Raw genomic sequence first — 72089 nt, 5'->3', positions numbered from 1 at the left:
TCAATGTGCAAAATTGATAACCTTTTGGCCTAGGCTAATGCTTATTTTGTGAGAAATATAATCACTGAATTTCATGCATTCTCAAGAAACCTTTGCATGAACAATATGCTGGGAAAGAATACGGCCTGTGTCGTAGTGATCATCGACAAAAATGAATTGTAGGACCTTTAAATGTAACTCACAGAAAAAATGATGCACAAATTAAATAAGCAGCTTTGAACTAATTATATATAACATTGTTTCAATAAGAAAGTCATATATATTTTGAGAAAAATATAACCTTGCTCCAGAAGCTATCACTGCTTTATGTACCAAAAGGAGTAGCGGTGGATGAATGTTTTAAAAATGAATTTTATGAGAACTAAATTAAAAATAGTAAAAATTATTTTGAACTCATTTGTTATAAACTAAAAGAGTAATTTTGACATTCAATAACTTATATATTCAATAACTTATAAGTTAAAAGAGTAAAAATTATTTTGAACACGTTTTTAAAAGATATTTCTCAAAAATAAATTTTAAATAGATTTTATTTTAGAGATTTTTTTGAAATTTTATTATAAATAAAATTTGTAACAAAACTTTTAATGGTAATTGATAGTTTGAAGTTATTAAATTTTTTAGTTTGGTACAAACAAAAATTATTAAAATAATATTATCTATTGGTACAAGTTTCCTACGGATTTTTCTAAGAATTTAATAAGACGCTTAATCTTCGTGCGAATTTTCTCAAGGATTTAGAAATATACTAAGTATTCCTACAGATTTTTTAAGTTTCTTGATTGGCTAGAGTTATGACATGCCGCACAAGTGGCAGATCAAAATCGGGCACTTGACTGACCTTTGAATGAGGCAGAAGACCTGATGATCAACCGGTTCACTACTTAAGTAGCGGCAGGTGTCCACAAAATAGGAAGCAAACAACGTTTTTAAAAGTTCTTGTTTTTATAACGACCGTTATTTAAGTGGCAGAAAGGTAAAATTGAAAACGAGCAAAACACGCAAGATCAAACATAGTAGATGCCAAGAAGAAATTCTCGTAATTACTAATCTGGCCAACTTACACATGACCCATTTAATCCATTTATAAGTAAGGGAGGTTTATGTGTAAGATAAAAAAAAATAGAGGGGTGTGAGTGATATTTTAACAAACTTTAAGGTAAGTTTATGTAATTTGCCCTAATAAAAATAATATAATAATTTTAAATAGCTGGTATGAATATTATATTATTTACTATGGGATCAAGATTCGAACCCGTCATGTTTTGTGTTTTGTTTCCGAACACATCACTTTACTTATTCATCATTAAGAGTGAAATTATAATCACTAGGCTGCTTGATCAAATAATAATAATAATAATAATAATAATAATAATAATAATAATAATAATAATAATAATAATTTCAAAATAACAAAATTAAAGGGAAAATTAAGCATTCGAAACTGAACACACAATTGTTTTAGGCCAAATATATATATAGTGATTGTTTAAGTTTTGCATTTATAACCATTAAGTCTTTTAAGGTTTTCAGTTATCAGTTGACTCTTTAACAATTAGATCATTTAAGTTTCTAACTTATTGCATTACTACTAACTAACATGTACAAATTTCTTTATTTGGATACATGAGATGAGAGGGAAGATCCATAAGAAAAATATTACCGTAAGTACTGGTAATAATAATTAGAAAATTATAAAAATTTCCTAATTTTAAGAGGGAAAATTAAGTATTGGAAACGGCGGACTGAATTAATTACTAGTATTAGGTTGATGGCAATTTTAATTACTTACGAATAGGGTTGGGAACAGGACAGGCCAGGCCAGGCCTTGACAGGCCTGAGCCTGGCCTACAATTTTTTTTCAGGCCTGAGCCTGGCCTACGGCCTATCAAATGTTATTTTTTTTGGCCTGGCCTGAGCCTTTTAAAAGCCTGGCCTGGCCTTGTAGCCTGTTTAAAAGCCTGTGTTACATTAAAGCTTCTCTATATAGTTTTTTTAAATAGGCTAAACAGGCCTTAAAAAGTTCACATTTAAATTTTTATAATTTCTACAACATTAAGAAAAAGCTAATAATATGATTAACACAATAATTAAAAACTAATAAAATATTAGAAGGTTTACGAAAAGTCGCCATAATACAAATTGTTTGCTAAGTGTAGTCAGCAACAAGCCAACAACCAAAATATACACTATAAATTAGCAAAACATTGGATCTTCAAATCAAGACTCTTCAAGTGTAAGCAAAACACGTCTAAAACGCAAGGTACAAAGTCTAACATCAAATCTTCAAGTTGACTTGTATCTCCTCTTTTCCAACCTTCAATGCCAAAAGAAAAAAAAAAAAACATATTTGTTAGTTCACAACTTCCCTTTGCCTAGTACTGCAGGAAAAACTAAAAAAATGATTTATGATTACTTGCAACATTATTATGATCACTATGATTGCATTACTATGATTTCAAATACTACTTAATGAACCGTAACTGAATTACCAATAACACACAAGCATCAGTCAATTATAAATACTACTTAATAAAATATCATATCAATTGGTACCTTTGAATTTTTAGTCACATTATACTTGTGACGAAACCAATCCCCACCACAAATGAGAGCTTCAACAGATTCTTCACTTAATCTAGAGCGAAATTCATCAATAACTCTACCTCCGGCACTGAATGTGGACTCAGATGCCACAGTTGAGATTGGAATTGCTAATATATCAGCAGCCATCTTAGACAAGATTTTATATTTCATGCTGTTGTTCCTCCACCAATCCAAAGCACTAAAGGAGGTAGTGTTAGGAACGTAAATACCTTCATCAAGATACTGTTGCAATTCTGATTTCATTGGACTAATAGCTACATTTTCTTGAATAAGGCACATAATTTCATCAAATCCAGTTTTGACAGCTGCAACATTCGCTTGGGAGGATGATTGAGTGTTACTATTCAAATTACCATTAGAAGAAGAGGCATCTGCCAAAGATAGAGCTACATAATCATCATATAACTCATCCAATGAAGATCTGACCTTCTTAATATTTTCATCGGCAACTTCTTGAGATTTATATATCTTGGGAAAACATATACGCACCATATGAAACTTGCACCTAGGGTCCAAAACACTAGCAATAGCCATCAACAGATTACACTCCCCCCAATATTTGTCAAATTTTGCTTTCATTGGACTTGCCATTTCTCTCATAAAGCGATCTGCATCTTCATCTGCCTCATCAAGTATTACTTTCACCTTCCAAACTTCAGCCAAATACAAATTTGCAGTCGGATACTCACTACCTACATTTAAAATAGTAGTTATATTAAAATATTAAAAAAAAGTAAAAACTTAATAAAGTACAAATAAAGAGTTGATAAACTACCTGAGATCACATGAGTAGCATAATTAAACACTTCTAGCAATTTACAAACTTTCTCAACTTTGTTCCATTCTTCAAGTGAAGGGGCTAAATCATAATGAGGCTCTCTTTCTTGGTAGGATGCAAATGCAATCTTGAACTTCAAAGCAGTAGACAACATATTAAAAGTTGAATTCCATCTTGTTGGACAATCAATAATGAGTTTCCTTTCTTTCAAACCTTTTTGCTCTACCACGTCGCAGAATGCCTTTAGTCTTCCATCATTGTGATTAATATATTTGACACTTTCACGGATATTGAAAATAGTGTCCTTAATTTTACTAAGGCCGTCTTGCACTAACAAATTCAATATATGGGCACAGCATCTAACATGAAACAATGAGCCTCCGAGGATCAACTTACCAGTTAGAGATAAATTATCTTTGAGACATCTTAGGCATGAATCGTTGTAAGAAGCATTATCAACAGATACTGAAAAAACCTTATTTTCAATCCCCCAAGTCTTCAAACATTTATAAATCGCATCGGCAACATCAATACCACGCCTAGGTGCAGGCACTTTCACAAAACTCAAAACTCTTTTGTTTAGATTCCACCCTACATCAATGAAGTGTCCTGTTATGACCATATATTCAACTACTTGGTGGCTAGATCTCCACATATCTGTAGTTAAACTAATCTTGCTCACACTTTCCAATTGTGTCTTCAAAATTTTCTTCTCCTTCTCATATAGTGCCACACAATCATTTCTTGCAGTTTTATGTGAAACTTTGCGAAATTCAGAATTTGCATATTCGAAGGCCCACACCCAAATCTGATGTTCGGCAGCATTAAAAGGATTCTCATGAACCATCATAGCAGTTGCCATTATTTCCCTCATCTTTTCGTTACAGTATCTAGCACCAGGAACAATAAAGGGATTAACTGCATTTGAAGGCTGAAATGGAATAGTGGTTTGTCTCTTTTCGGTACTCATATGCAATTTCCTTTTCGGTACACCTTTCATAACACCTTTAATTTTAACTAAATCAAAATCCTCCCAAATTTTACTTGTTTTTTTCCTCTTTCTCCCAAGAACTGGGTCTTCATCTTCATTTGCTTCAGTTGGGTGTGCTTCTGCTTGAGTTGAATCTATAGGCTCATGTTGATTCACCTCTTGAGTTGGGTTTGCTTCTACTTGAGTAGACATTGCTATACAAAGCAAAAAAATAAATAAAAATAATTTCAATATCAAGCAGTGACAACAACATACATTTAGACTTTGATCACACAAACAAAATATTTCAAGTAAAAGTGAATCAACATGAGTGGTTAATCCAACGGTTAGAAACAATCAGTGCAGTTGTTCTTACCACGACAACTCTTTGCATAGTTATGAGCCCCCCTGGAACTTTCACCTCAGGTGAAAATTTGGTCATTATTTTATCTAAAATGTCATAGTTTGAACAATGTAATTATCCTCAAATTATTTGATTTTATCCTAAAACTATAACATCATCTATCTTGATGAAATGTCTAAATTTCAACATCCTTTATTTCAGGAATTATTGCCATGGCTTTATCTTATGGCCTTTCACTAAACAATTCCTTAATATATTCAATTAAAAATCAATGCACTCTTGCAAATCACATAATATCAGTGGAGAGGCTAAATCAATATATGCATATAGAAAGTGAGGCCGAAGAAATAGTAGAAGGAAATCGCCCTCCTCTGTATTGGCCAGTTGCAAAAAAAAATTAAAATTGTCTAGGTTTTGCGCAAAAAAAAAACTAACAACAAGAACAAAAATTGTTTCAGTTTATAAAATTGAACAAATTGATTCAGTTTATAACTAACAAATTGAACATATAAATTAACAAAAAAAAAACCAACAACAACATTCAATTTATAAAAAAAAAAAAAAAAAACTGATTGAATATTTGGGAATGTGAAATTGAAAGAAAGAGACAAAGAGAGATGGAACCTGAGAGAGAGGCCTGACGGAGAGAGTGAGAGACGACGGTGTGATAGAGACGGCTGCTCAAGAGAATGAGAGATGGAATGGAGGTAGGGTTTCTATTTCTAATGTATATGCGTGAAATCTAAAAACAAATATATTTTCTATGTTTTGTAAAAAAAAAAATTTCTCTAATATTTTGTATTTATATAAATAATATTTTTTATAAGATATAAATAATAATATTATATAAAATAATAATTATTATAAACAGGCCGGCCTATCAGGCTTCGTAGGCCTTTTTAGAAGCCTAAGCCTGGCCTATTTATGTAAACAGGCCGTTTTTAAAGCCTAAGCCTGGCATTTTTAATAAACAGGCCAGGCCAGGCCAGGCTTATACAGGCCAGGCCGAAGGCCCCTGTAGGCCGCCTGGCCTATTCCCAACCCTATTTCCAATGCTTAATTTTCCCTCTTAAAATTAGGAAATTTTTATAATTTTCTAATTATTATTACCAGTACTTACGGTAATATTTTTCTTATGGATCTTCCCTCTCATCTCATGTATCCAAATAAAGAAATTTGTACATGTTAGTCGGTAGTAGTGCAATAAGTTAGAAACTTAAATGATCTAATTGTTAAAGACTCAACTGATAACTGAAAACCTTAAAAGACCTAACGGTTACAAACGCAAAACTTAAACAATCACGAGATATATTTGGCCTAAAACAATTGTGTGTTCAGTTTCGAATGCTTAATTTTCCCTTTATTTTTGTCATTTTGAAATTATTATTATTATTATTATTATTATTATTATTATTATTATTATTATTATTATTTGATCAAGTAGCCTAGTGATTATAATTTCACTCTTAATGATGAATAAGTAAAGTGATGTGTTCAGAAACAAAACACAAAACATGACGGGTTCGAATCTTGATCCCATAGTAAATAATATAATATTCATACCAACTATTTAAAATTATTATATTATTTTTATTAGGGCAAATTACATAAAGTTACCTTAAAGTTTGTTAAAATATCACTCACACCCCTCTATTTTTTTTATCTTACACGTAAACCTCCCTTACTTATAAATGGATTAAATGGGTCATGTGTAAGTTGGCCAGATTAGTAATTACGAGAATTTCTTCTTGGCATCTCCTATGTTTGATCTTTGTGTTTTGCTCGTTTTCAATTTTACTTTTTTGCCACTTAAATAACGGTCGTTATAAAAAAGAGAACTTTTAAAAACGTCGTCCGCTTCCTATTTTGTGGACACCGTCCGCTACTTAAGTAGTGGACCGGTTGATGATCAGGTCTTCTGCCTCATTCAAAGGTCAGTCCAGTGCCCGATTTTGATCTGCCACTTGTGCGGCATGTCATAACTCTAGCCAATCAAGAAACTTAAAAAATCTGTAGGAATACTTAGTATATTTCTAAATCCTTGAGAAAATTCGCACGAAGATTAAGCGTCTTATTAAATTCTTAGAAAAATCCGTAGGAAACTTGTACCAATAGATTATATTATTTTAATAATTTTTGTTTGTACTAAACTAAAACATTTAATAACTTCAAACTATCAATTACCATTAAAAGTTTTGTTACAAATTTTATTTATAATAAAATTTCAAAAAAATCTCTAAAATAAAATCTATTTAAAATTTATTTTTGAGAAATATCTTTTAAAAACGTGTTCAAAATAATTTTTACTCTTTTAACTTATAAGTTATTGAATGTCAAAATTACTCTTTTAATTTATAACAAATGAGTTCAAAATAATTTTTACTATTTTTAATTTAGTTCTCATAAAATTGATTTTTAAAACATTCATCCACCGCTACTCCTTTTGGTACATAAAGCAGTGATAGCTTCTGGAGCAAGGTTATATTTTTCTCAAAATATATATGACTTTATTATTGAAACAATGTTATATATAATTAGTTCAAAGCTGCTTATTTGTGCATCATTTTTTCTGTGAGTTACATTTAAAGGTCCTACAATTCATTTTTGTCGATGATCACTACAACACGGGCCGTATTCTTTCCCAGCATATTATTTAGAAAATTTCTCATCCTACCTACCTATTTTCTCGCGCACCCCCCAAACTTCCTAATTTGTCCCTGCTATGTTGACTTCGGAAACTACGAACCGAACTTTTACGAGTTCGGAAAACGTTTTCCGCTCGCTACTTTTTCGGAAAACGTTTTCCGAATTCCTGCGATTTATACCAGAACGCAACTCCTCGTGTCAGTTTCAATTTTCTACGAAGAACAACACAAATGTTAGGGTTGCAAAGGGAGAAAACCAAAAACGAACGCAAGGCTTGCATCTACATCAACAAATATCATCAACCTTTGATTCAATTAGTAAGTTACTGTTATTATTCATTGTTATTAATTGTCCTTCATCCAATTTTCATTTGCATCCGAAAATTCATTGTTATCCATTGTTCATCTGAATATTCATTGTTATTAAGTGTTTAAATTGTTGATCATTCGTTTTAAGACAAGTGTTTGGGTTGTAGCATATTACCTAGCATATGTTGTAGATTTGCATTTCTAAATTTGTACTCTATGTGTTTGAAAAAAATGTCTCAATGAAGTTTGGTAATGCATATGCTTGAAATTGTGTGCAATATAATTCATGAAAACGACTGAATTGGAATGCAATGCATAATGTATATGCTTGAGTTGGAAATAACCATATATTGTTGAATTATTTTTTATCATGATATTTTTTTTTGTTTAGATATGGAACATAATGTTGGAAGAAGCAGGCTCGGTAGACCGAGTCAGGCACACTCTTCTGCTCGACGAGAGGCTACTGCTGGCAATCCTCCTACAAAAAGAGGTCATCGTAGACAAGGACAACCTCCGTCTCAAGGAACACATGATCATGAAGCAGGGGGGGTGGTCAGGCACGAATGTCACACGATCACGTTCAAGACGACAACAAGTTGATGATGTTGACGTAGATGCAGCTGAAGATGCGAATGTAAATGTTGGTCAATATCTGGCCGATGATGCAGACTGGCCGGATGAAGAACCAACTCAACAACAAACGCAACAACAACCACCACCACATCAACCACCACATGCACATGAATTGCAACCAGAGGAGGGCTATCTGGGAGGACCTAGTAATTTTTCCCTATTAACGGAATACCATAAGCATAGGGCAATTCTGATATGGAATGCACAACCTGATGACGAAGAGGTATATAAATTATTAATTGCATATGATTTATTAAATAATTAATTGTTGGCTTATCAAAAAAAAAATAAAATATTAATTGTTGTTATGACTTGTTCTAAATTTATTTATTAATTTTCATATTTTGACGAAAACTATGCGGGTCATCACCAACAGAAAGAAGATTATCAATCTTCCAAAAATGGATCGGAGTGTGGACTGGTTTTGGAGTGCCATCACCAACGGAAAGAAGGTTCTCTTTTTCAATGTAGACATGATGTTTCTAGGTGGGATTAAATTTTCTGACATTTCGGCAACCATCTCCTTCTCTTCAGGTTTCAAACGCCCCACAACTAGGTGACCTTGTAAAACTTTATCCAACACATGGTTGTGAATGCCGGACACAATTGTAAGATTCCATTCCTTTAATTTCGGCAAATAACCACGGAGTCTAAACGGACAACCAATTTTCCTCGATCCCCTCTCTTCGATTGATATCTTTTTCCTTGCCTTCTTGTTCGATAGTCTGTACACACCTCCCTGTTCATAACCCAACATAAAACATGGCTTCCCACTTACCAATCCTTGGTCAGATCTTACAATTACAACTGTAAAATGTAACTTTTCAGCTTGACCCTTAACCCACTTAATCAACTCATCTCGATCCTTATATGTTTCTTTCGGCACAAAATGCTCACTTGTATCAATTTCAATTGTTGGTGCTTCACAGTTGACAGCTTCATATTTGACAGGATTTGCACAGTTGATAGGTTCGACATCTTGTACGGGATCTTGTTTACGTATGCCAAGTACAACCTCTCTCGACTTATTTGGAAGCTCGTAATCATCATCCATATCTACACATAACACATTTATATCTTATTATTATGCATAACACAAATAGGCATTCCATTATGAATTGTTACATTAATGTGACCAAAAAAATTTATGATCATAAAATAATAGTACAGTAGCTTCAAATTCAAAAATTCAAACTCCCAGTAATTCGGAAAACGCTTTCCGAACGTTTCTGAGATAAGTTCGGAAAACATTTTCCGAGCGATCATGTCAGAAATGGGTTACGATATGACAATCTATTTATGACCTATATATCACCAAAAAAACGGTTCAAACTAAAATTTACCTGGATTTCGAGCCTCCACGAGTAATGAAACGTCTAGGCAAGGTTGCAATCTTAATTTTGAGCCACAAATTGAAGCAAACACAATATTTATTGGAGGTGAGTTTTAGATTGAGTGTTTAGGTGAATGAGAGAAAGGAGTTGTGTTCTGGTATAAATCGCAGGAATTCGGAAAACGTTTTTTGAAAAAGTAGCGAGCGGAAAACGTTTTCCGAACTCGTAAAAGTTTGGTTCGTAGTTTCCGAAGTCAACATAGCAAGGGGCAAATTAGGAAGTTTGGGGGGTGCGCGAGAAAATGGGTAGGTGGGATGAGAAATTTTCTATTGTTCATGCAAAGGTCGGGCTGAAAGGTTTCTTGAGAATGCATGAAATTCAGTGATTATATTTCTCACAAAATAAGCATTAGCCTAGGCCAAAAGGTTATCAATTTTGCACATTGACATGATGGATTTCAAATACCCCCTTAGCCATATCACACTCTTCTTCAACCACTTCAAGAACCGTAAGAGCAAAGGGGGTTATTCTCATTAACTTCCAAATGTGTACCACACTCCCTTATTATTTATAGAGTTTAATTGTTGTGCACTGTCGATGTAAAGATTTTTTACACGTACATCCAATCACTCATTGCCACATCATTTAATCAATGTGACATATCATGTGTTTTTAATTACCACACATGATGTGTCGGTATAATATTGGACGCATGTGCAAAATAACTTTACACTGACGATGCATATAAATTAAATTCTTATTTATATGCTTCGAAAACACATAACTCCCGGCGGGCTATAAGCTAAGTACACATCATAGCTTCTAAAATTTACGGTGAAAAGAGCTCCAAACATAAGGTAGCAGAACTCCAACCTTTTCATTTATTTTTTCAATTATAAATGAAATAAAATGTCGTACGCAGAGCCAAGCCAAACAAACAAGCGAAAAGCCGAAAACAAACTTGTCAAAGTTGTCTAACCGTATGATATTTTGTGTTGGACATCCATCTCATACATAGTAATAACTTTTTTCCCTTTGAAAAACATTTCTAAAATCAATATAGCATGTGAATTCATCCAAAACAGATTGCAACTTTCATCTAGAATGTTAAAATTTTCACCTAACAAATTCACCCATAAGAGTAAAGAAACCAATTACACTTTGCTTCATGAAGTATTTATTTGATAAATATTGAATACACATATGCAATTCACATTGATCCATCAGAAAATATTTTGTAACATTCCATATAAGTCATTGATAGAACAAATTGAAGGGAAAATACTCAAAATGCTAATAAAGATTCATTATTACAAAAGGAAAAGACAAATCTTAGTATATAATGGGGAAGGGTTCGGGTCCATCCTTTCCATTCAGCTTGTAGATTATCCAAGCCGCCAAATCACGCTTGCGCTGTCTTAAAGAAACAACTATGACTCTATTTTTGCTATCTTTAATCAATTCTAAAGCATAGCTAAATTGTGTTCCATTCAAAAGAAGTATGTCCTTGAGATTTATCAAGACTTCAATGCAATTCGTAATAGAGTATTGTCCATCGACATAAGATGCGGCAACTATATCTTGTGATGCCTCTCTTTCATTTTTCACCTAATTCCAAAATCTCAACGTAAGAATGTAGAGACAAACGTTTAGCTCAAAACTCGAACAACATGAACTCATGAAGTTACATGTACAATGAACAAAAAAAAGACTGAAAGCCAACAACACATGTACATGGGATGTTTAGATTGGCATTAATATTGACAGAATTATTGTGCTACTATTCTAAACTCAACACTCATTCAAATTTCAAACATATGATGTAAAATTTGGCCACCAACAAGATCAACATCTTCCAATAACACATATATTGTAAAGTTTGTGTAAATGTTTACACAATGATTATTTTAATTACGACTAATTCTAATATGGACTGGTTGAGCAAGTGGTCCATGATGCACAATGATTATTTACCTTTGGATTGATTTTTCACCCACAACAATACTATACACTCTCCATACTTGATTGCTCTTCTAATAATCATCTCTCCTCTCTATCACTCATCTCTCTCCTCTGTTTCTTTCTTGAAAATTAAAATTTTGTTAAAAAATTTAATAGATAAATAAAATTTAGTATTATTATAATTTTATAATCAAAAAAATTTATCCTCATTTTTTAGTTTTTCATATCATCTTGTATACCCAGAAACCCATATTTCCTACATATCTTCATCTTCTACATATAAATCCCAAATATCACTTTATCTTCTTCAATCCCACTTCTCACCCAATCATTATCATCAAGTGGATGCTTTAATATTGTATTTCTATCCTAAGATACCTGAAATCAAAGTTTTGTTGTTGATGTAGGACGACAAAGAAAAAAATTAAATAACAAGCCACAAAGCATTCAGCAGAGGTGTTGAAGAGCAAACATGAGGAATTGTGTGATTTTTCCGGGTGTGAGCAAAACATGAGGAATTGGATGAGCATGGAGCCTATCGAATTTCGATTTTTTTAAAGAAGAGTTTGAACATCAAGTTGTTTGTGATTTGTGAAATTGTCATGTGAGTGGGAACTCATCGTTTTTCTGGGTTTGTGAATGTGAACAGTTGGGTTTAATTTTTACTTTTTCACTTATTATTTGTAATATTTTTTCATTTAAAAATTTAATTTCACGTTTCATTTTTTGTTGTTTTAGTTAATGAAATTAATTAAATATCATTTTTTAAAATTTAAATTGTCATTTTTAACACATGTTATGGAAAGGAATTGAAGGAAAACTATGAAGATGATAGGAACACCATTAATGTATTTTATTTTTAAAATAAAAAAAAATTGTCAAGTAATCTATTGGCTAAAAATTTCACTTGAGAAGATCACGGTTCAAACTTCATTCTCTACATATATAATGTAATGTGTCAACCAACTAAACTAAGCTCGTAAGACTTTGTTGATTTAACTTTGGTCATGACGGGACTATAATTTTTAAATAATTATTAAGTGAAAAAAATATCAAGTGGAAACGTGTGAATGTTCGGTTTACATTGACTAAATTAGAGAGAAAAAAAATCTAAACATTTTTTTCCTAATAATTTTGGTGGTTAGAAATTTCATCTTAAACGTAAATAAGTGTAGCCTCTAAGGTTCGAATCTCAGCTCGTGCATAATATATGTGATGTTCCTACCAAATAACTTAAGTTCACGTGGACAAATCTGAACTTTTTATTAATAGGGATTAAAACCGAGTTAGTTTAATTTTGTAAAGACAAAAACTTTATTAACCGATTCCTTTTAAATAAATACAATTTTTTTAATAAATATGTGTAAAAAAAAATTAGGTTATTATCTCATTTTATAGAAAATTTGTAGTAAACGACATGTAAAGCTGTATTTAAATTATAAATCTTCTATAATGTTGATCATACTCATCAATTTTAAGCATTCACCTTTTATTTTAATTGTGCAAACTTTTTAGATCCAAATTAAAAGACTTTTTTTTGTTTGAATATTTTAATTTGGTTTTATTTTGTTGAATTTATTTAATTTATTAGTGAAATATATTTAACAAAACAAAAACAGGCATTCGTATTAATATGGGTATATAGGCCCACATATTAAAACTAAATAATTGAGAATATTAAAATATCGATCCTCGTACATATTAATATATGAGCATAAATACTTGTTCAAAAAAAAAAATATATGAGCATAAATATAGAATTTAGTATAAATTACAAAAAATAAACCTTGTATTAATATATGAGTATACTCATATTATTATTTTATATTCTTATTTTTAAGCATACTCATATTTTTTTTCTATATTTTTTCTATAATTTTTTCTTTATTGACTAAAACTTTTTATTGTTTTATTCCTATTTTTATGCATATAAATTACAAAAATATAGGCCAGTGTATTAATGTCATGAAGTTTGATTAAAGTTATCGATTTTGACTGAAGATTTCGAATTTTATTAATCCAACCGTTCAATATCACCTAATTGGACTAACAAACAAATTAGAAAAATAATTTTGATCATCGAAATCCGAATATATAGACAGATCGTAATAACAGTCTCACTGGAAAGCTAGTTTTAATGGAAGAGTCATGAAGTTGGACCAAAACTACCGATTCTGACTAGATATTTCGAATTTTATCAATCCGACCGTTCAATATCACCTAATTGGACTAACAAACAAATGAGAAAAAGAATTTTGATCATCGGAATCCGGATGTATAGACAGATCGTAATAACAGTCTGATTGGAAAGCTAGCTTTAATGAAATAGTCATAAAGTTTGACTAAAACTACCGGTTTTGACTAGAGATTTCGAATTTTATCAATCTGACCGTTCAATATCACCTAATTGGACTAACAAACAAATGAGAGAAAGAATTTTTATCATCGGACTCCGAATGTATAGACAGATCGTAATAACAGTCTCATTGGAAACCTAGTCTTAATGAAAGGGTCGTGAAGTTTGACTAAAACTACCAATTTTTACTCGAGATTTCGAATTTTATCAATCCGACCGTTCAATATAATTGGACTAACAAACAAATAAGAAAACGAATTTTGATCATAGGACTCCAGATGTATAGACAGATCATAATAACAGGCTCATTGGAAACTTAGTCTTAATGAAATGGTCATGAAGTTTGACTAAAACTACTGATTCTGACTCGAGATTTCGAATTTTATCAATCTGACCGTTCAATATCACCTAATTGGACTAAACAAACAAATGATTAAAAGAATTTCGATCATCGAACTACGAATACATAGACATATCGTAATAACAGTCTCGCGGTGCAGGTGGTTGTTCCAAACTGTGTTGTTAGATGGTGATATAAAAATAAAATAAATAAATTACCAGGAAAAATAAAAATAAAGGTATACTTCGAAGTTAGAAAAAGTAAAGTTTCGGTCTTTAAATTTTAAACCAACCGATAGAGATCAAACAATAAAAAACGTATGACTGCACAACTGTACGAAGTCGGTGACCATATAAGATACATATCAGATGTTCCAAGTCAAACGTGTGATTTCATTGTCATCAAGTTATATTTAGTTAGCAAACAAGACCAATATATACTACAAACAAGTTTAGATTTGATATGCAAATTCTTGCAACTAAAAAATACACAAAGCCCTAAAGCCCTAGTCTCATCTCATCTCACTATCCCTAAACATATTCGGTTGATGTTAATTAATAACCTAAATTTCAAACATATAAAACCCTAACATCAAGTAAAAGAAATAGAGATAGATAATAATAATATCACGAATACAAATTCATCATCCATCTGAAATCTGAAATATATAAAAACTTAAAAAGAGGTATGACATTACATCAGATATTGCTTGCTTGTATAGCAGCAAACGGTCACGATAACCACTTCACCTTTTTCTTACTATATCTCGGGCTAGGCCCCGTTTGGATTAACTTATTTTTAAGCTTATGCAAACAACTTAGGGGTGCTCACATCCAAATAAAAATGGTAAATACATCCAAAAAAAATCGAAAGCAACAAAAAACGAAATATTTTTGAATTGTAAATCGAAAGCAGCCAAATTAGATGAGCTAAATTAGCTTCTTCAAAAAAAAAAAATCTATCTTTTACTTTTTGTTATGGTTCAAATATAATTAATGATTGCCATTCGAAAGTATTAACTTTGAATATATTATACATATTTTTTTTACATCAAACGTAATATTTATTTCATCAAAATGGTCAAAATTATTATTTTATAGCATTTTTCATAATATTTTTTTTGGGTCTAGTAGCCTAAAGTGGCTAGAAATTTCAACTTAGAGGTGAATAAGTGGAGTGTCCGAATTTCGAACCTCGGCTTCTGCGTAATATATGCGATGATGTCCCTACCAACTGAGCTAAACTCACGGGGACATGTTTTTCATAATATTAATATTCAACACAATGGAAGGAGAAGCAATGACACTGGAGAAAGCAATTTGTGACTCCGAAAATCATTGTTGATGCTATCTCGTCTAGACAAGTATGAACATCCGAATTTAGAATTTTAATTTCCCATATTAAGTCTTTACTATTGCAGTACCAAACTTTGAGGTCAAGTTTGTTAAGCGACAAACGAATATGGTTGCTCATTCTTTAGCAAAGGCGGCCTATTCTTTGTCTGGTCGTTGTATTTTTGAGTCGAGTCTTCATTGTATTGATAACTACTTGATTACGATAAGAGAGGTTTAGCATTCAAACAAAAAGTCATATCTTAGAATAATAAACTCAATTTGCCTTTATTGGCATATTTGTACTTTATCCAAGCCCGCAAACCACCCAAACAATCATTTGAAGAAGCAATTATGACTCTATTTTTGCTATCTTTAAGCAATTCAAAAGCATAGCCATATTCTTGTTGTGTCAACAAACAAGAATAAACCTTCCTTAGATTTTTCAAGACTTGAATGCAATTCGAAACAGAGTATTGTTCATCAACAATGTCATCTTTTTCAACAATTTCTTGTGGCATTATTCGCTCCTTTTTCACCTAATGTCAAAAACACCACAAAAAGAATGTAACATTAGACAATAATGTCAGTACAATAATAATGTTAAGATATGTGTTTGAAAAATCTAAAGACATGGTTAAGATATGTGTTTGATCTTGGATTGTGTTTAAAGTAAAAAACCAATGTAGATTTGATACGCAAATTCTTAAATAAAAAAAAAAATGAAGCTTAGCTTTAAACAAGAACAAAAAAGACTCAACTGATAACTGAAAACCCTTAAAAGACTTAACGGTTACAAACGCAAAACTTAAACAATCACGAGATATATTTGGCCTAAAACAATTGTGTGTTCAGTTTCGAATGCTTAATTTTCCCTTTATTTTTGTCATTTTGAAATTATTATTATTTTTATTATTATTATTATTATTATTATTATTATTATTATTATTATTATTATTATTATTATTATTATTATTATTATTATTATTTGATCAAGTAGCCTAGTGATTATAATTTCACTCTTAATGATGAATAAGTAAAGTGATGTGTTCAGAAACAAAACACAAAACATGACGGGTTCGAATCTTGATCCCATAGTAAATAATATAATATTCATACCAACTATTTAAAATTATTATATTATTTTTATTAGGGCAAATTACATAAAGTTACCTTAAAGTTTGTTAAAATATCACTCACACCCCTCTATTTTTTTTATCTTACACATAAACCTCCCTTACTTATAAATGGATTAAATGGGTCATGTGTAAGTTGGCCAGATTAGTAATTACGAGAATTTCTTCTTGGCATCTCCTATGTTTTTTTTTTTGACTAAAAAGATAACGATATTCATTCATTCCAATAATTGATATAGTACATCAGATCCAAATACACATTCAACATCGCTAAAAATAAAAAGGATGAATCTGCGAACAAACTCACAGCATCCGTGTTAATATCATACAACGGCAAAATGCCTACAAATAATAATATGATAAAACTAAAGTCACCGAAATATCCATGCTTCCGGATCTGCAACGTTGATGTCCAAATCATTGATTGAATCTGCAATTGATTGAAAATGATCTTTCAATATGAACTAAACGAACACCGTAACAAGACGGAGAATAACAACGTCGTACCAAGACGACGATCAACACAAACGTCGCACTCAGACGACGATATCACACAAATAAAAAAGAAAAACAACTAAAAAACTTAATCTATGTAAAAAATCACTTATTTAGATTGAAAACAACAAGAAAAAAGGTGAAGAAGGGTGATTTTAGGCCAAATATGACCTAAAATCACCCCTAACTAGTAGAGGAAGAAGAAACTCAGAGAAAAAGAAAATAGGGCCGGCTAGAGAAAGAGAAGAAGAAAAAAAAGCAGCTTTTTTGGCATCTCCTATGTTTGATCTTGCGTGTTTTGCTCGTTTTCAGTTTTACCTTTCTGCCACTTAAATAACGGTCGTTTGCAATTTTGCTTGTTTTGTTTCAGTTTTTTTTTTAAAAAAAAGGTTAAAACGATGTCGTCTTGCCCTGTTTTTTTTTTTTTTTAAAAAAATCTGCAATACCGCTTGAACCGCCCGGCCGGTTCGACCCCGGTTCACACGTTTTTTTGCCGGTCGGTTTCCTATCTGTTTTTTGCTCAAAACCGAACCATTTTCATGACCGGTTCACGGTCCGACCGGTCCGACCGTACGGTCCTGTCCGGTTTTGATAACCTTGCCAAAAACCGATCCAAATTAAACCGTATAAAATTGGATTGGATTAAATTGGATTTTATTTATTTGTCATTCAAAACCGAACCAAACTACGAATAAATATATTTTTGGATCGGATGAATTTTTGCCTAAAACCGATCCAAACGAAACCGCGAGCACCAAATATTAGGAAGGAGTCGGGTGGTCGTCCAAAACAACCACATATCTGGATTGTACAAAAACCACTCAAAAACAGCACAAGCCACAAACCGGTAGAAAACCGCTCAACGGGTCAATTTTTTAGGGGGATAATGTTACTATTAAGTTTTTTTTGGAAATTTGTAGTTAATAATTAGTCAAATACTAAATACTCCCTAGAAGTACCGGTTAAGAATTCAAATTTTAAAATAGTCAATAAAACAAAACTCTAAATTTTTTTATGTTTTCAATATGCAACTTTTATTTTATTTATCTTTTTAGGTCCTTAACTAATGCTCTAGGAGAACTAGTTAACAATACCTTAATGTAATTTAATTAAAAAATTGTTGTTAACCTAAAACTAGTATTTTTTTTTTTTTTTTTACAATGAAGTTGATGATCGAACCCAGATCCTCTAACATATTATTATCCAAATCATTCACCACTGGACCAAACATAGTCGCTTAAACTAGTAATTAATTCAGTCTACATTTTCCAATGCTTAATTTTCTCTCTTAAAGTTAAGTTATTTTTCATTTTTAAATTATTAATTAATTGTAGTATTTTCTGTTGACGCAATTTTTTTTATTTTTCTTACCAACCAATTTTTTTTTAATATGAACCGATTATTTTCTTATCTACGTTTATAATCTATAATAAGTTTTTTTTTAATATATGACTCGATTATATATACGTTATGCTAATGTTATAACTTTAGTTAAGGATACAAAAAAGGTAAATTTTATATTGAAAATATCACTTTTTATATTTTACATTGACTTTACAAGTTCCGATATAGTTTTACTTTATTGAGTTTCCTTAACTAGTGCTCGGTAAGTCCGAGACCTCAAAAAATCATGACCTGAAAACCAATTAGTTAGATTGTTTTAAAATATTTGCTAGGCATGTTCAAAGTATTAGTTAATTATATAAAATAATGCAATTTAGTTTATGACTATGTTTTCTCTCCCAACCCCTCTCAATTCTTTTCTACCAATTCTTTTCTACCCGTGAATTTTCGTTTTTGCCCTTGGGGGTACTGCGGTTTATACGAACCGAAATAATATGACATGCTGATAAATTTCGATAACCACTTACCGAAATCTGGGACATTTCGGTTCGCAGGTACCGAAACAATTATTTCGGTAAACTGCTACCGAAAATGGCCTAATTCCAGCGACCAACGTACCGAAATCTATCACATTTCGGTTCTCAAGTACCGAACAAGCTGACGTTCGTTTTCTGTGTACCGAAAACGCTAATGTTCGGTTTGCAGTTACCGAAATGGTCTAATATTTGGCTTCGGTGAATATAAACCGAAGTTTTTTTGGCAAAAACGTTTCAAACCGCAAGGGGTAAAATTGGATTTTTGGGGGGTATAAAAGAAATGAGGGGGGTCGGGAGAGAAAACATCTTGGTTGTTTTGTCATTTGTGTGAAATAATTTGTGTTTGTAGATTTGAGTTTCATTAGAATCTTGTAAACTTTTGCACTGTCAAAATACAGATCAAAACCCAAATGTTGTTAACAAAATTTCACAATCTAAGTAGAAGTACCAAAATAAACCTGAGAAGACCAGAAAAGAACCAGAATACAAAACATGACGATCACACTAGACTGATGAGAGAAAGATAGATCAGAAGGAATCACATGTTCACAACGGCAACCACCAGACTCTAGAGGAAAGAAAATATGTTTTTAAAAGCGATAAAGAATTATTGAAAACTAAAAGATTTTAAAAGAGATGAGAAAATCAAAACTTGATGAAAGAACAATGTTATTATTTTGACAAAGCACCCTGCAGAAAAACAGGTTCACAAATGACTGAAAAATAGAGTGAGAAAATTACTTGCTTCATATTTAGAATCACAAATCATGGTGGCACTGTTATTTATCAAATTCACATTGAATTCAAACTTACAATAGGAGTAAATGCTTCGTAGAATGAGATTTCCAAAGCACTTGATCGTTATCCGGTCATCTTTCATCGGCGACATGGTGCTTGGTGGTGGCGAAAGTGGCAGTCAGACTGAAAACTAAACCTAGCTTCCGTCTCTATGATGTTATTCGTGTCTTTCGTTCGGGTGCAATTTTTGTAAATTCAATAAGTTAAAGGTAATCTTATTTAGTCAAAATAAAATTTTACTCGTTTTTTTACTGAGCAAACAAAAGTTTAATCTTATTTGTTCCCGGTGAAATTTAAGACTAGATCTGGTATATGATGGCAGACAACAGTCAATGGTGGAGAGCCAAAATATTGCCATACTGGCCGTTTTGTGGCACTGCAATATCCACCATATAAACTTATATTTACCATATTGGAGAGGCCAAAATCTGCCACTCTTATCTATCATGAACGAATCTATTATGACTGATATTCAATAAATCTGCCACCTGTATCTTCAACGCAATACACGACCGTTAACAAAAGAAACAATAACCTAACAACCCAGATACCACCACCACAAGTCGAAAAACTGCGGAAGCCCAACTTATAGACTAGGGAGGGACTCCACACAGCAGGAGTGGGTTGTGCTCAAGATAGCACTTCATATTTATACCAAAGTTAACCACTATTAATTTTACCAGTAGCACTTCATATTTATGAGAGTTTGTCAAATAAATTTATCGACATTCAATTATTCCGGATACATACAACAAGGAAATGAAAGCCTATAAATGAAGTGATTAAACATTTTAACTGAAGTTGAAAGGCGAGAAAGAAAATGAAGAGGTATATATGTACCTGGCGGGAATGAGGGAGAGGTAGTTGATAGCGAAAGGGAAGAAGTTAAGGACAAGGTGCACTGTAAAAAAGACACATGCATGTAAAAAAGACCAATTATATCACAAGGATGATTGAAAAGTCAAGAGAAACAATAAATATATCTGGAAACCAAGCCGCTAATCAGAAGATCATAGTTACAAAGAGAACCCCTAGAAAGCTGCCCCAATTTCTCCAGAATTGTGTAATTCACACTGTCAGATTACATGTGGAGAACTAAAAAGAAAGCAGTAATATGATGGGGTAGTGTGACATAGAGATGTAGAAAAACCAAGCAGAAAAAAGATTAGAATAATTCTCCAAACCAAGCCTCTGATCAGCAAATCACAGTGACAAAGAGTCAGATTACATGTCACAAAGTCAAAGTTGTCCCAATTTTCCAGAATTGTGTAAACTTTTTGCACAATCAAATTACATATCAAAAACCTTAATGTAATAAAAAAAGTTGTGTGATGTGGTAATAAAACCTAAGACTGAACTTTTCAGACTTACCCACCCTCCTCCAATATCAAATAAACTAACCTCTCACATTTAACACCCAAGTAGATTGAGAAGATACAACAATAAAATAAATAAATGAAATGAAAATGATTCACATTCTGTATGCTTGATCAGTTCACCATGAAATGAAGAGTGTACCAAAATAAACCCGTATGTTTGATACTACACAGAATTTTATCGTTCCGAGACACACTGCAGAAAACAGGTAGATGTTTCAATTCACAATTCAACCAGGGGTGATAATATGTATCAACTTTCATGTGTTGAACACAACCTGCAGAACATGATGCTTCATTGGAACAAATTTTCATCCTTGTAGTCAATATGAAATGTCACAATTTTTTATTAAAAAAAAAAATGTCACAATTTAAGCTTCCACCTAAAAAATGTCACAATTTAAGCTTCCACCTAAAAAAAATGTCACAATTTAAGCTTCCACCTCAAAATATATACAAAATTCTAAAAAAAAAAACTGTTTATATAATTTAATAACATTCTATTCTATTCGGCCCAATGTGCTACTCGACCCCCAATCAAATTCCACCGGTTCAACAAGGCAAAAAATCCGTAATTTTTCTGTCGAGTTCAAACCAACCCAATACAATTATGAGTAGGATGGTTCAGATGGGCCATCAAGTCATAAGACTCAAAATATTTATAGAATTCCAAAAAAACTATTTATATAATTTAATAACATTCTATTCAATAAAGTTAAAAAATTTAGACTAAATTCTATAATTTAAAATTCAGCATTTGAAATAAATTAAACACTTCAAGATAACACATGAAAGTTTCAACCTAAATTAACAAAAAAAATCATAATTTTCTTTCGAAGTCCATCCTAGGCTATAAGAAAAATCTTCTAGTTCAGTTGAGTCATTGGGATGACCGGGTGGACTCGTAACAATGTATTTCTTATACTCTAATAGCTTACTAACTGAGATAAGAATTCTTATATGTCTATTCTCACATTAATGAGAGGTTATGGAATTAAAACCTATGTGATCCATATACTAGCGATCTTTAACTAGTGTATTATAAAATGAGACAAGTAACTAATTCCTAATTTCTAACCTATGAAAAAACCTTAATTATTTAAGGAAAGAAATTAGATAAGCGAAAGGGAAATTGTAAAAGAAATGAGATGCAAAATCATTTCAAATATATATATTCATCAAAATTCAGAAGTTATTGTTGGGAAATCAATTCAAACCAACTAAAATAGATCGTGAAATCTGAAAGGCATCACTTAATACGCAGCCCACATATAAATATGAAAGGAATAAACTAACATGCCTTGAATGATAGATTTTACCAGTTGACCTCTTCCCATGATCGAAAGCATGGTGCCCTTCCATGTGGCAAGCTTAGCCTTAATATTATCCACAATGGCTTGGAAATATACAACTTTTGGTTTACCAACAAAGATGGGGAAACCAAGATAAGTGAAAGGAATAGTCCCTGCATAAAAACCCAACAAACCAGATATGTTGAGAAGTCTGGCATGAGAGATAGAATATGTGTTGGGACCTCAATACTGGAAAATCTTGCCCTTAGCTGGGCTAAGCACCTGACTGGATACCAGAGGATAAGCAATAAAAATATCAAGCAGACAACGAACATTACTAAGGGAGCCCTTACAAAAAATAAGATATCGTCAGCATAAAGAACATGTGTTGGGACCTCAATACAGCAACAATATAGCATGGCGGAAAGGGAACCATCAACCTTGGCTCATGTAACAGACCTGCTAAAAACCTCCTCTGCTAAACAAAAAAAGAAGAAGTGAAAGTGGATCACGCTGGCGTACACCTCTGACACAAGAAAAGTATCCAACAGATTTACCATTCACCAACGCAGATAGCTTTGCTGAATGAAAGATAATATCAATCAATGAACAGAAAATATCAGAAAAATTAAATTGACGCAAAACTTTGAGACGAAAGCCCCATTCAAGAGTATCAAAAGCCTTCCGAATGTCAATCTTGAGGGTCATATTGCCATTAAATTGCATCCCTGTGAAGAACATTAATAGCCTCATACGGTATAATAATACAATCAGCAATATGCATGTCTTTAACAAAACCTCATTATTGCTCAAAAATAATTTTTTACGCTACCACTTTATCAGCAAATGAAATCATAGCAATCATGAGAACATGTCATAACCATAATTCTGAATGTCTTCAATAATATGAGGACGAGTAATAATCGGGGGAATGACCATAGCTCCATTAATAATAGAATCAACAAGAGAGTAACCTAACCAATTGTCGTTCCAAAAAGACACCAAAATACCTGAACCAATTAGCCATCTACAATTGATCGTAATATCTGAAAGGCAACCCTTAATACCAGACCAGATAGAAGTTCATATAGTGAGTGAGGCAAGCCAACACGCATAAAGCGTGAACGACATAGCACAACCCAATTTTGATTGCTCTGAGAAAAATTCCAAGCAAGATGGAAAATTAAAGCACTATTAAGATGTTTCGAAGACTTGGTACACATACCTACAGCTTCAAAAGGGGCGCAAACTGAATTCCAAGCAACTCTACAAACCTTCCGAGTATGAATATCACCACTCCAAATAAAATTACGAGTTCACACATCCAATTGATGTAAGAGAGACGCAAGCCACAAATAAACTAACATGCCTTGAATGATAGATTTTACCAGTTGAACTCTTCCAATGATCGAAAAAAGGGTGCCCTTCCAAGTTGCAAGCTTAGCCTTAATTTTATCGACAATGGCTTGGAAATATAAAACTTTTGGTTTACCACCAACAAAGATAACCAAGATAAGTGAAAGGCATAGTCCCCCATGAAAACCCAACAAAGCGGAGATGTTCAGAAGTCTAGCATGAGAGATACAACCTGGGAAAATATAGCTCTTAGCTGGGCTAAGCACCTGACTGGATACTAGAGCGTAAGATTAAAAAATATCAAGCAGACAACAAACATTAATAAGGGAGCCCTTACAAAAAATAAGATATCATCATCATAAAGAACATGTGTTGGAAACTCAATGTCGCGACAATTTAGCATGGCGGAAAGGAAACCATCAACCTTGGATGTGTAATGGACCTGCTTAGAACCTCCACTGCTAAACAAAAAAGAAGCGGTGAAAGTGGATCACCCTGGCATACACCTCTTACACAAGAAAAGTATCCAACATATTTACCATTCACCAACACAAATAGCTTTGCTGAATGAAGGATAATATCAGAAAAACCAAATTGACGCAGAACCTTGAGAAGAAAGCTCCATTCAAGAGTATAAAAAACCTTCTGAATGTCAATCTTGAGGGCCATATTGCCTTTAAATTGTTTCCCTGTGCAGAACAATAATAACCTTGGCTCGCGTAATAGACCTTCTAAGAACCTCCTCTGCTAAACGAAAAAGAAGCAGTGAAAGTGGATCAAGCTGGCGTACACCTCTAACACAACAAAAGTATCCAACAGATTTACCATTCACAAACGCAGATAGCTTTGCTGAATGAAAGATAATATCATTCACATAACAGAAAATATCTGAAAAATCAAACTGACGCAAAACTTTGAGAAGAAAGCACCACTCAAGAGTATCAAAAGCCTTCCGAATGTCAATCTTGACGGCCATATTGCCTTTAAATTGCTTCCATGTGAAGAACATTACTAGCCTCAGACGCTATAATAATACAATCAGCAAGATGCATGTCTTTAACAAAAACTTGTCATAAAGGATCATCAAATGAAAGCATAGCAACAATAAGAACATGTCATAACCATAATTTCTGAATGTCTTCAATAATATGAGGAAGGGTAATAATCGGGGGAATGACCATAGCTCCATAATAATAGAATCTGCCACTAATGCTGTAAGAAGGCGATGCTCATGAGGATATGCAAAGTCTCAACAAGAGAGTAACCTAACCAATTGTCCTTCCAAAAAGAAACCAAAGCACCTTAATACCAATTGTCTTGCCAATGAGCGATCTAAAATAGATCGTAATATCTGAAAGGAAACCCTTAATACTAGGCCAGATAGAAGACTGAATATAGTGATCAAGGTTAAAACCACCACGCATAAAGCGAGCACGACAAAGCACAACCCAATTTTCAATGCTCGAAGTAAAATTCCAAGCTAGATGGAAAATTAAAGCACTATTAAGCTGTTTCGAAGACTTGGTAGACAACCCTACAACATCAAAAGGGGCACAAACTGAATTCCAAGCAACAGTACAAACCTTCCGACTATGAATATCAAATAAACTTACAAGTCCACACATCCAATTGACATAAGAGAGATGCAGGCCACATATATATGAAAGGAATAAACTAACATGCCTTGAATGATAGATTTTACCAGTTGAACTCTTCCCAGCAAGATGGAAAATTAAAGTACTATTAAGCGTTTTCGCAGACTTGGTAGACAAACCTACAACATCGAAAGGGGCGCAAACTGAATTCCAAGCAACTCTACAAACCTCCCGAGTATGAATATCAAATAAACTTACGAGCCCACACATCCAATTGACGTAAGAGAGGAGCAGGCCACATAAATATGAAAGGAATAAACTAACATGCCTTGAATGATATATTTTACCAGTTGAACTCTTCCCATGATCGAAAGAAGGGTGCCCTTCCAAGTTGCAAGCTTAACCTTTATATTATCCACAACGACCTGGAAATATTAAACAAAGATGGGGAAACCAAGATAAGTGAAAGGAAAAGTCCCCCATGAAAACCCAACAAAGCAGAGATGTTGAGAAGTCTGGAATGAGAGATAGAACCTGGGAAAAACTTGCTTAGCTAGGCTAAGCACCTGCTTGGAAACCAGAGCATAAGCATAAAAATATCAAGCAGATAACGAACATTACTAAGGGAGCCCTTACAAAAAAATCAAGGTATCGTCAATATAAAGAACATGTGTTGGGACCTCAATGCCGCGACAATATAGCATGGCGGAAAGGGAACCATCAACCTTGGCTCGCCTAATAGACCTGCTAAGAACCTCTTTTGCTAAACAAAAAAGAAGCGGTGAAGGTGGGTCCCCCTGGCGTACACCTCTGGCACAAGAAAAGTATCCAACATATTAACCATTCACCAACACGGATAGCTTTGTTGAATGAAGGATAAAATAAATCAAATAACATAAAATATCAGAAAAACCAAACTGAAGCAGAACCTGGAGAAGAAAGCTCCATTCAAGTGTATCAAAAACCTTCTGAATGTCGATCTTAAGGGCCATATTGCCTTTAAATTGCTTCCATGTGCAGAACATTAATCGCCAAGACTAGCAAGACAAAAACACATATAAGTACAAATAACGGATCCCAGGGTTGAATTGAATGGAAAGTATGTTAACCTCATCCTGTCAAAGGCTCCACAACACACTGCACATTCAACACCCACACAAGGTTGTTCAAATTTTTTGCACTGTAAGATTATAGGTGAAAAACTTAAGGCTAAACTTGTCAGTTATATAACCACCAACCCTCACCGCACATCAATAGGCTTACCGAGAAGACAGGACACTAAAACAACATAGAGAACAAACGAAAGAGTGTACAAACTTGATTGCTAGATACTACACAAAACATTATTAATGTTTTAAAACACACTACACTATAATAAACAGCTACACATATATGAAGTACTAGAAGGATATTAAGTTGGTAATATGCATTTGAAATTATCTAATTAATGTTACGGATGCATTCAATAATATATTCAGATAGAGTAACCAACTTGATTAACATTTTGCAATTATTATATGGATCATTCTAGAATATTGATAATATAATGAAAAATTAAAAACGCTACAAATTTTCAGCACCTTCAACTCATAAGAGCCCAAACTGGATATGTCACATTCCTTTCACTTTCAAACCAAGTGACTGCAATCTGTTCACTTTCAATTAACCTGTTGCCCTAAAGAAAGAGAGAACTGAGTATTTATTATGGGAGAAGACAGAGGACCTAGGAATGGCATGTTTTGTGGAAGAATTGGTAATGGGGTTTCAAAGTTGAGTACCTTAATCACTTTCTTTATAGATGGTCTTTGATGTGTTATCTGGATTAGCACACCAAAGTCCAACTACTAGCAAACATTCCCATTCTTTCACATGAAATTGCCCATATAGCATTGGATCTACTGCTGCAATGATATTTCTCAATCCGTATAGCTCCCAAACCCATTCGACCAGTGATACTTCACCCTTCAATTCTTGGTGGTGTATAGCTTTTTTTCCACAGGCTATCTCCAACAAAACAACCCCAAAACAGAATATGTCAGATTCTTTTCTAGCCTTGCCTGTGTCCATGTATTCCATAGCTAGGTAACCGTTGGTTCCGGCCACATTTGTGGTTTCTAACTGGTCTCTTGATACTTTGTGTCATTCCATCACGTACGGGAAGTTTTGCTCATCTTACGCCGCAATAAGTTTTATGCTGCTGTTACTAAGTGTGTTTTTATGACAAATTCAGTCCAATTTTTGGGATATGTGGTTTCTAAGGATGGCCTTGCTGTTGACAAAAACAAAATTGACAGCACGAAATTGAGAGAATTCTCAAATTTTATTACGTAAAAGATATATCCTTCTTATGACGGCAAAACAAATATAAATAGTGTTAATGAAATCCTAATGAAGAAACAAAACAAACGAAATTACAAAAATACCCTAAAATTGAGAGCTAGGTGACTCTGTCTGGGCAATTTTGACAAGAGACCGTTTTCCTGCTCATGAGTATAACAAGCTTGCTGCTAGCAAAATTGGCCCGCTGGAAATTATTGAAAAGATCAAACAAAATGCTATCGTTTGCAGCTTCCAAGTCATATTCACACTTCATATGTCTTCAATGTCAAGCACCTTATACCGTACTCTGCTGATGCTTCCTCTTCCGAAGATGAGATGCTTTCTGATTCGAGGGCGAATCTTTTCCACCCCGGAGAGGATGATGTAGTGCAAGATCCAATTACAACAAAAGCCCACACTTCAAAATAGCAGTTTTTATTTTACCCTAAATTTTGGGGTATTTTTGTAATTTCGTTTGTTTTGTTTCTTCCTTAGGATTTCATTAACACTATTTATATTTGTTTTGCCGTCATAAGAAGGATATATCTTTCACCTAATAAAATTTGAGAATTCTCTCAATTTCGTGCTGTCAATTTCTCGAGTATTATTAGAATCAACGAGGTTTTGATACTCTGTGTCATTCCATCACGTACGCTGCATCACTGACTCTTATCCATCAGCCTAGCAAATGATGTTCATTATTATTATTTTTCCTAAAGCCCTATGATTCTGACAGTTCGTAAACTGAATTATGTTGTCAAGATTAAGTTTTCTATAACTTCCCCAAAGTAATTTGGCGAGGTTTTGGAAGAACTATGATAACAGACATGTGAATTTACAAAAAATTGAAACCTGACCCAAGTTCTTCTGATGCTGAAGAGATACCAGTCCAAAAATAAATTGGTGAGGAAAAGGAAGAACTATGATAACAGACATGTGAATTTACAAAATATTCAAACCTTACCTATGTTCTTCTAATGCTGAAGAGATACCAGTCCTAAAAGCTTGAGTGTTGGGATTCTCTAATCTCTACTAATTAATTAATAATATAATGACTAAAATGATCAGTAAAAAGTAAAAAACTAGTTTCATCAAAACTAGATCTTGAATTTTGGCAATATTATATATGTGTTCAGCTCTGTTAAGGGAGTTGTGCATACTACCCTTGAAGACATTGCTGCTTATTGTTTAATGGTATTTTCTCTAATCTAACTTGCAAATCTAAAGGAAGTTTCTATTTCAAATGTAATGCCAATCCGTAAAGGGAAATACATTTGAAGAATGTAATTCCCTTATATGTTAAAGCTTGTCAAGTGAAATGGATGCAACCAATTAAACTAAAATACAAACAATGTTAATGTATTTATTTTTGTAACCATCAGGGCATGATGTAATTATACTATGTATAAATAACATATAAGGGAATTTGAAGAGCTTTGTGAAAATATATGGGACTCATTGGTAAACACGACCCTATTTTCTGAAAAAAGTGTATCAATACGAAATACCTACCAAGCTAAAAAGAAAACAAGTACAGAAAACCCTGATATCAAGCGAAAAAGAATTATTGAAGACTTAGATTTTAACAGAGATAAGGAAATCAAAACTTAAAGCTTGGGGAGGGAAAAGTGTCTAGAATATTAAATGATTCATACTCGCGTTCATGCTACAGATACACAAAAACTACAAAACTCTCCCAGAACAAATACACATGTAAGCCAAAAATTACCTGTTTTATCCCAATGCTGAATGAAAAAGTATGTAAACCTCTGCCTGCCACCGGTTCCGCACATTTATTGGCTGAATGGAAAGCATGTGAATCCTCTTCCCTGTAACACCCACACAAATAACTTAAAAGAACTGCAGAAGTAGATACTGAGTAATCTAGCTGAAATGTAAAGATTCGTAGAAGATATCACCAGATTAAATGTAAGAAAACCTAATGTGTAAAGGAGTAATAATCAAGAAGAATGTGCCAAAACGAACTTAATTGTTTGATGCTACACAACAAGTTATTGCTTCAAAACAGACGACATGGCAGAAAACAGTGCAGTTTCAATTCACAATTCAACATTGAGTTATAACCATGTATCAAGTATCGCAAACCATTACCATTATCTGATACTAAATTGGAAACACCATAATACAGAAAAATCACATGAGAACTCCAGCATTCTGCCAACAAATTAAACCTAAAAATGATCAAGATATCATGAAACCAAAACCACATCCTCAACTGCAACACCAAAGAGTAAATAAGAAAACCAAGAAATATATGCTATAAGAATCAACAAAAAATGGAATCAACAAATCTCGAGGCTCCATGCTATGAAGAAAGTTAATATTTTGACAACAAATCAACAAATCACAGTTCAATTTGTATGGTTCCAACTTGAAATGTGTATTGTTTTAAAATGCTTATCTTAAAAGGGGGTTATTGGGAAATTATGTGAACAGACATGAGAGATTAACCCACAAAATAGTGTGGTTGTTCCAACTTGGCTGTCAGATTACATTGTCAAAAACTTAAATGTAAGAAAACCTAGGGTGTAAACAGATAATTTGATAACACAGTGACAATAAAACTCCAGAGAATAAATGAAATGAAAGTATTCCCAATCCAGAAAAGTGTGCAAAAACGAACCCGATTGCTTGATACTACACAACAAGTTATTTCTTCAAAACAGACGACATGGCAGAAAACAGATGCAGTTTCAATTGACAATTCAGCACTAAGTTATAACCATGTATCAAGTTCGCAAAACATTACCATTATCCGATACTAAATTGGAAACAACCTAAAACAGAAAAATCACATGAGAACTCCAGCATTCTGCCAACAAATTCAACATAAAACTGATCAATATATCAAGAAATCAAAACCACATCCTCTAAAGTGTAAATAAAAAATTGAATCAACAAAGTGTAAATAAAAAAAAAATTATTTTTTTACTAGAGATCGCAAATTAAATCTCGAGGCTCCATGCTCTGAAGAAAGTTAATATTTTGACACCCCACGCTGCAGAAAAACACGCTCACAGTTCAATTCGTTTATCTTGCATCAAAGCCAAGAAATAAGGAATGATAAAGAACAACTCATTGATGAAATTTGATTTATCTATCTGAAGAAATTCGTTATTATCAGTTCAATCAAGAATCGATATCCGGACTTCGGCTCGCTGCAAAACATATAAATGCATCTCAATTATCCAATGAAGAGTTTTATTCGATAAGCTAAAAATTTACAAGTAATTCTTGATAACCGATCCATAAAAGAAGATTCATAAGAATTGTGAAATCCTTGATATATCTACAAATCGAACAAAGCATATGAAAACGCAATCCATAGTGATCTCCATGACAGCAGCCTATTGCAAAACATTAGAACAGCAAACCCTGAAATCAAGTCATCAAAAAGAAAACATATGTGAGCAACTGATCTAAAGAACAACAAGAAAAAAAATGACCTGTTTTATACGGAAAGTAAGAAGTATGACCAGTTTTATCTCAAGGCGATAGTGTATCACCAGTTTTATCCAAGGAAGAGCGGGAAAGTAAGTGTGTACTTCTATTCCTGCCACACATTTATAGGCTATCTCCCCTGTAACACACACACACAAAAAACTCAAAGGAGCTGACAAAAGTAGATGTTGATTATCCAAAAAAGATTGAAATACAAGAGTCTCAACAGTAATGACCAAACTATAGCCTAGCAACAGTAGCGACTATAGGAGAGCCTGCAGAGGATGATGACTCATTTGAACAATATGCTAGAACATCGTGTACAAATATTAAGAGACAATTTCAGCTTCCTCCTAATACAGAGAAGTCCCTGGGCCCTTAAATGAAGAGCATGTCTTTTAAAAAGTATCATATTCATCATCGTAAATTTAAAAGACGATTATAGAAAACCTCCCCCATCAAAGTTAAGTCGTTCCCAATGCACAAATCGTCAGAACAAACAGCACATACGATTTAACCAAATTGTCCAAACTTGCTCATCTTGGGAAGGGCAAAGAGTTACTCAAGGTCCAAATACATAAACACACAAACACTGGAAAAAAAAACAGCAACACCAGCTTGCACACGATTAAAGGACAACTGTATGGGAACAAAAACAACACACACACACACACATATTTAAAAAAAGACCAATTGTATCCCAAGGATGAATGAAAAAAGTAAGTGTTAAACCCAACCCAAGCTTTTGAGAAGAATAAAGAAACATGGAAGCAAGAATTTTCACACCTAAGTTCAGATCGCCAAATTAAGCCAAGCAACATCAAATAGTTGATACATGTAAACCGGTTGACAGAATACGCAGTACAAAGGGAATAGGCACTCATCTTCTACTTCTTCAGACAGAAAAATGAACAAGATGCAAGTGTGATTGGAAAAGGAGACCTATGTTGACATCAAACCCAAGTAACACATACCCTGTGAACATCACAACAAATGAAACATGTGCTAAAAAATTATGCCGCGACAAATAGTTGTAGAAAAGTCAAGAGAAACATTAAAGATTTCTTGAAACCAGGCCACTAATCAGAAGATTATAGTTACAAATACAGAACCCCACAAAGCTGTCCCGATTTCTCCAGAATTGTGTAATTCAAACTGCCTGATTACAGATGGAAAACTAAAATGTGAGAAAGCAGTAATATGACAGATAGTTGTAGAAAAACCAAGAAGAAAAAAATATTAGAATAATTCTTGAAACCAAGCCTCTGATAAGAAAATCTCGGTTACGAAGAGTCATATTACATTTTAAAATCCTTAATGTAAGAAAAAAGTTGTGTGATGGGGTAATAAAACCTAAGGCTGAACTTTTCAGACTTAACTTCCCACTCTCCTCGCATATCAAATAAACTAGCCTTTCACATTTAACACCCAAGTAGATCGAGAAGAATCAAGAATAAAATAAATCGATTATGGTGAATGCAAGAACAAGATTAAACATGAAGATTAGATGGGGCATTCTTGAGTTAAAATGCAATTTCATTCTGCCATTTCTTAATTGTATTCTGATGACATTTATTCCTAAAAAAAAAAAACAATTGAGTTCAAATCCGTCAGTAGAAACTTGAAGTCAACTAATTAAAGGCGAATATTTAAGAGAATATTGGAAAGATAATTAAAAAATCTTAAAGGATAACTATTTAAATTGTAGAAAAGATGAAGGCCTTAGATGAAGGCATATTGTTTTTTACCAACCTTTTCCTTCTAAACTATTTTTAAACTCAACTGTCTTTTTCCTTTCTGCATCTTTTTTGTCTAGCGCTTGTAATTTTGTTTTAGCTACAGCAAGAAAATCTTCCGATACAGACATCCCTGGTCCTGTTATCTTCTCAACAATCTGCCACCAGTAAAAATGAAAAGGAAACTATTAGAAGATCTCACTTTAATGTTTCAACCTTTTAATCTAAAGATATCGGGGCATATTGTTCTCAACACATACATCACATTCACAAACGAAAAGAAAATTGTAAAATAATATATATAAAAGGAAGTGAAAATTAAAGAAAAAAATGGCCCCCTCAAACCAAGCTTTCCCGAATTCTTCATCCCCGGCGCAATGCAAAAAGATATACTTCAAACCTTTTATGCTTCAACATTCATGCTCCTAAACAACAAAAACAAAAGAACTAGCAGGTGCCAGGACACAGCATCGAAAGTCAAATATAGCCCACTCACAATACAAAAATAGATATGTAAAAATATATACTGGTGTTTTTATCCTAAGGCTGAATGAATAGTATATTAACCTCTGCTTGCCACTGGCTAGAGCACACCACATATATTCATAGCTGTCGCCCTGTAACATAGAAAAGCAGAAAATTCAAATGAACCGAGAAGAGTATTTACTGAGTATCATAAAGACTAAAAAGTGAAATCTTTTTTACATAGATGATAAAATTAAAGTATTGTACACAGCCTGCAGAACATGATGCTTCATTGGAACAAATTTTCGTCCTTGTAGTCAATATGAAATGTTACAATTTAAGCTTCCACCTAATACCATAGGACTTACAGCAGCATCAATGTGCTACCCAACCTAATCAAATTCCACTGGTTCAAATAAGCAAGAAATCCATAATTTTTCTGTCGAACTCAAACCAACCCAAACAATTATGATTAAGATAGTTTAGATGGGTCATCAAGTCATAAGACTTAAATTATATATAAAATGCTAAAAAAACTATTTATATAATTTAATAACATTCTATTAGATATAATTCCAACATTTAGACTAAATTCTATAATTTAAAATTCAGCATTTGAATTAAATTAAACACTTCATTCAAGAGTATCAAAAAGCCTTCTGAATGTCAATCTGACCCAAAACCATAAGAAGAAAGCTTCATTCAAGAGTATCAAAAGCCTTCCGAATGTCAATCTTGAGGGCCAGATTGCCTTTAAATTGCTTCTCCGTGCAGAACATTAATCGCCAAGACTAGCAAGACAAAACACATATATGTAACTGTTGGAATATATTTAGTTTCCAAGTTTGTTATCTCTAGGAGATTCTAAACATATCATTATTTCCTTTTATTTCTCCTTTTAACTATTTCCTCCATAAATCAAGGAGATAGCTAGTTGTACTTTGATTATAAAAACCAGCCTTGAGCTGATGAATAAAATATAACAGCATTCACCCTATTTTTCTACAGTAATAGTAACGAATCCCGAAAGGCTGAATTGATTCCCAATCAAGAAGAGTATGCCAAAACTAACCTGATTGCTTCATACTACCCAATAAGTTACTGCTTCAAAACAGAAGACATGGCAGAACATAGAACAAAGATGCAGTTTTCATTCACAATTCAACACTGGGGTTATAACCATGTATCAACTTTAGCAAAACATTACCATTATCTGATACTAAATTGGAAACACCCAAGTCCCTAAAACAGAAAAATCACATGAGAACTCCAGCATTCAGCCAACAAATTAAACGTAAAAGGGATCAAGATATCAAGAGAACCACATCCTCTACAGTAACACTAAAGAGTAAATAATAAACCAAGAAATATATGCTACAAGAATCAACAGAAAAATTGAATTAAAAAAAAAGATTGATAAGAATTATTTTTTTTTACTAGAGAGTGCAAATAAAATCTCGAGGCTCCAAACTGTGAAGAAAGTTAAAATCTTGACAACCCAAGCTGCAGAAAAACACATTCACAGTTCAATTCGTTTATAAGGAATAATAAAGAACTCACAGATGAAATTTTATTTGTCTATCTAAAGAAATTCGCTATAATATGTTGAATCAATGATCAATATCCGTACTCCGACTCGCTGCAAAACATATAAACGCATATCTCGATTATCCAATGACGAATTATATAAAATAATCTAAAAATTTACAAATAATTCTTGATAACCGATCCATAAAAGATGTAGCACCAATTTCAACCAAGGGAGAACGGGAAGGTGTGTACCTCTGCCTGCCACACATTTATAGGCTACTTCCCCTGCAACGCCTACACAAAAAACTCAAAAGAGCTGACAAAAGTAGACGCTGATTATGCAAAATTAATAGACACGCATACACAGTATAGATAGCCAAATTAAGCCTAGCAATAGTTGCATATATATATATATATATATATATATATTGGTTGACAGAATACGCAGTACAAAGGGAATATGCACTCATCTTCTACTTCTCCACTTCACACAGAAAATTTATCAAGATACAGTGTGATTGAGAAAGGAGACCTATGCTGCACATTAAAGCAATGTAACACATACCCTGTGAACATCACAACAGATGAAACATGTGCTGAAAATTTAACAAGATACAGTGTGATTGAGAAAGGAGACCTATGTTGCACATCAAAGCAATATAACACATACCCTGTGAATAGATGAAACATGTGCTGAAAATAACTCCACAAATAGTTGTAGAAAACTCAAGAGAAACATTGAAGATTTCTTGAAATCCGCTAATCAGAATATCATAGTTACAAATACAGAACCCCACAAAGTTGTCACAATTCTCCAAATTTGTGTAATTTATACTGCCAGATTACATATGGAAAACTAAAATGTGAGAAATCAGTAATATGATGGGGTAGTTTTTTTTTTTAAGAAAAAAATGTATTTGAGCTTACTAGATATGATGGGGTAGTGTGATATATAGTTGTAGAAAAACCAAGAAAAAGATTATAGAATTTAGCATAACATGTTCACACTTCAATTCAATTTTAACAAGAATCACGAAATGTTACTACAAAGAAAAAGGAATATCTAAATATCGTCATCTCTTCGACTGGTAATAAGACTATTATTTATCTTCTGATTATTATTAATAAGACCTAAATGCAGTTTGGTTACTTGCTATCATGCTATCATTTCTAAAGGAATCAATACATGCATATAAAAATGGTATATCACATTAATTTTTACCTTTCTCTGATAAGATGATAAAAGTTACTTCCATGCTCTGCTGCAAACTTCATAACATCAATCACAGCCATATCTCCTCCATAAACCTCCCTCTGCATATTTAACATACACAAAAAAATGATTAACCATAGGTCAGATACAAATAGCTATAAATTTCGACAAAAAGTCCCTATTGTTTTTGCCAAACAATAATGATACCATTCAAAAATATAGTGGCAAACAAATACAGCCCACTAGATCACACTATTATTGAGAAAAAGTGTGACACTAATCCATAATGAATATAAAAACAAGATGGAACATTGGGCTTAAAAAATATAGATCCATAAGTACCTGATACACTGACTTCAATATCAGATCCTTTAAAATGGTAGGAATCTCTGTAGACAATTTACCAAGAAATTGTAGGCATCCTCAGCTAATCCTCTAAAATGGTGAGATATCTAAATATCATCATCTCTACGGCTGATAATAAGACTACTATTTATCTTCTAATTACCTCTAATAGTTATACTAATGATATATATCTAATCTAGGCATTGAATATTTCAACTTTTCTAGAGTAACCAAACTAATCAAAATGCAGCAACATAAGGGGATGAACAAGGACAGGAGAAATTAAATTTAGTGCCAATGTTTCCAACTTATATTGCGCATAGTGCAAATTAAACTAGATTTTAATAAAGTTCAAGATAGTTTTTATAATCACAGTTTTGATTTTACTGGCATGGTATTTTTAACAAGAGTTAGCTATAATGGGTCACTAAAACCATAAAGTTAAAGTAGCGCATAACCATGTTTCCATTAGCAATTTAGAGGGACAAAATTGGCATAATAATTGCCACTGCAAACATTAATCATGTAGAATGTGTTTGAGTATGGTTCCAACTTGAAATGTTTAGTTTGAAAATGCTTATCTTAAAAGGGGTTATTGGGGAATTATGTGAACAGACATGAGAGATTAACCCACAAAATAGTGTTGTTGTTCCAACTTGAAATGTGTATTGTTTCAATACATAAGTTTCTAACATAGGAGATCACCAAATGAAAGCACAACAACAGCAGCTAATTCCATACCAAATTCTTGCTCCAGTTGCAGGTTCTACGAGGGATACCCATTTAGGAGAGAAGAACCATATCTTATTCTTAAATATATCACAAATGACAAGAAAAAACATAACAGAGGAAGTGACAAATCAACAACACAACAAATTGCCAAACTTCTAGAATTCCTCATCCTTGAGGTATAGAGCAAAGAAATGTATCTAGAATAGGGAATGCTTCATACTCACGTTCCTATACAGATAAACAAATATCACAAGTAGTAAGAGATGTACTTTAGAATCTTAAAGGAAACTACGTGAACCTCTTCTTGCCACGGGTACCGCAACAAACCACAAATTTATAGGCTATCCTCCTGTAATACTCACACAGAAAAATCAAAGGTTCGTTTGACAGAAATAGATATTGAGTATCAAACAACAAAGACTGAAATGTCGAGAAAAGATGACGAGATTAATGCAGAAGAATGATCATGTACACGTAAGTAATGCAAAGTCAGAGGCTCTAACGATCGATAATAGTAGCACAAACTCCAAGATAGAAATAATTCAACAAACAACAACCGAATAAAACCTCATGAGCAAGAACCAAAAATAATCAACCAGAAAATATTAAGAATATCGAACATGAAGATGAAACAAGAGTTAAATAATAAGATGAAAAAATAAATAATTTAATAGATATCACCAAATCAAAACGCTAGCTGCAGAAAAGCGAGGAAGTTTATTATTTCGATAAACCAAGCTGCAGAAAAACACGTTCAAAATTCAATTCTCACGTCGAAAAACCAAAGCCCAAAAATAAATAAAAATAGTATAAAACAACTAATATTGAAGAAATTTGATTTATCTATATGAGATGTTCTTGTCCAGTGTATTAAGTCGTTCTTGTCCACTTTATAACAAAACAAGAGTCAAGAAACGTGTGATTATGAAATTCCGAGTGAAGTGTGTGAATACATAAATCCCTAAAAAAAATTTTATATCTCAAATTTAATTCAGATCGCCAGATTAAGCCTAGATGTAACACTTACCCAGTGAACACCATATGATATGTAGAGAAAAATTAATAAAACAAAAAGTTGTCAAAAAAAAAAAAAAAAGAAGAAGAAGAAGAAGAAAGAAAAGAAGATTAGCTTAACTCACTAAACCAAGTCACCGATCAGCATGACTTTTATGAAGTTGTCCCGGTTTCTCGAGAATCGTGGAAAATTGGCTGTCATATTACATTGTCAAAAAATTAAATGTAAGAAAACCTAAGTTGTAAATGAGTAAATTGATAACAAAGGGACAATAAAACTCTAGAGAATAATTATGATATGAAAATGATTCCCAAACAAGAAAAGTGTGCCAAAACAAACCTGATTGCTTGATACTACAACGTAAGTAATTGCTTTAAAACAGACGACACAGCGGCAAACAGATGCAGTTTCAATTCACAATTCAACACTGAGGTTATAACCATGTATCAAGTTTCCCAAAACATTACCACTATCTACACACTAAACTGTAATCAACAGCTACACGTTAATTCACAATTACATATTACTCAATTAGAATGACTACATCATGCTGCCAAAAAAATTAAATGCAAAACAGTGTTTTGAAAACACCTACGTGTGATTGTGTGAAATTCTTGAGATTCTGAGAAAAGCTTATCAATACGGAAATCCCTACCAAGCGAAAAAGAAACAAGTACAGAAAACCCTGATATAAAACGAAAAAAAATTATTGAAGACTTAGATTTTAACAGATACAGATACACGCGTTCATACTCGCGTTCATGCTACAGATACACAAAACCTACAACACTCTCCCAAAACAAATACACATGTAAGCCAAAAAGTACCTGTTTTATCCCAAGGCTGTATGAAAAGTATGTAAACCTCTGCCTGCCACCGGTTCCGCACATTTATTGGCTGAACGGAAAGCATGTGAACCTGTACCCACACAAATAACTTAAAAGAACTGCAGAAGTAGATACTGAGTAAACTAGCTGAAATGTGAAGATTCGTAGAAGATATTACCAGATTAAATGTAAGAACCTAATGTGTAAAGGAGTAATAATCAAGAAGAATGTGCCAAAACGAACTTGTTTGTTTGATGCTACACAACAAGTTATTGCTTCAATTCACAATTCAACATTGAGTTATAACCATGTATCAAGTATCGCAAACAGTTACCATTATCCGATACTAAATTGGAAACACCATAAAATAGAAAAATCACATGAGAACTCCAGCATTCTGCTAACAAATTAAAGATAAAAATGATCAAGATATCATAAAATCAAAACCACATCCTCTACTGCAAGACCAAAGAGTAAATAAGAAAACCATGAAATATATGCTATAAGAATCAACAAAAAAAATGGAATAAACAAATCCTTGATATATCTACAATTGTAAAAACGCATATGAAAATGCAATTCATAGCGAGCATCATGACGTCAGCCTATTGAAGAAAACAAGAACAACAAATCCTGAAATCGAGTCATCAGAACGCAAACATATGTGAGCAACTGATCTCAAGAATAAGAAGGGAAAAAATGATATGTTTTATTTATCAAAGGCTGAATGGAAAGTAAGAGGTATGACCAGTTTTATTCCAAGGCGAAAGTTTTATCCAAGGCAGACTGAGAAAGTGTGTACTTCTCTTCCTGCCACACATTTGTAGGTTATCTCCCCTGTAACACCCACACAAAAAACTCAAAGGAGCTAACAAAAGTAGCCGCCGATTATCCAAAAAAGATTGAAATGCAAGAGTCGCAACAGTAATGACCAAACTATAGCCTAGCAACAGTAGGGACTATAGGACAGCCTCCAGAAGATGATGACTCATTGGAACAATTTGCAAGAACATCGTGTACCAATATGAAGAGACAAATGCAGCTTCCTCTTAATACAGAGAAGTCCCTGGGCCCTTAAATGAATAGGATGTCTTTTAAGAAGTATCATCTTCATCGTTGTGAATTTAAAAGACAATTATAGAACCCCCCCCCCCCCCCCCCCCCCCAAGTTGTTCCCAACCAAGCATTGTCGGGTTAAGTGGACTGGGAATTTTGTAGTTCATTAGCTAGCTAAGTGGGCTGTGTTTGATCCCAATGGTTTTTGGTCTAACTATATTCCTCAATCTATCTTGTACCATGTCCAAAAAGTTATTGATTTTACAAATAAATAAAAAATAGCACCTATGATGTAACCAAAATGTCCAAAAGTCCTCATCTTGGGTAGGCAAAGAGCAGCATAAATCACTAATAACAATATGAACAAAAACAGTATAAGATAATAGAAAACTCTCCCAACAAGAAGATAGTAGAAAACCTCTCCCAGCAAAGTTATGTTTGTCCACAACGAACAGATCATCCGAACACAAACCCCCTATATATAACCAAGTTGTCTAAATTTCTTATCATACGAAGTGCAAATGTTTATTCTAGAATCTCATATTTAATGAAGAGGATAATAAGCCACAATGACAACCTGCTATCACAACATACACCAGTTTTCATGCAGAATTTTTCAGTTTAGCAAAGTAACAGAATAAAACCTGTCCCAAGTAACTTACTGAGTTTAACTTCATTCAGTCAATATGCATTCTATGGTTGTTCCTACATTTGAACAAGTTAGATCTCATCTAGCACATATGAACTCGAAGCATTAATTATAGAAATAATCAGCAAGAAAACACCAGAACCCTAACACTACATAAGAATAATTTGTTTCAAGGTAGTAGCTGGCAGCAGAATAATTCAAAGTCAATGCATGAACAGTTCAAACAAAAGAAAGATAAGAAAAGTTACATACAATAAATGAGAAGCACAAGAAGTTTCTAAGTGTAGGGAGGGACTAACAATTACACTATTCACCTATGAAGCAATACCTTTGATACACCCTCGACGACTTTAATTCCTCTAATGTGAAATCAACTGCCTATGGGACTTAACTATTTCAACAGAGAGGCATCGAAATACAGATCTGATATATACATGTAGTCAAAGTTGAGCAACACTAAGAAACGATTTTGGCTGCACATTTAGTTGTTTGACAAGGTTATCTATGCTAGCTTCACTTGCGGCAACAGAAATGAGTATTTGGTCTCTAGCTTCATGTGATTAGATTCAATTTATCTTCGTTGTCTTTTTACCATGGCCTTATAAAATCTTCCTCCTCAAACATATATCTAGAGACCAATATCTCAACCCCCAGCCTCTACAACCAGAAGTGGAATAAGAATCTATTGTGAAAAAGTATTGTGAAAACCTACAAAACGAGTTGTAGACTCTGCATTCAACACATGAAAGTTTCAAACTACATTAACAAAAAAAGAAATCACAATTTTTTTTCAAAGTTCACCGGTTAGCATTTTGAAATCATAAATTTCTAACTTAAAACAAACTATTCCGGGTTTGACCAGGTTCATTCTAGGCTATTAGAAAACGCTTCTAGTTTATTCATTGGGATGATCGGGTCGAGTTGTAACAATGTACTTATTACTAACTGATATAAGTATTCTATCTCAGTTAGTAAGATAAAAGAAATGGATACAATTCATAGTCACGGTACAGATCACCAAATGAAACAAATGAAAGCACAACAACACAAATGATTGTAAGAGATGGCAATTAATGAAACGACAGCAGATTCTAATTCTCCATTATGCTTCTAATTTATGAGAAAAATTCTTATTATTTTTATATCTCAAATGGCTGGAAAATAGAGAGAGAAAATAATAACAAAAGTGGCAAATCAACAGAATAAAAAAGTGTCAAACCATTGTTGTCCAGAACTCCTCGTCCTTGGGGAGTGCCAAACCAAGCTGACAGATAGACAACAACTTCAACGCTATCCTAAATCCCAAAACAAATAGGCTGACTTCCCTGTAACACCCACACATAAATGACTGGTTTAACAGAAAGTCTGACAAACCTCTTCCTGCCACAAATTCCATTGCAAACCACACATTTGCAGGTTAACTTTTCACTGGAACATCCACACAGAAAACTCAAAGGAACTGACCAGATGAAATTTGATTTTTCTATCTGAATAAATTTGTTATTATCTGATGAATCAATTTTTCTATCCGAACTTCAACTCGCTGCAAAACATATAAACACATATCTCGATTATCCAATGACGAATTATATTCAATAATCTAACAATTTACAAATAATTCTTGATAACCGATCCATAAAAGAAGATTCATGAAAATTGTGAGATCCATGATATATCTACAATTCGAAAAAAGTATATGAAAACGCAATCCATAACGATCTCCATGACAGCAGCCTATTGAAGAAAACAAGAACAGAAAATCCTGAAATTGAGTCATCAGAAAGCAAACATATGTGAGCAACAGATCTCAAGAACAAGAACAGGAAGAAAAGAAAAGGCATGTTTTAAGGATGAACGGAAAGTAAGAGGTATGACCAGTTTTATCCCAAGGCAAAATTAAGATGTATCACCAGTTTATCCAAGGCAGAATGGGAAAGTGTGTGCCTCTGCCTGCCACACATTTATAGGCTATTTCCCCTGCAACACCTGCACAAAAAACTCAAAGGAGCTGACAAAAGTAGACACTGATTATCCAAAAAAAGATTGAAATGCAAGAGTCTCAACAGTAATGACCAAATTATAGCCCAGCAACAGTAGTGACTATAGGACAACCTGCAGAAGATGATGACAAACCAACCCAATATGTGCAGGATGGTTCAGATGGTGGTCATCAAGTCATAAGACTTAATATATTTTTAAAATTCTAAAAATATATTTATATAATTAAACAACATTATATTCAATAAAATTTCAACATTTAGACTAAATTATATAATTTAAAATTCAGCATTTGAATTAAATTAAACATTGATTCAACACATGAAAGTTTCAAACTACATCAACAAAAAAAAAAAAAAAATCACAATTTCCTTTCAAAGTTCACAGGCTAGTATTTTGAAATCATAAATTTCTTACTTAAAACAAACTATTCCGGGTTTGGCCAAGTCCATTCTAGGCTATAAGAAAACACTTCCAGTTTGGTTGATTCATTGGGATGATCAGGTCGAGTTGTAACAATGTACTTATACTCTAATTTACTAACTGAGATAGGTATTCTATCTCAGTTAGTATGCTATTAGAGTATAGGTAAAACATAGCCAGGAAATAATTGAACTCTATCTCAGTTTGTTTGCTATTAGAACATGAAATAATTGAAGTCTATCTCAGTTAGTATGCTATTAGAGTATAGGTAAAACACGGCCAGAAAATAATTGAAGAAGATAGAAGAAATGGATAGAATTCAGTCACGGTAGAGATCACCAAATGAAAGCACAACAACACAAATGATTGTGACAGATACCAATTTAGGAAAGGACAACATATTCAAATTCTCCATTATGCTTCTAATTTAGGAGAAAAATTCTTATTGTTTTTATATCTCAAATGACTTGAAAATAGAGAGAGAAAATAATAACAAAAGAAGTGGCAAATCACATAATAAAAAAGTGCCAAACCAAGTTGTCCTTGGGAGTGCCAAACCAAGCTGACAGATAGACAAATACACACATTAATAGACTAACTTCCCTGTAACAACCACACAGAAATGACCGGTTTAACAGAAAGTATGATGAACCTCTTTCCGGTCCTATAGAGAGAAGCTCTTCCCTCTCTCTAGAAATTAGGGTTTCTTGGTTCTCTCTTCCTCAATGGTTGTGAGCCGCCACTTCCTCTCTTGTAGGGATCTCTCCTCTGCCATCAGAGCTCATCCTCTCCGAAATGGAGTTTGTCCCCTCCCTTGTGGAGGTTCTTCTCCCATGAATGTGGGTTTTTCTTCTTTCTTCTTTATCCCTGTTAACTCTACATCTCCATTGTTTCCTTTTCATGTCCCACCACCAATTTCCATTGTGGTTTCTCTTCTCTCTGTCAACAAGCACGCTGTTGTGCTCTCAAATCTGAATCTAACTTTCCTAACCAACCATTTTGAGCTCTATGGCCATGGAAGAAGACCCCCACCGGAGCCACCACCACCAGAAGATGCAGAAGGTCTGAGATTATGGGTTTGTGGGTCATTTATTTTTGTAGTGTTGTACTGTTTTTATGTGTTTTGTATTGTGTGTTTAAGTTTAGTTTATTTTAAGTATGCTCTCAAGGTGTTTGATGTAAGGCCCCAAAGAAGTATGGATGTTAAGGCAATTGTTTTGAGTAAGGATCTAATAGTGGTTGTTGCAAACAAGTCTCTCTTCTTCTTCACTCAACAGATGGATCATTCACGTGTGGTGAGTTTACCCGATTTCGAGAACCCGGATAGTCGATCTGCGCGTCCACAAGCCAAAGAAATGATCCGTAATTGGATAGATTTAAAGACTGTGGTTCCTCAACCCACTTATCACTTGTGGAAGAAATTTGCTTGGGTGATTGGATTAAGTTATTTGTTTGGTCATGCATTGTTGGGTTCTATTTTCTCAAAGCTTTTTGATGCTCAAGTCTTGGTTGGCTTAATTGTTTGTGTTGTTTTTCAATTGTGGTTGGGGAATGTCCTAACACAATGTGTCTCTCTTTATTTGTATTTGATTTATCTTATCTAATGAAAATGTTTTTTCCTGTCAAAAAAAAAAAAAAAAAAAATGATGAACCTCTTCCGGCTACAAATTCCATAGCAAACCACACATTGGTAGGTTAACTTTTCCCTGTAACATCCACACAGAAAACTAGATGCTGAGTATTAAAACAAAGACTAAAATGTAAAGAGTCTTAGAAGAGACTACCAAATTAAAGCCTGCAGAAGATTATGATTCATTGAAAAAACTTTCCATCCTTGTAATACAGACGAATCCTTAGGCCACTGTAATGAAGAGGATATTTTTATAGCAGTATCAGCGCCACCATCATAACTCACAAATAATATTAATAATAATAATAATAATAATAATAATAATAATAATAATAATAATAATAATAATAATAATAATAATAATAATAATAATAATAAAAAACTAAACAGTAAAAGAAGGGAAAGAGTTATTAAAGAATATCGCTCTCCAGAAAATTAAGGTATACACTATGAGGTAACCAAGTTGCCGAAAATTCTACATCTTGGGAAGAGAAATGATTTATTTCTTACAAACTTCAGCACCCAAAAACTTCAGCACCAGCTTATACACTATCAAAGAACAAGTATTCAGCTCAAATACATATACATATAAGTAAAACCTGACCAATTATATCTCATTCTTGCCCAAGCTTACAGAGAAGAATCAACAAACATGGATGCAGAACATGATGGTACATGTACTCGTTAATTTGTTCACAGCATGATACACTATATCAAATAGTTGATAAAAAAACACAAGAAAAAAGAAAGAAGAGTAAAATAGTTACCCAAAGAGTGCCCCACAAAGTTTTTCAAATTTCTTGCACTGTCAGGTTATAGGTCAGAAACTTAAGGCTGAAATTTTCAGTTATATAATCACCAACACTCACTGCACATCAATAGGCTTACCGAGAAGACATGACTCTAAAACAACACGGAGAACAAATGAAGTGTACAAACACGATTGCTAGATACTACATAAAACATTATTATTGTTTTTAAACACACTACATTTTATTGTTTTAAAAAACACACTACACTGTAATCAACAGTTACACGTTTCAATTCACAATTACCTGTTACTCAATTAGAATGACTACAGCATGTTGCCAAAAAAATTAAATGCAAAAAACAGTGTTTTGAATAAACCTATATGTGATTGTGTGAAATTCTTGAGATTCTGAGAAAAGCATATCAATACGGAAATCCCTACCAAGCGAAAAAGAAACAAGTACAGAAAACCCTGATATCAAGCGAAAAAGAATTAGTGAAGACTTAGATTTTAACAGAGATTAGGAAATCAAAACTTAAAGCTTGGGGAGGGAAAAGTGATGTAGTATAGAATCTTAAATGCTTCATACTCGCGTTCGTGTTACAGATACACAAAAACTACAACACTCTCCCAAAACAAATACACATGTAAGCCAAAAATTACCTGTTTTATCCCAAGGCTGTATGAAAAAGTATGTAAACCTCTGCCTGCCACCGGTTCCGCACATTTATTGGCTGAAAGGAAAGCAGGTGAACCTCTCCCCTGTAGAAGTAGATACGAAGTAAACTAACTGAAATGTAAAGATTCGTAGAAGATATGACCAGATTAAAGCATTCAGAAGATGATCATTCACTGGAACAAATTTGCATCCACCTCTCACATCATGTACCCATATGACCCAATTTTCGATTCCTCCTAAATACAGTAAAATGAAGCGGATATCTTTTTAGCAGCATAAATCACATATAACAATAAATATAACAAAATAGTAAGAGATTAACTGAAGCCTCGCCCAACAAAAAGATGATCATAAGAAACAACATCTAAGGTTACGGTGGAGACGAATGCTATGGCCAAGTCACTGATCAACAGGGATTTTACGAAGTTGTCCTGGTTTCTCAAGAATCGTGGAAATTTGACTGTAAGATTACAAACATTCGCTCTGACTTCTAGTGGTTTGGGATAATACCAAACATAATAAACGAAAAAATGAAACATCAGATTTGGAAACCCAAATACAATAATATTCAATCTCAACCATAATACATCACCGAAATTTTAAAATCAAAGAATGCCACTGTCACTGTCATATACCATATAATTCATACCTTCTCGTGGAGAGCATTATGAGCATCAGTGATCAGGGGATAACCAACACAAATGTAGGCACAAACTCCCCACTGTATCAAACAAAATTCAAACACCACACCGAAGCACCCTGCTACTGCCTTGTAGGAATAGATAATAGACAAAAATGCTATTATAAATTAGAAATAAACCAGGATAAAGGCAAATCAGTAGAAAAAAATTACACCAGAGAACCACATTGAGAACCACTATTTTGGGATGAAAGAGCACACTACACATTGCATATACATCAAGAACAAAAAGCAATTCTGAAATGTTTGTCAAAGAAAAACACTAATCATGAATGAAGAATAGATAAATCCTGAAATTCTGAAATTTGCCTAATTCACCTAAAACATTTATTATGATAATAAAAATACCTAATCTGAACATCTAACTTTTAAGCATATAGAAAATAAAATGAAAATGAATAACGGAAATAGAATACGTATGGAATTGTGAGAAGAATTACACTTGACCTAGCCAGCCATGTGAGCACATCTCGATCTTGTCGGTTCATCATGAACTCCTTATGAGAGGGAATCATGAAGTCGGTTCGCATAATAACGGCGATGCGGTGCAGTGGCAAGAGCAAGGTCAAAACCCCTGTTTTGGGGGAATTTCCTGCATGACAAAAGTGATGATTTCAGTGACATTTTTAAAACCAAGAAAATGTGAAGCACGAAAGTCATCAATGATTGGTAAAATGTATTCCCACAATCAAGAATCCTAATAGATTTTCTTGCCTACACAATCAAGAATCCTAATAGCATAGTTATATATTTAATCTATTATCAACTATTGATTTTTCAAGAAAAGATGAAACAATTACCTTCTCGTGGAGAGCATTATGAGCATCAGTGATTAGGGGATAACCAACACAAATGTAGGCACAAAGAGACTCCCCACTGTGTCAAACAGAAGCTCAATACAAGCTGACTTGTGATGAGCATAACACAACTGTACCAAAATTCAAACTCCAGAACCGAAGCACCCTGCTACTGCCTTGTAGGAACAGATCATATTATAGACAAAAATGCTATTAGAAATAAACCAGGATAAATGCAAATCAGTAGCAGAAAATTAAACCAGAGAACCACATTGAGGAAACCGGCGGAGGTAACGGAGCCGTAACTACCACTATTTTGGGATGAAAGAGCAAACTACACATTGCATATACATCAAGAACAGAAAGCAATTCTGAAATGTTTGTCAAAGAAAAACACTAATCATGAAGAAATAGATAGATTCATGATAACCGATCCATAAAAGAAGATTCATGAAAATTGTGAGATCCATGATATATCTACAATTCGAAAAATGTATATGAAAACGCAATCCATAGCGATCTCCATGACAGGGCCTATTGAAGAAAACAAGAACAGAAAATCCTGAAATCGAGTCATCAGAAAGTAAACATATGTTTTATTTATCCAAGGCTGAACGGAAAGTAAGAGGTATGACCAGTTTTATCCCAAGGCAAAAGTAAGATGTATCACCAGTTTATCCAAGGCAGAACGGGAAAGTGTGTACCTCTGCCTGCCACACATTTATAGGCTATTTCCCTTGCAACACCTGCACAAAAAACTCAAAGGAGCTGACAAAAGTAGACACTGATTATCCAAAAAAAGATTGAAAAGCAAGAGTCTCAACAGTAATGACCAAATTATAGCCCAGCAACAGTAGTGACTATAGGACAACCTGCAGAAGATGATGACAAACCAACCCAATATGTGCAGGATGGTTCAGATGGGGGTCATCAAGTCATAAGACTTAATATATTTTTAAAATTCTAAAAAAATATTTATATAATTAAACAACATTATGTTCAATAAAATTTCAACATTTAGACTAAATTCTATAATTTTAAAATTCAGCATTTGAATTAAATTAAACACTGATTCAACACATGAAAGTTTCAAACTACATTAACAAAAAAAAAAAAAAGAAATCACAATTTCCTTTCAAAGTTCACAGGCTAGTATTTTGAAATCATAAATTTCTTAATTAAACAAACTATTCCGGGTTTGGCCAAGTCCATTCTAGGCTATAAGAAAACACTTCCAGTTTGGTTGATTCATTGGGATGATCAGGTCGAGTTGTAACAATGTACTTATACTCTAATTTACTAACTGAGATAGGTATTCTGAGATAGGTATTCTATCTCAGTTAGTATGCTATTAGAGTATAGGTAAAACACAGCCAGAAAATAATTGAAGTCTATCTCAGTTAGTATGCTATTAGAACAGGAAATAATTGAAGTGTATCTCAGTTAGTATGCTATTAGAGTATAGGTAAAACACAGCTAGGAAATAATTGAACTCTATCTCAGTTAGTATGCTATTAGAACATGAAATAATTGAAGTCTATCTCAGTTAGTATGCTATTAGAGTATAGGTAAAACACGGCCAGAAAATAATTGAAGAAGATAAAAGAAATGGATAGAATTCAGTCACGGTAGAGATCACCAAATGAAAGCACAACAACACAAATGATTGTGACAGATACCAATTTAGGAAAGGACAGCAGATTCAAATTCTCCATTCTGCTTCTAATTTAGGAGAAAAATTCTTATTGTTTTTATATCTCAAATGACTGGAAAATAGAGAGAGAAAATAATAACAAAAGAAGTGGCAAATCACATAATAAAAAAGTGTCAAACCAAGTTGTCCAGAACTCATTGTCCTTGGGAATGCTAAACCAAGCTGACAGATAGACAAATACACACATTAATAGACTAACTTCCCTGTAACACCCACACAAAAATGACCGGTTTAACAGAAATTATGATGAACCTCTTCCGGCTACAAATTCCATAGCAAACCACACATTTGCAGGTTAACTTTTCCCTGTAACATCCACACAGAAAACTAGATGCTGAGTATTAAAACAAAGACTAAAATGTAAAGAGTCTTAGAAGAGACTACCAAATTAAAGCCTGCAGAAGATTATGATTCATTGAAAAAACTTTCCATCCTTGTAATACAGACGAGTCCTTAGGCCACTGTAATGAAGAGGATATTTTTATAGCAGTATCAGCGCCACCATCATAACTCACAAATAATAATAATAATAATAATAATAATAATAATAATAATAATAAAAAACTAAACAGTAAAAGAAGGGCAAAGAGTTATTAAAGAATATCGCTTTCCAGAAAATTAAGGTGTACACTATGAGGTAACCAAGTTACTGAAGATTCTACATCTTGGGAAGAGAAATGATTTATTTCTTACAAACTTCAGCACCCAAAAATTTCAGCACCAGCTTATACACTATCAAAGAACAAGTATTCAGCTCAAATACATATACATATAAGTAAAACCTGACCAATTATATCTCATTCTTGCCCAAGCTTACAGAGAAGAATCAACAAACATGGATGCAGAACATGATGGTACGTGTACTCGTTAATTTGTTCACAGCATGATACACTATATCAAATAGTTGATAAAAAAAACACAAGAAAAAAGAAAGAAGAGTAAAATAGTTACCCAAAGAGTGCCCCACAAAAAAGAGTAAAGCTTGGGGAGGGAAAAGTGATGTAGTCTAGAATCTTAAATGCTTCATACTCGCGTTCGTGCTACAGATACACAAAACAAATACACATGTAAGCCAAAAATTACCTGTTTTATCCCAAGGCTGTATGAAAAAGTATGTAAACCTCTGCCTGCCACCGGTTCCGCACATTTATTGGCTGAAAGGAAAGCAGGTGAACCTCTCCCCTGTAAAACCCACACAAATAACTTAAAAGAACTGCAGAAGTAGATACTAAGTAAACTAGCTGAAATTTAAAGATTCGAAGATGATATGATCAGATTAAAGCATTCAGAAGATGATCATTCACTGGAACAAATTTTCATCCACTTCTCACATCATGTACCCATATGAACCAATTTTCGATTCCTCCTAAATACAGTAAAATGAAGCGGATATCTTTTTAGCAGCATAAATCACATATATCAATAAATATAACAAAATAGTAAGAGATTAGCTGTAGCCTCGCCCAACAAAGTTAAGTTATACCCAACAAATAGATGATCATAAGAAACAACATCTAAGGTTACGGTGGAGACGAATGCTATGGCCAAGTCACTGATCAACAGGGATTTTACCAAGTTGTCCTGGTTTCTCAAGAATCGTGGAAATTTGACTGTAAGATTACATTGTCAAAAACTTATGTAAGAAAACCTAATATGTAAAGGAGTACTAGTTTGATAACACAGGGACAACAAAACTCCAGAGAATAAATTTACCAATCAAGAAGAGTGTGATAAAACGAACTTGATTGTTTGAAGCTACAAAGCAAGTCATTGCTTCAAACAGACGACACGACAGAAAATAGATGCAGTTTCAATTCACAATCCAACATTTAGTTATAACCATGTATCAAGTATTGCAAAGCATTTACCATTATCCGATACTAAATTGGAAGCACCCTAAAACAGAAAAATCACATGAGAACTCCAGCATTCTGCCAACAAATTAATAGTAAAACTGATCAAGATATCATGAAATCAAAACCACATCCTCAACTGCAACACCAAAGACTAAATAAAAAAACCAAGAAATATATGCTATAAGAATCAACAAAAAAAAAAAGATTGATACGAATTATTCTTTTTTTTTTACTAAAGATCGCAAATCAAATCTCGAGGCTGCATGCTATGAAGAAAGTCATTATTTTGACAACCCACGCTGCAGAAAAACGCTGCAGAAAAACACGTTCACAGTTAAATTCGTTTATCTTGCATCAAAGTCAAAAAATAAGGAATAATAAAGAACGACTCATTGATGAAATTTGATTTATCTATCTGAAAAAACCGTTATTATCCGTTGAATCAAGAATCGATATCCGGACTTCGGCTCACTGCAAAACATATAAACGCATATCTTGATTATCCAATGAAGAGTTATATTCAATAATCTAAAAATTTACAAATAATTCTTGATAACCGATCCATTTTTAAAAAAGCGCTATTAAAAGTCTTTTTTAAAATTTTAAAAAATAATTATAACCTGTTGAGGCGCAAAACCAATTGGGGGCACGAAAGGAGATAATTTTTTTATTAATCATAAAACATATATTTATCATAGAAGTCATAACAACCAGCCAAGTGATGTACCACATAAGTAGTTATTGCAATATAATCTAACAGCCAGCCTTGGAGCTAAGAAAAAAACGAACCCCAATCCAAATAATACACAAAACTACCACAGGTTAAAGAATAAAACATGAGCAGAAACAAATCACCAGAGACAAAAGAAATAATTGATTCCCTGTGGAAAGTGCAGCTTAAAATGCGATAACTCAGCTGAAAAATTGCAAAATGGATAGAACACTGGTCCTCAAATGCATATAGATGGCAAACTCCACTCTTCATCAAACAAAACAAGGAAAGAATATAGCAGACATGTAATGCAAATAGTTATGAAGCCAGCTCCCAATATTGAACTCCAAATGAGATAAATGAGACAACACTGCACATGTTCAAGCAAGAGCTTAGCTGGTTTATTCTTATTGGTCACATTATAAGCACAAATGAATCTAACAACTTCAAGAAAGAGTTGAAACTATTTCACTAAAAAACAAAGTAAGAATAGAAAAATAAGAAAATGATTTTTAAAGTTTTCAAAACACACTACCTTGGCTCCAACCTTCAGACTTCATGCTTCAAGTATCATATATATCTACAATAAAACTAGGATAGTAGCCATGTGCTAGCCAAAAAAAACCCCAATGCAGTGTTTGACAATCCTAACAAGAATATTAGAAACAACAGGATAAGCTTCCGACTTAACTAGTGATATTCTACTACGGAATTTTGTGATTTTGTGATATAATTCATACCTTAGAAACTGAATCAATTGAATAGTTATCTCCAAAGCCTAGGATCCACCATTTTTTTAAGACCTATAGGATTTGACCCATCAAAAAGTACATCATCAAAAAAATTAAACATTAGAAATGAACAATATAGCTCTTAAATTTTTTAATGTAAAATAACATACACAACTCCAAAAAAGCATATACATCTATTTTGGAAGATACTCTACCATATGCATATCTACAACGTGTTTGCAAGTGCCCATTAAGTTTATCCTGTATTAAAACTTCAATAGGATTATTCATGGTAAGCTATGCAGCAAATAGTATATCAAAGAGATCACAAATGATTCGCTTTGACTTCTAGTGGTTTGGGATAATACCAAACATAATAGACGAAAAAATGAAACATCAAATTTGAAAACCCAAATACAATAATATTCAATCTCAACCATAATACATCACCGAAATTTTAAAATCAAAGAATGCCAGTGTCACTGTCATATACCATATAATTCATACCTTCTCGTGGAGAGCATTATGAGCATCGGTTATCAGGGGATAACCAACACAAATGTAGGCACAAAATCCCCACTGTATCAAACAGAAGCTCAATACAAGCTGACTTGTGATGAGCATAGCAACTGTACCAAAATTCAAACACCACACCGAAGCACCCTGCTACTGCCTTGTAGGAACAGATCATAGACAAAAATGCTATTAGAAATTAGAAATAAACCAGGATAAAGGCAAATCAGTAGAAGAAAATTAAACCAGAGAACCACATTGAGAACCACTATTTTGGGATGAAAGAGCAAACTACACATTGCATATACATCGAGAACAAAAAGCAATTCTGAAATGTTTGTCAAAGAAAAACACTAATCATGAATGAAGAATAGATAAATCCTGAAATTCTGAAATTTGCCTAATTCACCTAAAACATTTATTATGATAATAAAAATACCTAATCTGAACATCTAACTTTTAAGCATATAGAAAATAAAATGAAAATGAATAACGGAAATAGAATATGTATGGAATTGTGAGAAGAATTACACTTGACCTAGCCAGCCATGTGAGCACATCTCGATCTTGTCGGTTCATCATGAACTCCTTATGAGAGGGAATCATGAAGTCGGTTCGCATAATAACGGCGATGCGGTGCAGTGGCAAGAGCAAGGTCAAAACCCCTGTTTTGGGGGAATTTCCTGCATGACAAAAGTGATGATTTCAGTGACATTTTTAAAACCAAGAAAATGTGAAGCACGAAAGTCATCAATGATTGGTAAAATGTATTCCCACAATCAAGAATCCTAATAGATTTTCTTGCCTACACAATCAAGAATCCTAATAGCATAGTTATATATTTAATCTATTATCAACTATTGATTTTTCAAGAAAAGATGAAACAATTACCTTCTCGTGGAGAGCATTATGAGCATCAGTGATTAGGGGATAACCAACACAAATGTAGGCACAAAGAGACTCCCCACTGTGTCAAACAGAAGCTCAATACAAGCTGACTTGTGATGAGCATAACACAACTGTACCAAAATTCAAACTCCAGAACCGAAGCACCCTGCTACTGCCTTGTAGGAACAGATCATATTATAGACAAAAATGCTATTAGAAATAAACCAGGATAAATGCAAATCAGTAGCAGAAAATTAAACCAGAGAACCACATTGAGGAAACCGGCGGAGGTAACGGAGCCGTAACTACCACTATTTTGGGATGAAAGAGCAAACTACACATTGCATATACATCAAGAACAGAAAGCAATTCTGAAATGTTTGTCAAAGAAAAACACTAATCATGAAGAAATAGATAGATCCTGAAATTCAAGCAATTAAAGTTACGGCGTCAAAGACAAAAGAAAAATCGTTAACTATGAAGTGAAGACTCAGTCCAGCAATTGAACTAAATGAAATATGCTTGTATACATTACCCAACCACATAATTCAGATACAGGAAAAGTTATTCAGTTTGAACTGAAAAGTTTTAAATAAGTTTAATAAAATTATAGGACAAGGTAAATAAGTATGATTTGGCAGTTTAATTCATGGCATAACTACATAAAGGTGCAAGTAGATTAGCTGAGTTAACGTGCAAATAGATTTAAGCGCTACATCCCTACATAAAGACCAGTCAATTTTTTAAAATTCAACTAACAAGAAGATGTAACCAACAAAGGACTAGCCGTTGCCTCTTTCAACCAAAACTCATTTCCCCTAAGTTGTAACATATTTTTTCAAAGTAGTTTTCTACACACTTCCCCTTCCCTCCACCTTATACTGCATCTCAGCTCCTAACCCTCCTTTTTTATTACCTAGCTATTGACAACGAGACAACAACACAACCATGCAAATAGAAATTAGATAACCATACAACTTGCAGGAAATTCAACCGCACCATAAATCCACCCACATAATGACTTTGTTATATAAAAATAAAAAATAAATAACTTGCTGATCTAAACCTTGTTGTATAGTCATGTTGGCATATATATATATCAATAATAATACATGGCATATATATATAGCATATGCACACACTGTTATTAAGCATAAAAAATGAATGGACTAAAATTTGCCTAATTCACCTAAATAAGTTATTATGATAATAAAATTACCTAATCTGAACACCTAACTTTTAAGCATATAGAAAATAAAATGAAAATGAATAACGGAAATAGAATACGTATGGAATTGTGAGGAAGAATTACACTTGACCTAGCCAGCCATGTGAGCACATGTCGATCTTGTGGGTTCACCATGAACTCCTTATGAGAGGGAATCATGAAGTCGGTTCACATAATAACGGCGATAAGGTGCGGTGGCATTTTGGGGGAATTTCCTGCATGAGAAAAGTGATGATTTCAGTGACATTTTTAAAACCAAGAAAATTTATTCCCACAATCAAGAATCGTAATAGATTTTCTTGCCTACACAATCAAGAATCCTAATAGCATAGTTATATATTCAATCTATTATCAAGTATTGATTTTTCAAGAATCGTAATGGATTTTCTTGCCTACACAATCAAGAATCCTAATAGCATAGTTATATATTCAATCTATTATCAAGTATTGATTTTTCTTTCAAGAAAAGAAGAAACAATTACCGTCAATTGGATTAGTGAAAGCGAAACCCTGAGAATTCAAAATTACCGAGAAGAAGGTGAATACTTTCGAACGAAATCAAAGTTAGCGTCAAGTGCTTTCTCGGTTCCCAAATACGAAACTGTAATAAGCGGCGGTGATTGAAGATGGATGTGGAAAAACGAAATTGAATCGAGTAGAATCCATCAACGAAACTGACGGCGGCGGTTCCCAAATACGAAACTGAATCGAGTAGAATCCATTAACGGCGGTGATTGAAGATGGATGTGGAAAAACGAAATTGAATCGAGTAGAATCCATCAACGAAACTGACGCCGGCGGTTCCCGAATACGAAACTAAATCGAGTAGAATCCATTAACGGCGGTGATTGAAGATGGATGTGGAAAAACGAAACGTTAGGGTTTTGTTTTGTGTGGGGGGAGAGAAGAGAAGAGAAGAGAACAAGAGAGCCGTTGGAACAATTGGGGGAAACAATTGTATTGAACACACATATATATTCCTCTAGACTCTTGAAGGGTGTTTTAGCGTGATTTTTCATTACATTTTTAAAAATCATTTTTATAATAATTTGATTAAAAATAGTAAAATGCTATTTTAAATTCATTTTTTTATAAATAAAAAGAGTGATTTTGACATTCAATAAATTAAATATTTATTTTAAATATTTTAATTTTTAAAAAATATCAAAAAAGATTTTTATTAAAATCTATTTAAAAAGTTTTTTTTTTTGGAGAATTTTTTGAAATTTTATGATGTAAAATAATTTGTAACAAAATGATGAATTACTTAAAACGACGTTTTAAGATAAATTGTTTAAACTACCTCTTTGTGAGAGAAAAAGTAAGAAATGCATGTATGGAAATGCATGTAAGTTTTGTCCTTTCATTTAAAGCTTTTATAAAAAAAAATCTTTGTTAAAAAAAATTAACAAAAAAACAACACACTACAAAAAAAAACAATTTTAAAAAAAACCAATACAAACAGGTCTGATTCTTAGTTAGTGTGTGTCTTAGAATGCAGAATAGTTTGAGCTAAGGTAATTTTTTAGTGAATTTAAATTCTTTTATTTTTTTTGTTTTGATTATTAATTTAATAAATTGTCAAGAATTATAAAGAGAGAAAATCGATGGCACCAAATAAATTATGTCGTTCAAAAGTTTGTTGGGTACTACAAAATAAGTTGTGGCTACCCAGAAAAGCGGAAGCTCGTAGAGATTATTTAAAGATGAACATGAAAACTTCAGATTTGAAGATGCATGAAGATTATTTAAAGATGAACCCAAATGCTTGCAGGTTTAAAGAAACTTTTTGCAAAAACAAAAAAACAAAGAATTAAGCTTCATAAATAAGCATATTAATCTTCTTCTAACCCATTGACACCAACGAGCAGCAAATATAATTCACCGTAATCTAAAACAAGTTTTATTATTAGGCCTTATAAAACAAAAAATTACAAATAACTTATAAAAAACCATAGTGTATATATATTTTACTTCATGTCCGGATTAATTTCTAATTATTTTTGGTATACTCAATTAAAGTAAAATTAAATTTTATCATAATTTATTTCAATAAAAAAATTCCAATTTTTCAAATTCAATATTCTTCTCATTTTCACATTTATATATTATGTATATTTTATTTTATATTTTTCAAAAATATTTATTTTAACTTGGTATAAATATATCAATGTACATTTTGTTTTTATTTCTACCTTTTTTATAATGTAGTTTAATTTATTTTTAACATAATTTATTTCAATAAATTTAATACTCCCCCGTTCCTTTTTATTCGTCATTTCGATAATTTAAGGTTACATTTTTTGAATTATACTCATTATCAATTGCTCTTATCTTTTTCAATAAAACTAATTAATGTTATATATTTGAAAAACTAAAGTTTTTTTTCAAAATTTTTTTGGTACATAACATATTAAAAAAAATTTGTACATAATATATTAAATTTATTGAAAAGAGAAAGTGCATGTGTGCAAAAAAATAGGATATAATAAAAAGATAAGGTTAATTGAAAACCGATTTTTTTTTCTCCATGGTAATTAGCTAAAATAATAATTCTTTCAAGCTTTTAAAAAATAAATGTGCATTTAAATAAACATAACTTATAATCATGGATTGTCACAATGATCTAGCTAATATCGTTCGTGAAAAGAAAAAATTGCTACATATCGTTCCAATTTATTCTCATTATGGGAATCAATCAAGTTTGTTTAAAGATGAAACTAAGGTAACTCATGTGCCCTCTCGGGGTATGTTGGCAACTACATGAATAAAGTCTCATATTCTCATGTCATACTCTATCGACAAAAATTATTAAAATCAACTATCTTATATATCTCAAAAATTATAGTAACTTTTTTATTCGACTGATCTTAACTGTTGATCAGAACAGGTAGAAGGCCAGCTGGAAGTCCGTTGAGCAGGTGGTAGGCAGCAAGTCCGAGCAGATGATCCACGGAGGGGGGGGTTGTACCTGCAGGTGCTCCGATGCCAAAGTCAGACAAGGAATAAAGAGCAAAAGAGATACTAGAGAGAGGTTAGAGAGAGAGAGTAATTGTGATAATGAATAGTGTTCTGCCTTGCTCTCCCAAGAGGGAGAGTATTTATAGCCCCCAGCTCTGGGCCAAAGGTCCTCTTAGTGGGCTGGATTAGCCAAGGCCCATTAAGAGGGACTGCCAAGATATCACCCTTAGATAGTGGGTAGAGTAGTAATTTTACCCTATCTTGGTGGAGAGGTTGTGCCATGCTGACATGGAGGTGATTGGGCCAGCCATGTGGACTTTGTGAGGGTCTAGGTGGACTAGCATTAGTCTAGTCCAGAACAGGAGCCCCCCAAGTCGTTGCTCCTAGGCATAGGAGTGATGACTTTAGATGTGTGCCCAAGTGCAGAAGGAAATCTCCTTGCAACCTCTCTTGAACGAAAGTGGACGAGGAAGTTGCTCGTCTAGGCCTTGCTCGCAGCAAGTATCTGCAATGTTTTGCTCGAAGTGGTTTCAGTATTCTGCTCGTATTTACTGCGAGGAGATAACTACGAGAGGGATTTGTTGCTCGTATTTATGACGAGGAGATAAAGGAATTGTTGCTCGTTGCTATGACGAAGAAGTTAGCAACGAGGAGGTTTTCTGTGAAGCGCAGCCTTTTGCTTGAGGACTTGCTCGAGTGAAATTCGAGCATCCTCTTTCATTGGGGACGTGAAAGGGTGCATTTACTGCTTTGATTTTTACGAGGGAGTGTAAGGACCATTGGATCAAAGCGTCTCTTCACTCCCCTGGCTTGGTCTATATAATAGAGGAGAGTGAATTTCATTTTTACTTTTCACTCTCTCTCTTCAATCGTGAATCTCTCTGAAGTTCCAATTCACTAGTCAAATCGTTCTTCAGATCTCCTTCATATTCAAGGTAATTCTTTCAAATTTTTCTCTTTAGATCCATTTTTTGTTGTTCCTGCCCAGTTTTGGGCGTTCTTACATGAAGATTTCATGAATTTATGAACATTAAGATGAATGTGCCGGGCACCATATGAATTTAGTGCCGGGGAGCCTATCTCCCCGTTTCAAACTTTAGGTTAGATGACTAGCGACGGGGAGCCTCTCTCCCCGTTTCAAATTTTAGATAGTTTATCTGAGAGCCGGGGAGCCTATCTCCCCGTTTGAAACTTTTAGATAGTTTGTTTAGGTGACGGGGAGCCTATCTCCCCGTTTGAAACTTTAGATAGTTTGTATTGCTGGGGAGCATGTTCTCCCCTTTTTTTAACTTAGGAATTTTTTCATGAAATTCGTTGTTTGAAATTCAAACCGGGAAGCTTATCTTCCCGTCTTTCACCTGGGCTACCCTCCTCGGTTTAATTTTAATTGCCATTTGAAAAGGGCTTTGGTCGGGGACAGCGTCCTCGTCCTATCCTGCGCCCTTTCACTTGAATTGCGGTGAAAGGGTGGATTTGATCATCGAATTCACTTTGTTTTTGCTGCATTTCAGGTTGTAAAATGTCAGAATCCGAGGAGGTTGTGGAAAGCCAGGGTGCGGAGAAGTATACATTGGTCGACTGCATAACCGATCCTGCGCTGGATTGGGTTGCTCCAGAACCCCGGGGAATAGCCTCGGCGCTTACTTCCCAGGATCCAAGATTATATATGACCGTCGAGCAGCAGAGAGCAGACGGGCTTCGAAATTGGTCGACCCGTATACCCGGGGAGGGTGAACGGGTGTGCTCGTCTTTTGACGGGCATGATTTCGCTATGTACGAATTTGTATTTAAGGAGATGGGGCTCAGGCTGCCGTTCAGCCCCTTTGCGGCCAGCGTGCTTAAAGCCTTGCAGGTGGCTCCGTCGCAGCTGCATCCAAACTCGTGGTCTTTTATTATGGGGTTCGAGCACCTCTGTACGTATAAAGGCGTTCTTCCCACTCTTCCCCTTTTCTTTAGAATCTTCAAGATTCAGCGTAAGCCGACGAGGGAGGTTGGGCGAGCACCTCGTCAGAATTGGGTTTCATTAAAGCATCACGAGGATGTTAAATTATTCAAAATGTTTGTGGATTCCGTTAAGGATTTCAAAGAGAGGTATTATGTTGTCCGGCCAGAGTCTTCATCTGCCCGGGAGAGTTTAATGGAGCTGGAGGAAGATAGGGACGAGCAAGGTGTTGCCCGTAAGGATGCCAGCGGGCAAGTTATAGTTCGGGCAGTCCCTAAGTTCCCGTTAAGCTGGTCGTACACCCATTTCCTGAAGGAACCTAAGGAATATACAACCGGGGACGCAGACTTGTCTCCCGAGGACATGGCTGCCTTCGAAAGTCTGAAGACCTTTGTGGCCGGTTTTACTCCCGGGGTCTGGACGACTCGTAAGGGAGTTACCATAAGAGATGAGCACGGGGTGCCTAAGGCCTCTCCTCGTCTTATTAATACTAGGACCCTCCTCAAGTGCAGAAATGCCGGGGAGGTTAAATTGTGTTTGGGTATTGTTTCCTTTCTTTTTAACTTAGAAAAATTTATGTTATTGTTGTGTGCATTCCTCGTTTTTTACTAACGTGCTCGTATTTTATTTGCAGACGAAATGGAAACCATTGCCGAGCGCATGTTGAAGGCCAAGCAGGATGAGAAGGCGAGCAGGTCTGGCCGAGGAAAGAAGAAGATTGTTGCCAGGGCTTCCCAGGAAGTGAGGCCGGGGACCCCTTCCGTGCAGGTTATTGGGACCTCGGGTGTTGGTTCGGGCACCCCTACCTCAGCTCCCCGGCCTCCTCCAGCGAAGAGGACAAGAGAAGAAGATCCCCCGGTTGAAGATGCGGGCATGGGAGGATGCAGCAAGTTTCCAGTTCCTCGGTGTTTTACCGTGGACAGATTTTTTGAGAAGTATCCTCCGGAGGTCTTTGAAACTGAAAGGGCTGCTATTCTTGACCAGGAACCAGAGGCCCGTAGGCAGCAGCATGCTCGTGACATGGCTGCTATGGTGCGGATGGTCTCGAGCTCCCTTGTCCTTGGTGACGAGCGGGAGTCCTTAGTCGAGCAGCTGAACACTGCCCAAGCCAGGCACGAGCGGTCCAAAGGTCGGATCAACCAGCTCAAAATTGCTGTGGAAGACCTAAAGGAGAAGCAAAAACATTGGGGTGACCAGCTGGACGAGCACCGTAAAAGGGGAGAGGATTTGGATGCTGCTCGGGCTGAAATTGAAAGGCTTAATGCTGTCATGGCTCCGGGCGAGAACGAGCATAAGGCTGCCGAGGGGTTGACCACCCGAGCAGACTTGGTCAAGGTGATTGCTCAGCTGTCCCATGACTTTGTAGAGGGCACTGAGTACGCCTTTGAAAATGCCGTGCAGCAAATCAAGTGCCTCAATCCTGACGTGGAGCTGGTGACCCGAGGAATGCATGTGAACGGGCAGGTCAAGGATGGCCAGATTGTTATCCCCGCTGGCCTGGCCGACTCTGACGAAGAGGAGGAAGATGCTGAGGGGGTGTTCGAGGAGGGTCAAGAAGACGAGCAAGGCGATGGGCACGAGCAGGAGGATAGGTGCGAGGAGTAGATATCCCCGGCCTTCTATTGTAATTTATTTTGTCTTTTTGAATTTTGGGGCCTTTGAGCCATGGTTTGTAATATTGGAACAAGTGGGCTTTTGTCCCCATATGATTTTTATGACAATTCCGGGCAGGTGCCCGTTTTATTTATCTATGCTTGTTTATAACTGCTCGTCTATATCTGCTCGCATGTATGTTTACATTTTCTGCTCGCGTGTATGTTTCCTCCTTTTTTAGCTTAGAAAATTTTACAAAATTTCGTTGTTTAAAATTTCAACCGGGGAGCCTCCCCATCTTTTTAACTTAGAAAATTTTGGTGAAATTTCGTTGTTTAAAATTTCAACCGGGGGGGTCTGGTCCCTGCCTTTAACTTAACCAAATTTTATGTTAATTTATTGCTCAAAATCTGAGCCGGGGAGCTTGTCCCCATTTTTAACTTAACGAAATGTGTTGTTTAAATTTCGTGCCGGGGGGCTTACCTCCCCGTTATTGAGGTGCTCGTCTGGCATGCTGGTATGCTCATTCGAGCAAGTTGGTGTGCTAAGTTTTGCCTGTTTATTTTTATGCCTATTTTGTATACTTATCATATTTTTGCATGTATGAATGCTGCGCTCGTTGTTATTTTGCCGGGGAGGTTTCCCCTGCTTGATACTGAGCATGTTTTATTGAGGGTAGTCTCCTCTGTTTTGACTTAAACAGTTTGGGGAACTGTATAAGCACTTAGAGTTGTTTCTAAGTTACGCGAATACAAGCACGCTAGTGTACCCTTCTTCGCAACCTGAACCTCCCATCGCGAGCTGGGTGCTAGGTCGTGGCACGGGGACGATGGGCTCGTTTCGAGAGTTATCCTCGTCTAGCAGGAGTTCCATTTCCCTTATGGTGAATTAGTTCCCCTGCTATGGTTTTAGATGAGCACGTGTGCCATGGTGCCCTCCGTTGTTTAAGGTGCTCGATTCGTTGTGTTCTGAAGTGCGAGCAGCCTTTTAGTGTGGCAATAACTTAGCTGTAATATTGTTTCAATTTCTGGGCATTCCAAGGTCGAGGAAGTTTCTTCCCTCGAAGGTCCTCGAGATAGTATGCACCATTTTCTGTTTTGTCAATGACGCGGTATGGTCCTTCCCAATTGGGTGCAAGTTTGCCATCCTGGGAGTCTGCATTGCGTCTTAGGACGAGGCTGCCCACCTCGAACTCTCTTTTGATGACTTTGGTGTCATGTCGGGCAGCTATTTTCTGCTTCAGGGTGGCCTCCTTTAAAGAAGCTCCTGTTCGAATTTCTTCGACGAGGTCAAGCTCCTCTCGAAGTGCTTCGTCATTTTGCTCCTCGTCTAGAGGTTGCTCAGTCCGACGAGATGGTTCCCCAATCTCTACGGGGATAACTGCCTCCGTTCCATATACCATTCGGAAGGGGGTCTCTCCGGTTGTGGAGTGTGGGGTTGTTCGATAGGCCCAGAGTACATTGTCAAGCTCTTCGACCCATTTCTTTTTGTTTTGGTCGAGTCTTCTTCATAACCCTCTCAGGATTACTCTGTTGGCTGCTTCAGCTTGCCCGTTGGTTTGGGGGTGCTCGACCGATGTGAAGTGCTGCTTGGTGCCCAGGGCAACAAGGAATGCTTGAAAATCTTTGTCTGTAAATTGTGTTCCGTTGTCTGTAACTACCACCTGTGGTATCCCGAATCTAGCTAGCATGTTTCTTTTGAAGAAGCGCAGGACTCTGAGTGATGTGATGTCGGAGAGGGGTTCGGCTTCCACCCACTTTGTGAAGTAGTCCACTGCTACAATTAGATAGCGATTTTGATAAAGTCCTTTGGTAAAAGGACCAAGTAAGTCCATGCCCCACCAGGCGAAGGGCCAGGGGGAAGACAAAGATTTTAGTTCTCGAGGGGGGGCTAAGTGCATATCCCCATGTCTTTGGCATTTGTCACATTTTTTTACGTGGTCTTTGGCGTCCTGTTGCATAGTAGGCCAATAGTACCCTGCTCGTAGAGCTTTCCTGGCAAGTGACCTTCCTCCCAAGTGTTGGGCGTTAATGCCCTCATGGACTTCGCGCAGGATGTAATCTGCTGTGTCCTCGTCCACACATTTTAGGAGAGGAATAGAAAATCCTCTCCTGTATAATTTTCCATCAAGGATGACATAGGAGCAGGCTCTTCTTCTGACTACAGCTGCTTGTTTCTGGTCGTCAGGGAGAGTTCCGTGCTCGAGGAAGTTGTATACTGGAGTCATCCAACAGTCTTTGTCGCCAATGACGTTTATGTCCACAATCTTGCTTGGTTTCTCTATGCTTGGATGAGGGAGTATCTCTTGGATGACAGATTTGTTTCCGCCCTTCCTTTTTGTGCTTGCCAGCTTGGACATGATATCTGCCCTTTTGTTATGCTCGCGGGGAACATGTAATATTTCAACAGAGTTGAACTTGGTGATCTTTTCCTTTACTAGCGCTAGGTATTCAGAGAGGTTATCATTCTTGGTCTGATACTCTCCTAGCACCTGTGAGGCGACCAGTTGCGAATCTGTGTAGATTTTTATCTCCTTGGCTTGCAAGTCCTCGGCCAAACGTAGTCCAGCGAGGAATGCTTCATACTCTGCTTGGTTGTTCGAAGTTGGGAAGGATAATGCTAGGGAGACCTCGATTAGTAAGCCATTCTCATTTTCAAGAATGATGCCTGCACCTGCTCCTGTAGCGCTTGATGCTCCGTCTACAAAGATTGTCCATTTATCTGCTCCGTCCACTGTAGGGGAGGAGCTCGTCATCTCTGCGACGAAGTCAGCTAGGACTTGGGCTTTTAGAGCTTTTCTGCTCTCGTAACGAATGTCGAATTTTGAGAGTTCGAGGGACCATTTGAGCATCCTGCCCGCCATATCTGGTCGGCCAAGCAAGGACTTGATTGGTTGGTCTGTTCGGACCACAGTTGTATGGGCCAAGAAATAGTGTCTTAGTCTCCTCGCAGCATAAACTAGTGCAAGGGCTATTTTTTCAATTTGTTGGTACCTTAGTTCAGGACCCTGCAAGGCTTTGCTTGTAAAGTATACTGGTTTCTGCCCTTCGTTTGTCTCACGAATAAGGGCTGCACTTTCAGCCTCCGAGGCGACGGAAAGGTACAGGTATAATACCTCCTCGTCACTTGGTCGTGAAAGGACAGGTGGCTCTGATAAGGCCTTTTTCAGATGTTGGAGAGCTTGCTCGCATTCATCTGTCCATTCGAAGACTGCTTCTTTCTTTAGTAATTTGAAAAAGGGGAGTGCATGTTGTGCTGATTTGGATACAAATCTGGAAAGCGATGTTAGCATTCCATTAAGAGTTTGTATGGACTTCTTATCGCTCGGAGTGGGGAGCTCGGCAAAAGCTCTGCACTTGTCAGGGTTGGCTTCAATTCCTCGCTCGGTTAGGTAAAATCCCAGGAATTTACCTGCTCGGACCCCGAAGGTGCACTTCTCTGGGTTGAATCTCATGTTGTATTTCCTGGCCTGCTCGAACACCTTTCGAAGGTGCACGACATGGTCGAGTTCCTCGGGGGATTTTACGATCATGTCGTCCATGTATACCTCGAGCATGTCTCCTATTTGTCCTCGGAAGACTTTGTTCATCATTCGCTGGTATGTAGCTCCTGCATTTTTGAGACCGAAGGGCATTACGTTGTAGTAATAGTTGCCCGACTCGGTCATGAAAGCTGTTTTTTCTCTATCTGCTACTGCCATTGGAATTTGGTTATAACCTGAATAAGCATCCATAAAAGACAATAATTTAAAGCCAGAAGAATTATCAACAAGTCTATCAATGCAAGGTAAGGTATTAGAGTCTTTAGGGCAAGCCCTGTTAAGATCGGTATAGTCGCAACACATCCTCCACTTTCCATTAGATTTTTTGACGAGTACAACGTTGGACAGCCAGGTTGTATACCTGGCCTCCGAAATAAAATTTGCCTCTAGGAGGTCTTTTACACATTTTTCTGCAGCCTCCGATTTCTCAGGGGACTGCCTACGCCTACGTTGTACAATGGGAAGTGCAGTGGGATCAATAGTCAGCTGGTGACATGCTATGTTGGGGTCCAAGTCGGGCATCTCGGAAGCGTGCCAGGCGAACAGATCAGCATTTTCCTTCAAGCAGGCTTCAAGTTGCTTCCTAGCAAGTTCGGGGAGCCCAGTCCCAATCTTCACTGCTCTGCTCGGGTCTTCTCCGAAGGGCATCAGCTCGAACTCGCCGTCTAGAACTGGACGACGGTGCTCTTGGCTTGCCTCGTCGTCTTCCTTCTTCTCCTTGCGGAGCTTCTTCTCATCTTTGTTTTCCTGTTTGGAAAAGCGGCTGTCGAGGTCGATGGAGCTGATTTCTGGCAAGGGCAGGGAAGTTGTTGCCTTGGACTTCTTGGACTCGGGGAGCTGCCCGATATATTCATTTCCTTTGGAGGACGCATTGAAGACTCTCCTTGCAGCTTCAATGTCTCCATGCAGTGTCGCAACTTGGCCTTTATGAGTATAATACTTCATCTTGAGGTGGGCGGTTGAAGGGACAGCCATTAAGTCAGCAATAGCCGTTCGGCCCAGGATGCACTGGTAGAGAGAAGGGCAGTCTACTACCAGGAATTTCACTTTGATAGTTTTTGCAGTTTCTTCAGAGCCAACGGTGACTAGCAGGTCCACATAGCCCCATGGCTTGGTTGTTGCTCCGTTAAATCCGGAGAGATCAGATCCAAAATAAGGAGTGAGGTAAGTTTCATCTAGTTGCAGAGTCTTGAAAAGTTGGGAATACATGATATCACATGAGCTTCCTTGGTCGACCAGTACCCTGCGGACGTCCATATTTGCCATGTCCACTCTGATGAGCAGGGGTATCTGGGAGTTTGCGGTTCCACCGGGCAGCTCTTCCATATAGAAGGCTAAGGGCTTTGATTGCTCTTTCGGTTTATCTAGAGTTGCGCTCAGGTTGGAGGAGCCATCTATCAATTCTTCAAATTTTCTCTTGATGGAACCCACAGTCTGTTTGTCAAAACCTCCACAGAGATAACCATAGCTTGGGCAAGTGCGTCCCATTTGTTCAGTGTGGGAGCAGCATAGGTGTCGTCCAAGTAGTCAGGGACAAAGAAGTCTTCAGGTCTGGAGATGGCAAGGGCAACTGGCTTGTGCCCGGATCGTTCTGGTGCAGCTTCTTCAGCGTTGCTGGTCTCAGCAGCTTCTGCCCGGGGAGCATTGCCCCTCTTCACGTATTGCTTGATTTGCCCATTTCTAATCAGAATTTCAATGGCGTCTTTCAATTGTATGCAGTCGTCAGTCAGATGGCCGTAACCTTTGTGGTACTTGCAGTACCTGCTCTTGTCTTGGCCAGGCTTTGTGGGTTGTTGTCTTGGAAATTTAATTCCTGCTTTAGTGAACTCAGCTGAGTTGCACTCTTTCCAAATTTCTTCCTGGGTTTTGCTAAGGGGAGTATAGTTGCTGAACGTGCTGGGAGGTCCACGGGGTTCCCTAGGCCTTTCGCCTCTTCGTCTTCCTCCTCCTCGGCTGGACTGTTCAGCATTTGAACGAGGAGCAGGTTGATTGTTCCCTGCTCGCCCATAACGGGCAGCATCTGCAGCTTGTTGCTCTTCATATTGGATGTAGGGTTGAGATTTGAGGAGGAGGTCGCTAAAGGTGCGCGGTTTTTCGATTCCAACGGCTTTTGCAAAGTCACTGTTTGGCCTAAGGCCCCTCTGGAGCAGGTATTTCTTCATATCATCAGTTGTTTCTACCTGGACGGCTTCTTTGTTGAACCTCTCTATGAAACTGCGGAGAGATTCATTATCAGCTTGGAAGATGGCGTCCAGGACTGCTTCGGTCTTTGGTTGCTTGCGGGAAGCAGTGAAGTGCCTGCGGAATTGGTCGGACAGATCCATCCATGAGGTTATGGAGCGAGGAGCTAGGCTGTGATACCAAGCCATAGCTCCCTTTCTCAGAGTAGTTGGAAATATTCTGCATCTAATTGCTCCGCTGACCCTCAAGAAGTTCAGGGTAGCATTGACTGATGCGATGTGTTCATCTGGGTCAGAAAGTCCATCATAAGCTGGGAGAGGAGGTGGTCGCTCACATCCCTTTGGAACGGGTGCTTGAAGTATGTCGTGAGATAAAGGGCAGCGGGGATCATCCTCGTCACTCTCCTGCGAGTTTAGGGGAGGTGAGCCCTCACGATCAGGAGTTGGGCTCCTGGAGAATTGGTCAGTGTGATGGCTGCGGCTTACTGGCTGCCCTTGTTTGGTCATCAAGCTGAGTCCCTAGGGAGAATGACGACGAGGAGGTGTTCGGTCCACAATTTTTCCTTTTTTCACATTTGGAGAAGATATACCCTCGCGGGGAGGGGAGACATGGTCTCTTTTCCTGCCAGGTTGTTCGATCCTCTCAAGGGCAGGTCGTCGTTGTCTGACAGTTTCCTGACGAGGAGGGGATGGAGAAGTAGGAGTTCTCCTCGGGGGAGAGTTGTTTCTTGAGAGTCGCTGATTCCTTTCCAAGCGATCTAGTCTCAGATTCTGCTCGTCCATTCGGCGATTCTGGCCTTGGAGAGCTTCGGTGGTTTGCTTCAGGGCAGCTATGAGTGCTGCTAGTTCAGCATTGGTAACTGAAGCAGTGGACAAGTCGGTTTCTGCTGATTTGCCCTGCTCGGACTGAGGGCGCTTCCCTGCCTGCTTCTCAGTCAAGACGACCAAGTCGCCGTCCTCAGAAGTCCAGGAAGTTTCCTGCCCGTCTCTAGGGTCAGACTCGGGGAGGGCCTGGAGGTCAGTGATGAGAGCAGGAGACAGACGGGGAGAAGATGGAGGAGCAGCGTCCTCAACGTCATTGTTGAAATGAGATGAACTGGCCATGATGAAAAAGTGATTGATTGGTTTTGTTCTTTGGTTTACTTGCTCGAAACAAAGAAGGGGAGAACTCAGGTACCCACAGTCGGCGCCACTGATCTTAACTGTTGATCAGAACAGGTAGAAGGCCAGCTGGAAGTCCGTTGAGCAGGTGGTAGGCAGCAAGTCCGAGCAGATGATCCACGGAGGGGGGGGTTGTACCTGCAGGTGCTCCGATGCCAAAGTCAGACAAGGAATAAAGAGCAAAAGAGATACTAGAGAGAGGTTAGAGAGAGAGAGTAATTGTGATAATGAATAGTGTTCTGCCTTGCTCTCCCAAGAGGGAGAGTATTTATAGCCCCCAGCTCTGGGCCAAAGGTCCTCTTAGTGGGCTGGATTAGCCAAGGCCCATTAAGAGGGACTGCCAAGATATCACCCTTAGATAGTGGGTAGAGTAGTAATTTTACCCTATCTTGGTGGAGGGGTTGTGCCATGCTGACATGGAGGTGATTGGGCCAGCCATGTGGACTTTGTGAGGGTCTAGGTGGACTAGCATTAGTCTAGTCCAGAACATCGACTTTCACTCATATTTGAAAAACATTATTAGTATCATGTAAAACATATTACTTCTAAAACCACTAGGTTTAGTCTAGTGGTAAGGGGTTTGAATAGTATACTGGAGGTCCTATGCTCGATCTTTAACCCATTGTAAAAAAAAAATATTATTTCTAAATTCTTATCTACTCTAACAATTCAACTACCAAAACAAGAACTTATTTTAATATTAGTAAAGTACACCAGAGTAAAGAAGGAAGAATGGAAAATCGAAAAATAAGGGTTGTTTTATTCACTTCTCGCAAGCAGTTATATAGTTTTCAAAAAATTAAATTACTCAAAAAATGTTTGATAGAGTTTTGGAGATCGAAATACCAAAACTAGTTAAAGTTGTTTTACTTATCAATTTTTGTTTTTTGTATTAAATTGGGAATGTTCATATATCATACTACCAAAATACTACGGTCCACTACTTAAATAGCGGAATATATCCGCTACGTAGCTGACGTTTAAAATCTTGAAAATTTCATGTTAAGGGTTTTTTTTTTCCTCAAAATTCACAGTTTTATAACATTCGTTACTTAAGCTGGCGTTTAAAATCTTAAATTTCATGTAGGGTGTTTTTTTTGTCAAATTTTTCATTTTTACAATGTTCGCTGCTTAAGTAGCGGAAGAATAAAAAAAATTGTAGGACATGCAAGAAACTGGTGGAATGACAAAAGAAAATGTCATATTTTATAGAGAAATCTGTTGGAATTAATTTAATATTAATCACATAAGACATGCTCAACAATAATAAAGATTAAATCTATAATCGTATAACTTTAGTGCGGAAGCCAAATAAACGTATGAGCATGCATATAAAATAGGATCTACGACATGTTAATTTATCAAGATTATAGGAGTGGGAATACCTAGATAGAAGAATCCATTAGATACTAATCGTTGGTGAGACACGTAGTACTCCTGAAACACAAAGAGAGACGGACGACAAGTATCCGTTGGCTTGTGGTTCTTCCTCAACCAGGACTCCTTATACCCTAAACACTCTTCAGATGGGGAGAAGAGGCGATATGCAGTGTGTCCGGTATATTGGGGATCATAGCCTATATATAGTGTGATGACCAATTAGGATTACCATTATTCCGAAATGGGTCATCCTAACATCCACTCATATTGAGCACATATCCAATTAATTATAAATAGAAATCTAATTAATCTTTTAACTTTATTTGATCACTTAATCAATTAAAGATCCTAATTTATAAATAGCTAATATAATTATATAAAGATATTTGCTCAAGTAATATTATTGAAATATCATAAAATATTCCAACAAAATCTACCTTTTTCCAATCCCCATACCCTCAAATTTGAGATATGCATATCTATAATCTATAATCTATAATCTATAATATACATAAAAGATTATAGATTGGGAAACCCTAATTCAAAACCCTAATGGATTGACCAATTAGCAATAGACATCTATAAGCTTAGCAAATCACATTCATCCACTAATTATTTGCCAAATATCTTGTGTGGACCATTCTCCTAAAGTAGTATTCCAAAACAATTGGCTGATATGATGGCTGGTTTATTTGATGGTTTATCCAAACAATTGGCTGGGTTTGACATTTCATCTAGACAAATGAGATCTGACACATACAAGCTTCTATTCATTCAGTAATGGTAACAAATGGAACACATGCATTGGGAAACCCTAATTCAAAACCCTAATGGATTGACCAATTAGCAATAGACATCTATAAGCTTAGCAAATCACATTCATCCACTAATTATTTGCCAAATATCTTGTGTGGACCATTCTCCTAAAGTAGTATTCCAAAACAATTGGCTGATATGATGGCTGGTTTATTTGATGGTTTATCCAAACAATTGGCTGGGTTTGACATTTCATCTAGACAAATGAGATCTGACACATACAAGCTTCTATTCATTCAGTAATGGTAACAAATGGAACACATGCATTGAGGCCCACATAGGTATATATTTCTCTCTGTCAGATTTTTTTTATCAAATTCTTTCTCTCTCTTCTCTCTTCTCTCTCATGCGCTCTCTCACTCTCTTCTCTCTTTTCTCTCTGATTCCGGCAGCCACCCGGCCACAGCCACCGGAAAACCCCAAATCAAACCCAATTCAACTCACCCGAAAACCTCTTTCACGCAAAACTTCTTCCTCCTCTCAGATGGGCCGAAAATCATCAACCCCAACCCCCAAATTTCAATTCCTCAAATTTTGTTCTTTGAAATTGTCGATGAAATTGGGTATTTGGATGTCAATAAACTCAGGTTACTGAATTAATCTCATCTCTCTTCCATTTTCTTTATTCGCTGAATTGCTCCATCTTTATCACTTTTCAATTTAATTTTTTTTTTTTGAATTTTTTGTTTTGGGTTATCAAACTGATTTCAGGATCTCTACAGAGAAGGAAATTCTATCATGGGCTCTGAAGGTTCACAAATTCGGGTTTGGTTTGGTAAGTTCTCATCTCAGTAGAAACATTGTCAGAATGAATATCAAAAGAATTTGGAAGAAACATAGTTGTTGTGTTGGAATTGAAATGAAATTCATTAGAATTCATATCAAATGTTTTTCCAGTTTGGCTAAACCAATTATGATTATGATTGTTTGAATCATTTGGTAAACAATCATTTTCAGTGTTTGAATAACTCATCTGAATTGGAAAA

At 35.4% G+C, this 72089-nt stretch overlaps 4 protein-coding genes and 1 long non-coding RNA gene across 6 annotated transcripts in view; 1 reads left to right on the top strand and 4 right to left on the bottom strand.

Moving 5' to 3' along the window:
- Nucleotides 1–2090: 2090 nt before the first annotated feature.
- LOC123892727 (zinc finger BED domain-containing protein RICESLEEPER 2-like) lies at nt 2091–5494 on the bottom strand. Of its 2 annotated transcripts, XM_045942582.1 has the most exons (4): nt 5344–5494; nt 3383–4570; nt 2557–3299; nt 2091–2317 (listed from the first exon to the last, which is right to left on the bottom strand). In XM_045942582.1, exons 2-4 carry the CDS (start codon nt 4566–4568, stop codon nt 2279–2281), a joined length of 1968 nt encoding a protein of 655 aa, XP_045798538.1. In that variant the 5' UTR covers nt 4569–4570; nt 5344–5494; the 3' UTR covers nt 2091–2278. The 2 variants fall into 2 exon arrangements, with proteins under 2 accessions (XP_045798538.1, XP_045798537.1); XM_045942581.1 differs by lacking the exon at nt 5344–5494 and having other exon boundaries at nt 3383–4923.
- Nucleotides 5495–38815: 33321 nt separating this feature from the next.
- Nucleotides 38816–44934, top strand: LOC123891754. The gene is made up of 3 exons (XM_045941651.1): nt 38816–38827; nt 41606–41612; nt 43999–44934. Exon 3 carries the CDS (start codon nt 44056–44058, stop codon nt 44932–44934), a length of 879 nt encoding a protein of 292 aa, XP_045797607.1. The 5' UTR covers nt 38816–38827; nt 41606–41612; nt 43999–44055.
- Nucleotides 44935–46876: 1942 nt separating this feature from the next.
- Nucleotides 46877–48301, bottom strand: LOC123888092. Its single transcript, XR_006801959.1, has 3 exons — nt 47891–48301; nt 47531–47682; nt 46877–47155 (listed from the first exon to the last, which is right to left on the bottom strand). It is a non-coding gene; the product is annotated as an uncharacterized LOC123888092 (long non-coding RNA).
- A 2323-nt stretch (nt 48302–50624) lies between these two features.
- Nucleotides 50625–53733, bottom strand: LOC123891753. Its single transcript, XM_045941650.1, has 3 exons — nt 53408–53733; nt 52910–52972; nt 50625–50783 (listed from the first exon to the last, which is right to left on the bottom strand). The coding sequence occupies exons 1-3, from the start codon at nt 53522–53524 to the stop codon at nt 50625–50627; spliced, it is 339 nt and encodes a 112-aa protein (XP_045797606.1). The 5' UTR covers nt 53525–53733.
- Nucleotides 53734–71839: 18106 nt separating this feature from the next.
- LOC123891752 (transcription factor MYB61-like) overlaps nt 71840–72089 on the bottom strand; it is a 609-nt gene continuing 359 nt past the window's right edge. Inside the window, exon 1 of the mRNA XM_045941649.1 lies at nt 71840–72089. This exon is cut by the window's right edge and continues 359 nt beyond it. Within this exon, the coding sequence (XP_045797605.1) occupies nt 71840–72089 (250 nt within the window).

This window comes from Trifolium pratense, linkage group LG6, assembly GCF_020283565.1.
Source record: "Trifolium pratense cultivar HEN17-A07 linkage group LG6, ARS_RC_1.1, whole genome shotgun sequence".
In the NCBI taxonomy this organism is placed as follows: Eukaryota; Viridiplantae; Streptophyta; class Magnoliopsida; order Fabales; family Fabaceae; genus Trifolium; species Trifolium pratense.
This window is presented reverse-complemented; position numbering and strand designations above follow the sequence as displayed.

What these genes read in the sequence shown, in the direction of transcription:
- LOC123892727 (XM_045942582.1), bottom strand. Translation starts at nt 4,568, where the DNA reads ATGTCTACTCAAGTAGAAGCAAACCCAACTCAAGAGGTGAATCAACAT. An exon ending in TGCTACTCATGTGATCTCAG is followed by an intron (nt 3,300 to 3,382) that starts GTAGTTTATCAA and finishes TTTTAAATGTAG; the next exon opens with GTAGTGAGTATCCGACTGCA. An exon ending in ATGTGACTAAAAATTCAAAG is followed by an intron (nt 2,318 to 2,556) that starts GTACCAATTGAT and finishes TTGGCATTGAAG; the next exon opens with GTTGGAAAAGAGGAGATACA.
- LOC123891753 (XM_045941650.1), bottom strand. Translation starts at nt 53,524, where the DNA reads ATGCTCATCACAAGTCAGCTTGTATTGAGCTTCTGTTTGATACAGTGG. An exon ending in ATAATGCTCTCCACGAGAAG is followed by an intron (nt 52,973 to 53,407) that starts GTATGAATTATA and finishes CAAATCCTATAG; the next exon opens with GTCTTAAAAAAATGGTGGAT. An exon ending in CAATTGATTCAGTTTCTAAG is followed by an intron (nt 50,784 to 52,909) that starts GTATGAATTATA and finishes TGGGTTTTACAG; the next exon opens with GGGAGAGGTTCACCTGCTTT.
- LOC123891754 (XM_045941651.1), top strand. Translation starts at nt 44,056, where the DNA reads ATGGTTGTGAGCCGCCACTTCCTCTCTTGTAGGGATCTCTCCTCTGCC.